Source organism: Impatiens glandulifera, chromosome 1 (genome assembly GCF_907164915.1).
Source record: "Impatiens glandulifera chromosome 1, dImpGla2.1, whole genome shotgun sequence".
NCBI lineage: Eukaryota > Viridiplantae > Streptophyta > Magnoliopsida > Ericales > Balsaminaceae > Impatiens > Impatiens glandulifera.
In genome coordinates, this window is record NC_061862.1 from 92,230,125 (window position 1) to 92,291,072 (window position 60,948).

The window sequence follows — 60,948 nt, forward strand, 5'->3', positions numbered from 1 at the left end:
AGTTTTTTATTCTGAATAATATGTAAGTGTTAAGATATGTCTAAAATAACAAATATAACTCATTGTTTTATTCTAATTACAAACTCTTAAATTGAAATTGAGATTGAGTCCCATAATAATATATATGTAGACGACCCTTTGTTATTTCCTTCATCAAGGAATAGATAAAAAAAAAAAAAAAAAAAAAAAAAAAAAAAAAAAAAATCAGTTTATGAAGAATATCTAATTCCAACACAAGAAAGTTATAGTCTTAATTTATTAAATTTGAGTTTCTATGTCATTTGGTATCTTTAAATTGGTTTCGAAATTAATATTATAATTGGTATATTAAATCTTATCCCATATGCATAACTTCTATTTAAACTAAACTTCTTTAAATAAGAAGTGATTTAATGTATTAAGATGTCACATTTAAATATTTCTTTAAGTTGATATAAAGTTTTTTTTTTTAAATTAGAAAAAGTTTTTAGTTATTTTAATTACTCAACAGTGAAATTTTCTAATAGAATATAACTACCGAAATAAACTTATCCATATTTTATACAATTTTTTCTTAAACTTTAATCAAAATAAACCATAATAAACTTATTTAGTCCAATGTATATAAGATAATAGAAGAAACTTCATCTAAATAAAACTTTGTAATCCACAACTTCCAATACCACTTAAGCTTTTGTACAATGGATCTATTTGAAAACCCTTTTAGCATTTCAATTTGGGTTTCAGTTTAAATTTAGATTATATAACATGTATCTAATTAAACTATCCTTCAAACACTTTCTCATTCAAATCAATTTTTGAGTAAACCAAAATATTTTGAGAAACCAAATCAAAATACATGTTTCAAACGAAAATTATCGATAATTTCTCAACCAAACTTAGACCAGACTCTTTTCAATATAAGTCATAATGTTCACCAAACTTAGACCAGATTCTTTTCAATTGCAGGATTACAATTAAAAAGTGAAGGTATAAAAGGAAAAATACACAATATCAAGCAATAAAAAACCAATCACATCAAAAGGCCATCAAAATGAATGATTAGTCTTATTTGTGAATCCTTAGATTTTCATTCTCAAGCTTTGATTTGGTTTGTTACCAATCTCTCCTTATCTTTGCTCTTATCACTTAAGACCAAATTCGACCATTGTAACAGTCTCTGTCATTACAGAATTAGGTCTTCACAAAGTTTTTCACAGGAATAAGCTTTCAATCACTAATCAAAACATAAGGCCAAAGACCATATAGAATGGAATTCCACCTACAAACCCATCTAATTTGACAAACCATATCTTAAGAACAAAAGGCATTTCTAGGAGAAGAAACCTTATGTTTCTCAACCAAATCTCACCCTTAAGATGCATATTTTCTGTAATTGGCAATCAAATGAAAAACACAAGAATTGCATCAAGTTGGTAGATTTTGCAGTTTGTAGTCAGTCATGAAGAAGCAAAATAAAAAAAAACTAGCTCCAAAAGATTTGATAACACTATTAATCAATGAAATGAAAAAGAAAAGAAGCTTAAAAAGCTCACATTTATTAATATCATCATATCATTCCAATACCACAGTTGCACCAGCATCCTTAAGTTTAGCAGCTATTGATTCAGCCTCCTCCTTAGTCACACCCTTTTTCACCACAACAGGCGTTTTCTCCACCAGATCTTTAGCATCCTTCAAACCCAAATCAGTAAACGATCTAACTTCCTTAATAATCTTAAGCTTAGCCGCTGCATCAAACTTCTCGATCTTCACATCGAACGTCGTCTTCTCTTCAACCTTAGTTTCTGCAGCTGCCGCGCTTCCACCACCGCCTGCTCCAGATCCGAGACCTGACACGGCAGGTCCGTAATTATTGAGACCCATTTTGAGACGGAATAGAACGGCGTAATCGTGTCGTTCGAGTTTAGTGAGATCGAGAAGCTCGTCGGTGATTCTCTCCAGCTTTTGGGTTTTTGTCTCCGACGATAATCCGGAGAGATGGCGAGATGATGATGATAGTGCGCCGGGGAGGAAGACTAGATTCCATAAGGATTTGGAAGGAATTCTTGAACCTAAAGACATCATTTTTGTTGGCTATTAGAAGCCTTCAAGATGATGAGAGTGAGATTGATCGATCAAACATTTGGAATCACCTTCTTGGGTTTTAGGGTTTCTAACCGGCCCACATATTAATTTAAGAATATTTTAGTTTAAGTTTTTATTTTGTATTTCAAATTTACTAACTATATTATGGAAACTTTTTATTATTTTCCACATTAAAAAGAAAATAAAATTATTTTTTTTTATAAAATTCCTCTAATATTTTTATTTAATATAAGAATTTGTTTATTTGATAATGATTTTAATTTTTTTTTTTAGAAAAGGCCTACCACAATTAATTAAAAAAGACTCGACAAAAAGCTTAAATTGAGCTTACAACAATTTGCTCAAAATCAACCCGTGATACTATAAGAAATTTATATTTAGTTTAAGAACGGACATGAAATCAAAGTACAAAAATAAATAAGGGATGAAACTAACCATCAATCGATTAAAAAAAATGATATATTTTTTTATTAGGTACGAAAAAAAATTGTAATCATATTATTTATCATTAACTTAATTTTAAGTGAAAAAATTGTACAGGAGCTCAAAGAGTCTTGGAATATTTTATTTTATTTTTATATAAATTAATTTTTATTTTCCAAAGTTATTTAGAAAAGAAAGTCATTCAATTTTATAATAACAGTTAAATATTAATATTTATGCTTAGTTTTATTTTTCTGTTAGAAGATCATGGTTTCCACTTGTTTAGAAGAGAGTAACAGTCTAATTTTTAATTAAACATATTTTTATTTTTTATTAAAATTTAATTCTAATTAATTTAAACAAAGAGATATATACAATTTTTTTTATAATCTTAATATTAAATAATATAACAAATTTTTAGAAATTAAAATCTTAGAAGATTATCTAATTTTTAAAATTATTTCAAAGATGAATTCTTTCTTGAATAACTTAAATCTGAAGTTAAAATTTGACTTTAAAAATAATATTATAAATTTATTTAATTATTTTTAGAATATTTCATTCAAATAAATCAACTTTGGCTCTATCTATTTTTGAAATACAAACATCTAATAAATACAAACAAACAAAATTACATTCTAAATTTTCTTTAGCTAAAATCTTGATGCACACAAAAAGAATTCCAACATTTTCAATATAAGTTTAGCTTGCATTAACACATCCAATAGACAATTTATGATATTTTACAAGCAAAAAATATTAAAAAAACACCAAGACACAAATCTCATTCATATAAATAGTAAACAGGAAAACACTTCCATTACTTTTTTCAACCTCAGCTCTTTGATTTGGAATGCTTGACAAGCCAATCAATAACCGAATCAATGTTCGTCGAGTACTTACACGATATCATAAAGCAGCATACCTCTCGATCAGTAATGTCTTTCAACCCCCTACACAATTGAACAGACAGATGTCGATTCACATTGTTTTTATAAGTAAAAAACAAAAAAACAAGAGATTATTATCTTACATTTGTTCAGTTAAGGCTTCCTTAGAAAGAGCAGCTGGATTGTCAATTTTATTTCCAAGAACAAGTAAAGGAATACCATTAAGAGATTGTTTGCTGATAAGATCATGTAGTTCACTTTTCGAAATATCAATATTCTCATGGTCAGCTGCATCAACAACATAACTGCAGGAAAGCAACAGCCATTCATAATGAGCATGTATTGGAAACAAGAGGGTTTATTCAAGAAGTTAACACGACCCCACATCAATAAGTACTATAGACTCTTTCCTCCTCAGGGTTTCTCCAACAATTTTCCCTAAACTTCTTGTTGATTTTGAGCACAACATAAACATAATCATTAGGAGAATCAAAAACAAAGACAAAAAAGATGGATTTGCATACACGATAGCAGAAACAGCTCGACAATATCGCTCCCACATGCTTCGGAATCTAGGTTGTCCACCAAGATCCCACAGCTTAATTGTAACACCCCCTTTAGTTACTTTCCTCATGTTGAATCCTACCTAAAGACCAAAAAGATACATATCAGTTGAGAATCAGATTTCCACAAAGAAAACAAGAAAAGACAACTCACAGTAGGGATCATGTCTTCACTGTATCCACCAGTCTACAAGAAAAATAAGCTACCAGTCAAATAGGGAAAAAGGAAGAACAAATTATTGGATAGTTTTTGTAGTAAACTTACAGCTACAACATTTACTAGTGATGTTTTCCCAGCATTCTGGAGTCCAATTAAAGAAAGCTCCATTTCTTGCTTGAAGAAAAGACTGCAAAATACAATCAATGAATGAAGAATTCTCCAAGTTCTAAGGAGAATCAAGTGAATATACATAATGATTTCCTTCTAATGTATGCTCATGAGCTGTGTTTGCATTCTAATGTATAAACTTATCTAACCTCACAAACAAAGTAATCCGATTGGCAACTGAGAAATCCTAATCCAGACTGTTTATGACAGATAAATCCATAATTTGCGAACATAATCAAAGTTAGGAAGCAAATGCAGCATACTAAGACAGGAAGGGGAAATTACATAATAAAAAAGAGAAGAAACCCAGTTCGTGCAAATCAGAAAGATGAAGAATTTCAGTTTAAACAGCTTGATATGCTTAAAGCAGGCGTGGGGAAGGAGATTGATGAGAAGTTTGAGCTTACCTTCGAAGCCAATTGAGAAAAGCATCCCACAGGCCCATTGTTGAGAACACGAACGTAAGAATCGATTCAAACCAGAGAGATCTTTACTCTCTCTTTCTCTCTCTAGGAGCTTAACAAAATTGAAATTTCTTTCGTGGGACGAAAGTACGGGAGGGAGGGGGGAAGAAAATGCGATGAGAAATTGGACAGTTTCCGTGGGCGGCATATGGTTGAAGTCCAAAACACCCTTAGGTATCAATTCATTTACGTAATAACCAGTCCACGACAACTCACTTAGGATATTACGTGGACCTATTAAAACTCTCACATTATTATTTTAAACATTTCCTCAAGATTTGGGAATTAAAAAGATTTCCTACTGACTAGGAAATTATTATGTTTTTTTTACTGTTTTTCTTTATCTTTCTTATAATAATTGAGTCAACTCACTATATAAATTATATTGAAAGTCCCAAATTTAAATTAGGTGCATTCTTGATTATTTTTGGCATTATGGTTAGAGGTTCAGATTTAAATCGATCTTATCTTATTATTTATTATTTGAACTTTAAATTGTGTCACAAAATTTTAATTATCATAATTTTAATTATTTAACATTTTTTTTAAATATACAAATTCCCATTTCTTCTTACGTTTTACTTTAATGTAATATTTTATTTTTCTTAACTAATTTACAATATTTGTAAACAAATAACAATTATATATCTTTTTTTTTTCAACTATTTCACGTATCACATATTTTTTAAATAATTCAAATCACATTCGATAGTTTAAAAATTAAAACACATGTATCTCGAAAAAATACTTAATTTAAAATATAAATACGTTTAAATTGGTAAATCAGTCACAAAATTATGTCATTTCGAAATTCTGTAAGAAATAAATACAAAATTTATCTATATTCAAATTTTCTAAAAAATTAAATTATATATTTTTTAGTTACCCAAATCACCTTTAACAAAATAGAATTTTTAAATCTCGATAAAACACCACATTTAAAAATAATACGTCTAAAGTTTGCAAAATTAATAAGAAAAACAAAAATAATATGTTATAATAAGAAGATAAACGTTTTGTCCATTTTGAAAAAAAACCTTAAATTGTTAAAACTTTGATACTTCAAACCTCATATGAAACAATTCAAAGTCTCATTTAATAACGATCCAAATTTGAACCCAAATTGTAGATACCCCATTTTTACACCCTAAGTATCCAATAAATAACCCGGTCTAATATAGGACTCATGATTGTTTATTGGACCGGGAAAACAAAAACATAAAAAAATCATTTAAAAATCGACTCAGAAAAAGCCTAAAAATAATGATCTAATCGATGAATTCCAAAAATGCTTGAGTCATGAATGTCCTCATACCTTCAAAATGACCGGAACGAAAAATCGTGAACTTTGAGTATAACATTGTTGTTGAAGAAAATGTACCGAAGGGTTATTTTGGAGTTTGTTTATGGGTCAAACTACTGTTTTTCATAACGATTCAATATCCGGGACCCGTGACACATTCATATCGTACGTTTTGAAAAATCATGAATTTTGAGTATAATATTATTTTTTACAATTAATTGTGTGCCGATGATGTTCAAAAGAGGAGAATTTGAATAAACAAGTCAAGCTGACGAGTCAACTCACAACCGGTGAGTCAACTCGGGTCAGAGGAGAGTCAAATGCGGGTCAACCAACTGGAGGAGGGATTTGACCGTCCATTTGAATTTTGAATTTTGGCAAAATTAGTGGATTATTTGAAAAGGCTTATTCAAAAAAGATGAACTCGAACCTTTAGAGTTTCATTAAACTTGGAATGAATTTAAAACTTAAAAAATTCGTCCTGTCTTTAATAATAGACTGAATTCGATTATTTTAGGTGTTTTGGAAAGGGGGATGAGTCCTCTACAAGGACTATTTCAGCTTGATTTCACGTTTGGGTCACCTAGCTAAACGAAATATTGATGTGAATGGAAGGTGTTTAAATGAAGATCAATCTGGACACCCTTCCACTCATAAATTCATAACTCGAGTTGTAGTTGATGGATATGAGTGATTCAACTTGGGTTAGGAATCTAATCCACACACCTTTGAATGGAATCGGTCTCGAACCATGGCTCGGCGTTTGGAGCACCTGCCAAGCCGATGCAAGTGATCCTATGCTCTAGGTTTGAGTTTTAGGGGGCTAAATGAAGGCAGACTACACTTTAAAATTAATACCTTTCAACTCACTAGGCCATTTTGGGTGAAGGAGCTATCATTGTAAATACCTATGAGTCATCTTTCCAATGGTACCAAGTAGGCCTCCTAGTTAGTTGTGTAACTCACCCTAGGTCGCCCGTAATGAAATTGGTGCATATGGTGACCCATCTCTGTATAGTCAACACAGACTCTATTTGTCGAAACTCAAAAACGTGAGAGTTGTAGGCAAGAGTCAGGCCTTTTCAATGTTTACTCGCTCATTTTGTGAGGAGCTAGTCAAAAGTTGTCTGTGTTTGAAATCTCGGGTGTAGAAACCACGAGGATGTTGAAGGTTAAATAAAAGGTGAATTTTGAAAATTCATTACTTGAGCTAGGGTGCACCATTTGAGTTGATTCAAAAATGGAATTTAAGTTCGTTGGGTTGTGAGTTTACCATAAACATTTAGGGCTCAATGAGTTAAAAACTCGGCAGAGTCGACTCTAATTAATTGTTTAAGGGGCTCCATCATTTAAAAGGTCTTTAGTTCAATTCTTCAGGTGTAGTGGATCAATTTAGTTCTTCAATAACAAAGAGAAAGGTTCAGTTGATCAATTCATTTCTTCAGTTTCAAAGTGAAGAGTTCAGTTGATCAATTCAGTTCTGTAGTGTGAAGAGTTCAGTTGAGAGCGGTTTTTGTCTCAGTTGGAGAATATTACAGTAACGAGAGCAAGGAATCCACTTTGGCATGAAGTAGGAGTACAGATCGGAGAGAAGCTGGTTTGTTTTCAGATTGGAGAGACTAGAAAAAGAAGGCCGCAGATCGGAGTTCAAGAAGGAAATTGAAGATACGAGCCTCCATTTTCGTTAGAGCAGAATCAACAGATTGCTTAGCATCGCCAGAATTCACAGGTTCATCCTGCTCCTATCTTCCTAATGCTTTTCTTTCTCTAAGCTTCATCAAATGCATTCATCTTTCTTGTGAGCTCTAGACATTCGCTCTGGTAGTGTTAGTTGAACTATGTATTGAGAAAATGATGAATCAAGGAAAATAGATCTAATAGAACTACCAGTTGTTCTTATAGTAGAATGACATCTATGACCTAGTTTTGTACAAATTAATTTTGATACTTCGCTGCTTAGAGCTAGTATGGATAACAATGCTGTAGCTACATTAGAATTTGGATTAAGAAGCTGAATGTCTACTTTTCGTCGATTCGCTGCTTAAATCATCATTCTCTTCTGCTTCTTGTCGATTTGTATTTCCATACTCTTGACGAGAAGACGCTTCTGCTGATCTGTTGAGAAATTGCGTTTATAGATGATATCTATCGGAAGAGAGATCGTAATCTGATCGTTTTCTGTAGATTTGAACTTTGTTTACGATTCGATTGAGGTTGTGCTCAATTGTTTCTTCTACTGGTAGAATTAGGTCTAAATCTACATCTATTTTATCTGCACGGAGAAAACGTCTACGATGAAGATGATAGCGATTGACCTCCAGGAGCTTCTCTGCACGATAGGCCTGTTGTCCGTCGCCGATTGCTGCAGGCGAATCCCGCGGACGGTCATCGAAATCATGTTTGGAGAAAGCAGTGAGGAAGTATGACAAAAATCCTTTTCTGTTTCCCCTAACTTTATCGGTTTGTTTAAAAAGGCCCCTAGGACTTTTATATTTTTAAAATAACTTGGATACTTTAATTTCGAATTAATTTATTAAGTCGAAATTAATGTGGTCACTGATTTGTTTCTGTCTTTTTAATTGAGCCTCAAAGTTCCATTTCATTTAATTTTAACCTCAAACTTTAAAATTCAAAAATAAATAATTTTTAAAATCATGTTTCTTTCCAGAATTTAACATACCAGACTTAAATGACGACGATTCAAATGTTCAAACAATTTTTAAAATTCTCCAAATTTTCAAACAATTAAAAAATATTTTTTTCTAGAATTTGTTGGCTTGTTTGGAAAAATCCAAAATTTAAAGAAGTTATAACTTGAGTTTTATGAGTCTAAAAATCATAAAATTAAAAATATAGCTTCTTAATTATCAATGCCCATGAAATTTTTTCATAATTTTTGGGACCGTTTAAAAAAACGTCTATCTTCGCAATGTCATATCTGAAGTTCAATAATTTCGAGATTTTCAAACTCGATTCTTATGAGCTTCTAAAAATATGTTTGACCACCATGTGATGATTCAGAATTTTGGAAATCATTTTTGAAAATGACTTGTTTTAATGTGCTGTATTTAGAATTTTCTCGACTTTGAAAATTTCTAAAGGGAACATTAATGACTTTCGATGAATTTATTCTTCATTCTTTATTTCAAAGGAATAAATTTCTAATCTCTAATATGAATCCTCATCCTCCTCAATTGTAATCTTCTTCTTCTCGAGAACCGTGTCACATGCTCTTCATGGCTTTAACCTCGTTTATGCCTTGTAAATATGATTAACCCCTTTGTAAAATGGTTAAGATTTTCTCACACAAACAAAAGAGTTCTGAAATCAAAACGAGAACGTAACAATCTTTCAAACATCAACTGACAAATGAGTAGATATTGTCTGTGAAGACAGACGTATAGGATATAGCATCGTAGATTTTTCTTAATACAAAACCAAACACCGGACTCTTAAAATGAATCTCTGATTTTCTTTTCTTTAGATTTTTGAGAAGAAAACTAAAGTGGCAACTCTAAAGTCAATTAAATCGATACATCTACGAGTGGATCTATTTAAAATATGTACGGGCCAATTCAAAAGGTCTATGTTAGAGAACTCTATTTTTGGTTCTTCATCTTTTTTACTTTTTACGGGATGCAAAGGAAGGTAAGTCAAATGGTTTCTTTAACATAGTCCGCCTTAACACACGAAAAACATTTTCTCTTAAAAAAAACAATGCATGGGTCGTACCCACAATAAAATCTCTCGTCTCCTACTGCGGGAGCACGTGAGGAGGTAAGGCATGGGGTCGATAATTTCTGTTGGAATTTTTAAACTAATTCTATAAATTCCATTAATGAATGGAAATTAGAATGTAGGTAATAAAATCAAATCAAATTCACATGAAATTCAAACGTGAATTAAAGAGTGAAATTTAATTCAAATGTATAATTTAAATCAATTAATTTAAATTAATTGATCTAAAATGCCTTGATGACCAATTAACAAAATGTTGTTAATTTGTAGTGTAAATTACATGAGTTTGTTATTATTATTATTTGTTATGATAATTAATATTATTATTAGCAAATTGGAAAACCATGTAACCTTAGTATTGAATTGTAAATTCCTTAATTGTTTGGCAAACAATTACTCTATAATGAAGAGAAAAACGTTAAGGTAATGAAGAGGCAAACAATGTCAACCGTTGGATCAAATGATAATTTTATTTAATGGTTTAACTTTTCAACAATATAAAATATCTCATCTCTAATCTAAAACTCACTCCATCATTTCATTCTTTCTCACTCTAGAATTCAAAAAGTCTTCTTCTTATTTTGTGAGTGTTCTTCGAGTTCTTTGCTCGATATTTCCGTTGAAACCCGGTGATAGTTCAGGTACGCTGATTAAGTTCGACGAGTAGTGATTTTAGTGTAGAATCACTACTGGATTCGTTGTATTCTGGGAGACAGTCATCTACGATAAGCTCCAGCACAAACGGGAGACGATGGAACTGTTTTAAGAGAAATGTGTTTAACACATGCCTCGAATCAACATTTTATCTGGTGATTTCGTTCTTTGTAATATTGTATTTATTTAATTTGTTTGTAACATCATTTATATATATATATTTCTGTTATTTTTCAAGACAAGATTTTTAACGATCTTAAAACAGTTTCATGTGCTAAGTTATTTAGTAGCTTGTGCCATCGAAATTTTTGTCTTTGATGTTTCAGGAATACGAGATATGATGTTATAAACCAGATGATCGATTATTTCGACAAGATAAAGTTATTAATCTAAAGGAATAGAAAAATCTACAAATAAAGATAAGTCTTTATTATTATTATATATATATATATATAATGTTAATTATTATTAATATTATTTGTATGAAAGCTTACATTTATAAGCTAATATTCTAAAGAAAAATGATGTATATTTATTATACAAAAGTTTTCTAGAAAATAAATTAGAAAACAATAATTTATTTTATTTTTAAATAAATGTTTGTTGGTTATTAAAATTATTAATAATAATGAATAAAAATGAGAAAGTAACTAATATGTTAGCTTTCAATTTTTATAAAATTTATGGTGTTAAAATTAATTATAATTGAAACATATGGTTTCAGTTTGAAAATAATTAATTATAATATATACCTTCTTTTTAATTAAGCACTATAATTAATAAGAATATGGTAGGATGATTTAATAAATAAAGAGAGATGATATCTTTATTTATATACATTGTTTTATATAATACATTTTATTATGGTAATAAGTTATCGTTTTAAATGTGTATATATATATTCATTGGTTGACAAACTCTAGTCAAATATGAAGTATAAGTTGTCTCTAGAAAGAAGACAAAAGGTCATAAAAGCGATATAACAATGAAATGGCGTATTGGTGTAGTGATTCGAAGTTCAGACGCAATGGTGTGTGACAGAAGGTAGGTTCCTTGTTCGAATCCAACTGATGAGATGATTTGATTTCTTTTTGTAGAAATCAGATTTACTAAAATGACTATGGTCATTGATGTTAAAATTCATTCTAATTTCTTGTGTAGAAATTATGAGATGAATGAGATTGTCAATGATTTCTTTGTAGAAATCAGACTTGATAGAGTCATTGATGTTGAAACCATTTCAATTTCTTGTGTAGAAATTATGAGATGAATGGGTAGTCAATGATTTTTTGGTAGAAATCAGACTTGTTAAAGTCATTAATGTTGAAATCATTATAATTTCTTGTGTAGAAATTGTGAGATGAATGAGTAGTCAATGATTTCTTGGTAGAAATCAGACCTGAGTCTTGATGTGAAAATCATTATAATTTTCTTGTGTAAAAATTATGAGATTAATGAGTTCATAATGATTTTTATAAAATATATATAAGTATATAATATGATTTGTCTAAATGAAATTAATCATGAAGGTTGAAATCATTATAATTTCTTATGTAGAAATTATGAAATGAATTGTATCCTAATGATTTCTTTTATAGAAATTATATGATTCATAATGACAGAAAATGAAGGTCATATGTATAATGACATTAAATAAGTTATTTGTTTTAGAACTTATTCTAATCATGCATTTAAAAAGTCACGACTATGTTAGTTGAAACTGTCTTCGCAAAAAATTGTCTTGATGAGAATAATCTACTCAGATTTATTTTGAGCACGCATAGTCGTTTAACGTCTATTGTTCAAAAACATGGCAATGTAAGTGCTTCGATTAAGATATGAAATATATTTGTAGTTATATTTAATTTGATTCTATGCTAATTGATTATTAATATAAATCATGCATATTAGCTAATAATATGATGATTCATGTTATTCATAATAAGTGTGATTATCTAGAAATTTATATATATATATATATATATATATATATATAAATTAAGATTTATTTTCTATCTATTTTTATTTTAATAGATAATTTCGAAATTTGTCACATGTGTTTTTTGATTGTCAAAGATTTGTTATAGAATATTAAAGGTCACCTAATTAATTAAGAAACGAATAATTGATGACATAAATATTTATTTATATAATTAGTTAGTTTTATATTGGATTAAAGATAAATGATCAACATTCTAATTAAGTGTAATAATTAATATTTTAATTATTTATTATGTATTTTTAATGATAAATGAAGTTGTATATATATTTATTTAATAATATATATGACATATTATTTATCTGATTACGTTTCTATGTTATTGACTATATATATTATAGTTGTTTTGTCATTGTGGTGACTAAAATGAAAGAAGCAATAATATATAATATCATATATATGGATATATTAATTTTGGTTTAATATAATATATTTGATATACATTGTTCAATTGCATCATTAAGACTTACTTAATTTGATAATCTTGAAATCAAATAATTACAAGGAAAGTCTTGTTTGATTTGAGAATAATGTGACAAACGTGCCGATATTGCGGTATGCAAACGTGCAACCGAAAATAAATGTTTAAGCGGCTTCGGCCAAAGATGCTTGAAACATTATGATTTCTTCTGTAGAAATCATGTGATATGGTGAATATTTATTTGATTAAATATTCTAATTTCTTTTATAGAAATTAAGTGTTGAAATAAATATTTTAATTGATTAAATTTCTTATGTGGAGATTATGTGAAGAATGATTTATATATGAATAAACATTATAATCTCTTGTATAGAAATTATATTTTATTCAATTAATTATTTATGATATAGTTATCTTATTCATTGTATGATAAGTATAACAAAAGAAATTTGTAAAAGAATTGTGCGACAATTTCTTGATTAGAAAATCATTGATTTAAATTATACAAATGTGTGTGATTTAAAAAGGATACAAACACGAATGTGGGGGCAAATATTTTTATTGATTATAACACAAAAATAATTGTGTATATTATGATAAATGTTAAAATAATTTGTTGTTAGAGAAACATGTTCTCTATAAAAGATAAAGTTGCGCAACTTTATAAAAAGAAATAAAATAATAAGAAAATGTCTTGTTTATATTTGCTGAGTTGGTGTTCAAATCAATATTTTAGATTTGAGGATTTTGAAATCAAGAAACGTGTCATATTTTGACATTATTTTCATAAAACTTTGAAGAACCAATGTCTTCAAAAGAATTTTATGAAATAAATGAAAAAAAAAGTTTATAAAGTCTTGATATGACTTATAACAAATTTTATAATAATGATATGAAAATTTGATCATACTTTTATTAAAAAGTGGATGTGACAGTTATATATATCATGAAGACAATGAAAATTATTTCATTACGTGTCTTTTGTACGATATTTTTATCGTTGAAAATTACGATAAAAATGATTAAATCCATAAAGGATATGAATTGCACTAAACGAAATATCATGTTGTTATCAAATGATATATTGATATTATTAAATGAAAGACTTTACGTCTTAAAGTGAATATGTTTACACTTAGAAGTGCAATCTACGTATGAAAATCTTCTAATAAACTTATGATGGATAGATTAAACGTTATAATCTATATTTTTGACTTATGTCGAAAAATAAAATATTTTTATGTAAAATATATAATCGTTTACACGAAGGTAGAATAGTTCAAAGACATTTTGTCTACTAGTTAGCCAAGTAAACAATATTTTCATAAAAAATAAAATGTTTAAATGGTAAGCATGTACGAAGGACTATGCTTCTTATTATAAGATATTCCAAGATTATAAGAAATTTCTAATTATTGTAATAATAATTTGAAATTAGATAAACTTAGAGTTAATGACAAGTCTAGACATACACATCTTAGACATAATGTCATTAGACTATACTCTCTATTGGAGTTATCAAATTTGACTATGTAAGTCAAAGATAACAATGTGGATCCACTAATCAAATTATTGAATAGAGAGATAGTTTGAAGTCTTTTAAGACATTAGCCTACTATAAGTTGGTATGAAGGAAAAACCAACCTATGCAGACTGGAGATCCCAAGAACTAGGTTCAATGGGACAACCTAATTGTACTAACTTGGAAAGTTATTGTTGAGGATTAGTCCTATAAAGAAACAATATATATTTTGACGAGGATAAGCATATCGCTTTTAATGATTCTTTGTGAGCAAAGAGATCACCTATGTGAGGGAGAAGTGGGGCCGCTTCGAAGGAATTGCACGGCTCAATTCTAGACCCTCTCACAGAACCAAGCGTGTGTTCCATGGCCAAAACGGACACAACCATGAGAGCTTGACATGTATCAGGGATAATTCTATGTGAAAGTATGTAATCGTTTACACAAAAGGCTGAATAGTTTAAGGACATCGAGTTTACTAATCAGCTAGTAAAGCTATATGCTTTCACAAGGGAATGTTCAATGGGTTACACATACCTATCCTATGTAGAATTCAACTGTTGAACTTTTCAACGGGTTAATTTTTCAATTTCCATTAATGTGGGGGATTGTTGGAATTATTAAACTAATTCTATAAATTCCATTAATGAATGGAAATTAGAATGTAGGTAATAAAATCAAATCAAATTCACATGAAATTCAAACGTGAATTAAAAGATGAGATTTAATCCAAATGTATAATTTAAATCAATTAATTTAAATTAATTGATCTAAAATGCCTTGATGACCAATTAACAAAATGTTGTTAATTTGTAGTGTAAATTACATGAGTTTGTTATTATTATTATTTGTTATGATAATTAATATTATTATTAGTGTTAGGAATTTCAAGTTGAATAATACTTCCTATTGAAATCAATTGATCTGATTAATTTCACAAGTCAACCAAATCATATTAGCAGATCAGCAAAGTAATAAAGAACACCAGATTTACGTGGAAAACCCTCTCAACACGGAGGGTAAAAAACCACGGGGCAAAACCAACAGATTTCACTAATCAGTAAGAAACCGATACAATTGTTCTTCTCAACTTTAAACCTAAAGTTGAGGTATACATACAGAGAAACTAATTTCATTCAAACCCAAACAAATCTAGGTTTGAGAAAACATGAAATTCCCTTTACAAGTAAGAGAGAAATGAACCTGAGGGTAATCAAGACAAAGAAGGTGATACTCTGTTCTCCTTCTCTTCTTCTTCCTCTATATCTTCTTCCCTTCTTCTTCCTCTGTATTTTCTTCACTCTGTTTCTCTTGATCTCTTCACAGAACTCTCTCTGAAAATTGTGGTAGAGAGAGAAACAAAATTAGGGTTTATTTGGTTTTATATTGCCTAATTGGGCTGGACCCATAAGGCCCAACAATCTCCCCCTCCAGCCCACGGAGAGAGGCACACCGATCTTCAAGTCATCACTTGGTATTCACGCCGACAAACCGACAACAAAGCTCAAACTTGTCTTTTGGAACTATCTTCGTAAACATGTCTGATGGATTCTTATCAGTGTGAATTTTCTTCAGCTTCATCTGCTGGCTTTCTATTGCATCTCTTAACCAATGAAATCTCACATCAATATGCTTAGTTCTGGAATGATATGTAGCATTCTTGCTCAAATCTATAGCACTCTGGCTATCACAGAAAACAACTGCATCTTCTTGTTGCATACCAAGCTCCAAGAGAAATCTAATCAACCACAATAGCTCTTTACCAGCTTCAGTGGCTGCAATGTATTCTGCTTCTGTGGTTGACAAAGCCACACATTTCTGCAGTTTGGATTGCCATGACACGGCTCCCCCTGCAAAAGTAAACACATAACCTGAAGTGGATTTTCTGTGATCCAGATCTCCAGCCATATCAGAATCAGTGTAACCTTCTAGCACATGTTCACCATTTCCAAAACTCAAACACAAATTGGAAGTGCCTCTTAGATATCTAAGAATCCATTTCACTGCTTCCCAATGTTGTTTTCCTGGATTAGAAAGGAATCTGCTTACCACACCGACTGCATAAGCTATATCTGGCCTAGTGCAAACCATTGCATACATCAAACTCCCTACAGCTGAGGAGTATGGCACACTTGACATTTCATCCTTTTCTTTTTCTGTTGATGGACACAACTTCTTGCTCAATTTCAAATGGCTAGGAAGTGGACAACTTACTTTCTTTGCTCCTTGCATGTTGAATCTTTCAAGCACCCTTTCAATGTACTTCTCTTGTGACAACCAAAGTCTCTTAGCCTTTCTGTCACGAGTAATCTTCATGCCCAATATCTGGCGTGCTTGACCCATGTCTTTCATTTCAAATGTCTTGGACATCTCTTTCTTCAACATAGCTATAAACAGAGCATCCTGTCCTGCAATCAACATATCATCAACATAAAGTAAAAGGATTATAAATTTTCCATTAGGAAATCTTTTGAAGAAAACACATGGATCTGCCTTGGTTTTCTGGTACCCATGACTCATCATAAAGGAGTCAAATTTCTTGTACCACTGTCTCGGGGCTTGTTTCAAACCATATAGACTCTTCTTCAATTTGCAAACCATGTTTTCTTTTTCTTTCACTTCAAATCCCTCTGGTTGCACCATATAGATCTCTTCTTCAAGGTTACCATGAAGGAATGCGGTTTTTACATCAAGTTGTTCAAGTTCAAGATCTAGGCCAGATACTAGACCTAACACTGCACGAATGGAAGTCATCTTTACCACTGGTGAGAAAATTTCCCCAAAGTCGATGCCCTGTTTCTGTCCAAAACCCTTTACGACCAGTCGGGCTTTGTACTTCATAAGTTCTCCATTTTCATCTCTCTTTAGCTTGAACACCCATTTATTTCTCAAGGCCTTTCTGCCCTTAGGAAGCTCCACAAGCTCATATGTGTCATTTTCTTGCAATGACTTCATCTCGTCTTTCATTGCATCATGCCACTTAACTTTGTCTTTATGAGCTTGTGCCTCCTGAAAACTTTCTGGCTCTCCTTCTTCTGTCAACAGGATATACTCTGAAGAAGGGTATCTTTTAGAAGGTTGGTGCTCTCTCTCAGACCTTCTTAATGGGGGCTCTTCTGGCTCCTCTTGACGATGTTGCTCCCCCTGCTCAGGAACACCATAAACACTCTCATCATCATTACTACCATTCATGTCAGAGGTTTCCTCAGTGGCTTCTTCATTTTGTTCATCTTCATCCGTTACTGTTGACTGTACATGTGAAGGAATTGGTATGAGTTCTATGGACTCATCAACCCTCTCTGACTTCTCAATTATTTCTGGACTTATCCCTGTCTGACCTTCAAAGAACACAACATCTCTGCACCTGACAATTCTCTTCTTTTCTGAGTCCCATAACCTGTACCCAAATTCTTCATTTCCATATCCAAGGAAAATACATGGAGTTGCTTTATCATCCAACTTGGATCTTTGTTCCTTTGGAATATGCACATATGCTTTGCATCCAAACACCCTTAGATGTGAGTATGAAACATTCTTCTTAGACCATACTGTTTCTGGTATCTCGAATTTCAAAGGAACAGATGGCGACCTGTTTATGAGATAGCAGGCTGTGCGAACTGCTTCTCCCCAAAACTGTTTTGGCAACTTTGCCATCTTCAGCATGCATCTCACCTTTTCTACAATGGTGCGATTCATTCTCTCAGCCACACCATTGTGCTGCGGAGTTCCAGGCACTGTCTTCTCATGTCGAATACCATATTTGGTACAATATGTTTTAAATTCCTTGGAGGTATACTCTCCCCCGTTATCAGAGCGAAGACATTTCAGCTTACTGTCTGTCTCTCTTTCTACCATGACATGGAACTCTTGAAAGTAATTGAATACCTGGTCTTTTGTTCTCATAAAATAAACCCACACCTTTCTAGACGCATCATCAATAAATGTTAAAAAATATCGATTGCCACCCAATAACTCCACTTCAAAAGGACCACACACATCAGAATAAATCAAGTCTAACACATTATGTTTTCTTTCTGATGTCTGACTAAAAGAGACTCGATGTTGCTTACCAAATGGGCAGTAGTCGCATAGATCCAGAACCTCATCTTTGGTTGAGGGGATGTGCAGCTTCCTCACCAGAATTCGCAGCCCTTTCTCACTCATGTGGCCAAGGCGTTGATGCCACAGATTTAGAGAGCTTTCAGCTTGTACTGCATTCAGATCATCTTTGAGTACCTTCACATGTGTTCTGTACAATGAATGCCACGACTTTCCTTTTGCTACAATCATTGATCCTTTGCTGAGTTTCCATTCACCACCACCAAGATAATGCTTGAATCCATCTTTGTCCAATGCATCACCTGATATCAAATTTAGACGTAAATCAGGAATATGCCGCACATCTTTCAGTGTTAACCGATGCCCCTGTTCTGTCTGCAAATAAATGTCACCAATACCCACAATGCTTGAGTGACTAGTATTACCCATCTTCACTGTACCAAGATCTCCAGCCTTGTACGTGGTGAAGAACTCTTTATTCGGTGTAGCATGATAGCAAGCACCTGTATCAACTATCCACTCAACTCCTTGGTGATCTTCTACATGTAGATATTGTTCCTTTTCACAAGAAAGAATAACTACATCCTCTGCAGTTACTGTGGCTGTGGTATTTCTGTTTTCATCATCTTTCTTCTGATTTTTGCCTTCATTCTGTAGTCTTTTCCAGGCTCTACAATTTTTCTTCATGTGACCTTCTTTACCACAGTGATAACATTCTCTCCCCTTAGATTTTGATCTGCCTCTTGACTTGCTATGGCCTCTTGATTGTTGTCGGTGTTCAGCTCTTCCCCTGTTCTCTGTGACTAGGGCCTGTGCACTATTTGTATTAGTTGACTTCCTTCTTGTCTCCTCATTGAACAAGCTGCTAGTAACTATACTCATAGTAAGCACACCATTCGGAGCTGCATTACTAACAGTCACAACCAATGTCTCCCAACTGTCAGGCAATGATCCCAATAGCAATAAGGCTTGTAGCTCATCTTCTAAGGTCATCTCCATCACTGATAATTGATTAATCAAGCTCTGGAACTCGTTTAAATGCTCAGCAACACCTGTGCCTTCTCTAAATTTCAGATTTACCAACTTTCGGATCAGAAACGCTTTGTTACCTGCCGTCTTCTGCTCATACAATGACTCTAGCTTCTTCCATAGCTCATGAGCACTTTTCTCACTTGCTACATGGTGATAAACACTATCATCAAGCCATTGTCTGATTGTGCCGACTGCTTTCCGGTTCAGTTTTATCCAATCAGCTTCAGCCATCTCTTTTGGCTTTGCACTATCTCCTTCAACTGGCTCATACAGATCCTTACAATAAAGGATGTCCTCCATTTTGGATTTCCAAATCTGCCAGTTATTGTTTGTCAGCCTGATCATAGTGCTACTGCCTTCCATCTGAACCTGAGGGAAAAACACTCTTCAATAGAAAGTAAACCTAACAGCTCTGATACCACTTGTTAGGAATTTCAAGTTGAATAATACTTCCTATTGAAATCAATTGATCTGATTAATTTCACAAGTCAACCAAATCATATTAGCAGATCAGCAAAGTAATAAAGAACACCAGATTTACGTGGAAAACCCTCTCAACACGGAGGGTAAAAAACCACGGGGCAAAACCAACAGATTTCACTAATCAGTAAGAAACCGATACAATTGTTCTTCTCAACTTTAAACCTAAAGTTGAGGTATACATACAGAGAAACTAATTTCATTCAAACCCAAACAAATCTAGGTTTGAGAAAACATGAAATTCCCTTTACAAGTAAGAGAGAAATGAACCTGAGGGTAATCAAGACAAAGAAGGTGATACTCTGTTCTCCTTCTCTTCTTCTTCCTCTATATCTTCTTCCCTTCTTCTTCCTCTGTATTTTCTTCACTCTGTTTCTCTTGATCTCTTCACAGAACTCTCTCTGAAAATTGTGGTAGAGAGAGAAACAAAATTAGGGTTTATTTGGTTTTATATTGCCTAATTGGGCTGGACCCATAAGGCCCAACAATTAGCAAATTGGAAAACCATGTAACGTTAGTATTGAATTGTGAATTCCTTAATTGTTTGGCAAACAATTACTCTATAATGAAGATAAAAACGTTAAGGTAATGAATAGACAAATAATGCCAACCGTTGGATCAAATGATGATTTTATTTAATGGTTTAACTTTTTAACAATATAAAATATCTCATCTCTAATCTAAAACTCACTCCATCATTTCATTCTTTCTCACTCTAGAATTCAAAAAGTCTTCTTCTTATTTTGTGAGTGTTCTTCGAGTTCTTTGCTCGATATTTCCGTTGAAACCCGGTGATAGTTCAGGTACGCTGATCAAGTTCGACGAGTAGTGATTTTAGTACAGAATCACTACTGGATTCGTTGTACCCTGGGAGACAGTCATCTACGATAAGCTCCAGCACAAACGGGAGACGATGGAACTGTTTTAAGGGAAATGTGTCTAACACATGCCTCGAATCAACATTTTATCTGGTGATTTCGTTCTTTGTAATATTGTATTTATTTAATTTGTTTGTAACATCATTTATATATATATATTTCTGTTATATTTCAAGACAAGATTTCTAACAATTTCCAGATCGCAAAACCACCCTAAAGACGGGTAATGATTTTAGGAGAAACGGAACGAAACTGAAAAAACGCGTACACAAATCAAAAATTTGAACCCTTGATTTGTATGAGTCCATAAACTTGTGTTATTGTTTTGCAATCTTATCAATTTTGAGAGGTTCGTAGGGAATAACAATGATTTTCGATATTTTTTATCATGTTAAATAATGAAATATGAGAGATTATGATGACATCTAATGTATTGCATTGTGAATAATATGGAAGATATTAGTTTTCTTTTTATAGGTATATTTTTCTCATTAGTTTTTTTAGTTTGCTTTCATTGTTGCTAAATTATTTTTAGCTACAAAATTAATATTTTAATCTTCTTATATTTAATTAATTGAGTAATGTTTTCATATTAACTTATAAAGTATATCCAATGAAATTAAACTACATTAGACCTCGATAAATAAATAACTTTGTTTAATGAATAAATTTATTCGGTCCCAACTTGGTCTAATGGGCTTAACGAATAACTTTGCTTAATACATTAACAAGTAAGTAGAAATGAAGTCTTTATATAAATGAATAATCACTATATTTCAAATAATATATTTTTATTTATATAATATATCATGAATACATTTCATCCAATGACTAATTTTCAAACACATTAATAAGTCATATTTTTTCGAAAAATATCTCTAAAGTTGATTTTTCCTTTCCTCCCCAAAATGCATATGATCCTTGATTTTGTGTAAGGCATGTAGTACTTACTTTTGAAATATTAATATGATTGTGTTATGAAGATAAAGTGAGAATTTAAAATTATATATTTGTGTATGAGGTATTGAGTAGACATTTTAATTCTAACTATCTTGTATGTACATGATACAATAGTCTCAATACTATTGTGCACTTTATCTACTTCATTCATGCATATATAACTAATTTAGAATTCTAAAAATGTGAATGTATTATAACTAAAAAAAAGTGTATTTAAGGTACATTTAAACTTAGTATACAAAATAATATAATTAAAAAAAGTCTAAAAATATCATCTAAATGAATTATTATTTATTTATCGATAGATAAATATTATATTCATTCATCATAAATAAATAATCTTGTGAAATGAATATTTTTTTTGGATCCCAAATCTATATATATAATGATGCTTAATTTTTAAAGTGTCCAGATTGCCGGGTCGAGAGCTGTGGTTAATTTGGATATATGTGAGAGTAAATGGATACTTGGGTCGGATTGTGGGGTGACCCGCCATAAACTTAAAACGGTTAAAAATAAAATTAAAAATGTTATAGGTATGATTCGAACTTACAACCTAACAAAACAAGTACAACCTTTTAACCAACTATGCTAATAACACTTTATATTTTAAATTCAACCCAAAATTTGATAAACGCGTGACATTTTAACCTTTTAACTAACTAATCTATATATATATATATATATAATGGTGCTTGATTTTTAAAGTGTCCAGATTGTCGGGTCGAGAGCTGCGGTTAATTTGGATATATGTGAGAGTAAATGGATACTTGAGTCGGATTATGGGTTGACCCACCCATAGAAATTTACCGTAATATTTTTTTCACGGTTTTTTTATATTATTACTCGTGCAAATACACGGGATACATGCTGTGTATTTAATTATCCTGTAATTAAGATAACTTATAGAGAAATAGTATAACTTAATAGATCAAAATTTTCAAATTCAATCCTTAATATTTGTCAATAAAAACACTTTAATTTAAATTGAGAGATTGATTTTCTAATTTAAGTTTTGGTTTTTTTAAATAGTATGCATATTCTTGGATTGAGATTAAATCATTTCCATATTCTTACTCAAACGTTACCTTAAATTTTTAGGATAATAGAGTTGTAGTTTTATATGCATAGAATATTTTATTTTCCTCCATTTAAGTTATATTAAGAAAGAAAAACTATCAAATGAATTATGTAAATTTCCAAACCTTTTAGGCCTAGATCATATTAAAGTTTCACTACATAGATTCAACATATATACAGCAAAACACGATAAATTTGTTTGTTCCATGGCATCGGCTTATTAAAAACTTAATTATGATATATAAAATATAATCATTTAATTTTAATTGAAATATTGTATATTGTAGCAATAATATTACCATATCATCAAATACTTATTTACTATATCATAAATTACCTGAAATTAACCTTGTTTATTATATAATAAAATGAATATGATTGACATTGAACATATTAATAAATAAACATTATGACTAGTTGTATTCATCCCTTTATTGACGGGTAATGGATTTTTATAGTGACAAAGTAAACAACACCATATGGTAGTGGTAGCCCGTGAGTATTGGGCCTATTTGAAAAACATAAATATTCAAAATAAATATCTACATCATTAAGAAACACATGGATGTAGCTTACAAAATCCTCTTACAACAAGGGTACTCCAATAAAAGGTTTATTGTTCTTAAAGAATGAAAACCAATAAGTTTTAATGTATTCAAATGTTGATTGGGTTGAAGATGTCAAATACATAAGGTAATAAGTTACATGAATGAGCAAAAATCGATAGTCTCAATAAGTAGTAGTGTTGAAATCGAGTTACGTTCTCTCCCTCTTAGACTATATGAAAGTATATTAATGCATCGAGAGTTCTGAATGAACTTGAAATTAACATTGTTAAGAATATGATCATCACAATATAACCAAATAGAGTTGACTAGCATTCTTTAAGAGAAATTTGAAATTGGAATAGTGAAAATCTTTCACATTCTATCAAGATTTCAAGTCAAGTAGCATACATTTTCATCAAGCTCCATCAAAGAATAAAAAAAGATTAGATGATATGTTAGGGGTAATTAGCTAGTCTTGTTCTTTTCATGTAAATAATGTAAAGGAATAATTTGATATCAGAAATAACTCAACCTGATCAATACTTAAAATGTATTAATTATGATATGATAGATAACTAGTTTAACAACACATTTACACTTAATTACATCTCTTAGAATATGTATAGATTATCTTAGAACAAATCTTAATTTGTTGTGCATTTTAGTCCATAAAAATACCAATAAATCGGGATTCGGATATTCACCTTCAGTAGTTCGAGCAGACAATGACACTATGTTGTTCAATATATATTAGGATGATCATGATAATGTCGACCATGAGTAAACTCATGAGACACTTTTTGCAAAGTAGAAAATCTTTAAGTTGAGCACCAAGATGAAGAACTATAAGATTATTAAATCTAAACTTGGCTGAAATAAAGATTCACACTTGTATTATTTTTTCTATCATAATTTAATTTCTAAAGGAGGTAAAATGACCTTAATGGAATATTACGAGATGAGTATCGACCCATCAATGGAAGCAAAAATAAACACCAAAACAATTGTAAAAATCAAAGAAAAACAATTGAAAAATGCAAACATATATAATATTTATAATGGTTCAATAAAAATACATACATCTACTTTTTAAAGCACAATATCTTTCTAATTTTTACTATAAAAAATGTTATAAGAGTATATGATAATATTTTTTTACAATTAAAGTTTATCCAGTCTAAAACAATACTCTCAAAACAAAGACAAAGTCTTTACTTCTAAGAAACAACTCAGATTACACATTTATAAGTCTCAACTATGCAAAAACATACACCAAACAATTGTGAATATATATATAAAAAAATTAATAGTTCAACAAAAATACTCAGCATCCATTTCTTAAATAAACAAATTTTAGTTTTTACTAAACTTACGTTGAAAGAGAAGCTTATAAATTTTGTAGCGATGTTAATTATACTAAAAAATTGTCTCGAAATACTATAGAACAGATGATGGAGAATTGTCCGACTGCCCAACTTTTTGATCTCCCAATTGGCATTGGGGTTTTGAGGTTGATTGTAGAACATATATGTTGTTGTATGTGATATTTCATTGTTCTATTCATCTATTTGGAATAGATGTTTTGTTTGTATTTTTTTGGTTTGTGTTTTCTTTCGAATTTATGACAATATATATTATAACTTGGATTTATAATGTTTTTAGATTAGTTTTAATATATCCTTGTGTGATTTGTTATTAAATAGATTATTGAAAATTGTATTATCTTAAAAAAAAAAGTTCAACTAGGTCAATACCATTAATTTGTCCAAAATTTAAAAATATATTTTTTTAATTGTATTATTATAACAAAATATCTAATTTATTTTTATGTTATATTTATTTTATTAACATTATGCACTAAAAAATTTAATTTTCTTCTATATAATATGATTCATATCCATGTAGTTTATGTATCGTCAACTTATTATGATCATAATATTATAAATAGATTCTCAATAGACCTCCACCACCGTTATAGCTTTTAAATTGAAGTATTTTTTTTTTAGTAAAAATGGAAAATATAAGAAGGAAAGTGAAAGATAGAAAATCATAATTGCACTTCTTCCTAGTGATGCGGTTTTGACATGGATTTTTGAGTTATTTTGTGGAGCTTTACTTAGAAAAATTGTTACAAGTTATTTTTTTTTTTTTTATCTTAGTACATATATAGTGTATATGTGAATTTAAGAAGTAAACAAAATCAAAAAACATGATCATTTATAAAATTTCAAATAATTTTTTTTATATTTAATTGTAAGAATCTAACCTCACTTTCCTTAATCATGATAACACTTAAATTTAAGGCGTTTGATTTTAAGTGCAAATTAAATCGAACAATAATATTTAATTTATTAAGTTATTTTTACATCACGTGAATAATATTTGGAGTCTTTTGTGAAGTATTACTGAGATTCATTGGATGATGCCCGAATCTTTTGGTAGTTGTTGGGAAATTTGGATTGATGCGACTAATATGACATGTCTACATATTTAGGTTACCATCCAAATTATTTTTTGGTGGAGTATCTGGTTGGAGAGAAATCATCGAACTTTTTAATGATTTTAGTCGTCTAATGCGTATCATTCATAATATTATTATTACGACGTTTTTTGAGATTCGTTTATCTGTCGAGTTAATTGTTATTATGTTAATAAAACTTCAAATATAACACTTAAATTTGTATGTATATTTCAGGTATCTAAATCCAAATCTTTTTATACCTACTTTTTTTTTTCAATTGAATCAAAAATTTAGTTCGAAATTTCAAATTCACTAATGTCTTGATACTTCTTAATTCAACTGTGATTGTACTCTATACGCTACACATATGACTTTTTTAAAAAGTTTTTTAATAAAGTTTTTCATTGACTTGTTAAAAAAAATGTTTTAGTCATCAAGCATAAACTGGTTAAAAAATTGAAGCGTGACCAGAAATTTAATTCGTTGACCATATTCTTTTTCAAAGTAAACTTCTAAAACATTTTAAGTATTTGATTAAAAATAAATAAAAAGAATTATAAGGTGGTACTGGTGACTCAAATTAGAATCAATTTTAAAATCATACAATAAAAGTATGCTTGAATACTTTTTTTTAAATTGTCCAACTCTTTGTGAGTCAGTATGGTTGAATGACTTACTTATTATAAAAATAAAGTTAAAAATCTCTTATTCATATTAAGAATTTTATTTATTTGGTCTATTATTAAATTATTTAATTTATTAAATAAAATACTAAAATAATTTTATTTAATTTTAATTTAAAAAATATTATAATGATTTAATCATTTAATTTAAAAAATATTAAATATTTATGAAAAATAACAATTTAAATATATTGTTATGGCTAGGGATGACATTAATGAGGCGGTTTGTGGCGGGAAATATTTTTATCATCCTCATCCGTTTTTGTTTTGGGAATTCTTTTAATTTCATCCCCGCCACGTTCGGTTTCTGTAATTCCGCGGGACACTTTTTATAAAATATTTTTCTTTAAAAAAATTATACAATAAAATTATATAAACAAATTTTTAATATAATATATATTATAATATATTAAAATTTTATATTATTATAAAAAAAAAATAAACTTACATCTCTATTATAAAATATAATGAATAAATAAAAATAATAGTTATTTTATATATTTAATTGTGTTTATAGTGTTCGGGATATAATCGAGGTGAGATCGAGGCGGGGTGAGGGACACAAATATCATCCCGACCCATCCCATCCCTGTTCGATCCCGTTCGATTTTAGGGAAAAACTGCCCCAAACGGGATAATTTGGTTCGGTTAGCGCGGGTGGTTTTAAATTGTCTATCTTTAATTATGACAATAGAGAATATTTTTTTTGAAAAATCGATAGAAGTGTTTGGCGAATTTATTGATTTTCTTATTAAAAAATTATTTAAATTAATAATTGATATATATATATATATTAAAATATAAATAATAAAATTTATAAAAATAATAATTTAAAATATATATAAAAGTATAAAAAATTTAATTTATAAAATAATAATTTAAATCTATATATAATAATGAGTTTAAATGTAAATAAATAAATTAATTTAAAAAATTTAAGTTTAAATAGTAAACTAGGTTAGTTTGAGAATAAATGAACCAACAATATGTTAGTTTGAGAGGTTGAACGATAAACAAAATTATATTGGGAATTGGTTCGGATAAATTAAATACATTTTTTTTAAACGTTTGGTTCCGCACTAATTATTAGTGCATTTTTTTATTTGTAATACTTAAGTTTATTATAATTAAACAACTATAATTCTTTTTATAATATATAATACATGTATCATTTAAATATATATAAAAAATAAAAATAAAATATAATTATATATTAACATCATAAATTAAAATAATAAATATATAAAAATATAGTAATATTAATTATATTTTTAATTTATAAATATATGTATTTTATAATAAGTAGAGATGTATTTATATTTATTTAATAATATAAATAACAAAATAAAATATTATGTATCCAGAGAAAAATATAAAATTTGTGTAAAATTTAATGATAAAATTACAATTACCCAAAAATCTAAGAGACTCTTTTATATCTATTAGAAAAAATAAACTTTAACAAATTCTATTATAAACACGACCACAACCAATTCAAGGGCGCCTGCAACATTCTTAAACAGAGAATTCTCTTTTAAGTTAATCTGAATTATTTTGATTTTCCAGAAATCGAAGAATTCACTAAATTTTGTTCAAACCATAAAATAGTGAGAATTCATTAATATATAGGATAGCAAATAGGGCGTTGTTCTCTTTGGGTTTTTAAAAAATCCCAACGAAAACCAATTTTCCAATCAATCATTTCTCAACAATCACATCACTCATTTCATTAACTAAAATACTAAAATACCCTCTATTTTAAATTATTATTTTTTAGTTTATTTATATATATCAATACCTTTAAGTCTTTTTACCTAAAATAATCATCACTTCCTCAAAATCATCATCAATCATTGTTTTTTTCTCTTTTTAGATTTTTTTAAAAAATCCCAATCAAACAAGGCCCTAGGAGTATAGAATGAATATAACTTTTGCAGGCGGAGGGGTCCCACAACCTGATTGAAATTTTTCAAAGAGACAAGCAGTCATGGTCAGTCGTCAATGCTTTAAGGAAAATAGTAAATAAATCGAAACAAAAGAGGAGAGAGAAAATGTGTTCTTCTAATGCCGTGTAAAACCTAGACGAGAAGAAGGCCAATAAATTAATAATAATAATAATAAACTCCCCACAAATCCAAAACAATAATGATATTTAAGGAAAGAGAAAGTGGTCACCATGTTTGTTTGGTTGAGAATTATCATAGTGCTGGAAACTTGTAATTTATATTTCATCACTGCAAAAAGTGTTACATTAGTAATTTGGACTAATAAGTATAACATGTCTACAAATTAAGTTTATAATTAAACCCTAGTGTTGAGAAGATGGAATAAATTGAAAGAGAATGAAATGATAATCACATCCGTGGTAGGGGCCGGACAAGTCTCATCAAAAGATTATTAATTAACACGTCAAGATGTTGATAGTGAAACCAGCAGCAGCCGCCTCAAAAGAAGTTCCCACTATCAAAACTAAGCTTTCTCAGTCCACCTTCAGCTTTGCTTTGTGTGGGCCAATTTATAAAACTGCAACTTTCTTCATGCCACCCACCACCACCTTGTTAGAGTTTATTTGAAAATTTTAATTCAAAATCTTGTTTCATAAAAAGTTCAATTCTTTATGTTCAAATATTTTTATGGATGATTTGACTCTCTAATAATATATATAATCCCACATGAAGCATGAATCTTGTTTGATCTTGTTTTTGTTTTAGTTTTATTTAAAAATAGTTTTTTAAAGTTTAATTGCTATTCTACTTTCTATAAATATAAGAAGAGTATTTTGATATATAAAATGATTGATGGGGTAGATGGTGTGAAATGAAAAAAATAATTAAATTTGAAATAAAATCTTAAAAAAATTCAATATCAAATAAGCTCCAAGGATACCGAATCCCTCTCATGTAGTACTTTTCTCTGTAAAATTATATGATAGATTGATCTTAATCTTTGCATACTCCGTAAAATAATAGAAAGGATTGAGAGAGAATTTGACGGAAGAAATTGGGGAGGAAATGATGTGGCGATTAACCAAAAAAAAGAATAAAATTTCTCTCTCTTCTCTTTCCTCACATTTTATTCTTTTTCTAACCAGTGATGTAGTGACACATCATTCACTCCCTATTCCTTCCCTCAAATTTTCTCCCTTATCACTCCTTATAAAATAAACGATTCTCATTTATTGCATGCGTGAAGTAACTAAATTCAAATTTGATCAACAAATTTATATGAATTAGATGTTCAGTAGCACTCTTAGTAATTAGATAAGTTGTATCTATAGTTTAAAATTTTTCAATTTTAGAGAAATTTAGCAATTTTAATTTAAGATAAATTTTTAAATAGTTAAACTATTACAATTTTATATTTACGGTAATAAAATTTTATAATTGCATTAGTTTATTTTATAATTTCGATTCAAAGAAATAATTAATTTTGTAAATATAACTTTTTTTTTATATTATCTTCACTTGTTATTATTTTTTAAATAAATTTATATTTAAATATATATTTTTGAAATTGTTAATGTAAACTACTTAATTATATATATAATAATAACTAATATTTTTTAAAACAAATTTTTATGATATCAAGTAAAATCTCGATTTTACCTGTTACATCTAATTAACGATTTAAAATAAATTCTCGATTTTGATTAACTTAGATATGAGGTTTGACTAAAGAATTTATAATTCAGAGTTTTAATGTCATTAACATCATGATCTAAGGCTCAAGCCAGTCCAGCTATGGATGTCTAGAAGACCAAAGGTTGACATTAACATAATCATGGTTCTGTTAAGGATGATTATGTTGGTCAACCGAAGGTAAGGTCATGGCTAGGAGAGTTGTGATGGCGAAGACTTTCTCCGCAAGTTCAACAAAGAGGATGGTATCAACTGTTACAATGAAACGCTTCGAGGAAAAAACAATGAAAAGAAATCAAACTCCAAAGAGAAATGCATAAATTTGTCAAAAAAGAGAACTCAAATTTACATTGATCTCAATTTTTAAACCTAGGACTTTTCAATGTGAAAGTTGTTATTGATTTATGTTGTTATGTTTCTTCATTTAATTTGTTTCAAATTAACTTATGATAAATATTATAAATTTTTATTTTGAAGTTGTTTATAATTTATTTATAATAAATATTGTCAAAATTGTTTAGAGAAAGTAATTAGGTCACACTTACAATGATTTGAAATTTTATATTAATGTAAATATATATATATGGTAATGCGTGAATCAATATATACAACATAATGTTGGTCAAAAGTCACTTACAAAATACATGTTCATGTACAAAAATATAAATGTAATTCAATAATAGAAAATGTTGTAACAAATAAATTGTAATTAATATTCTACAATAAATACTATGATTTTAAATACTTGCTTAAACGAATTTGAGGTACTAATGAATATTATAAAGATTTAAAATGAGGGGTGGTGAGGTATATGTGTATTAAAATATTATATATCATTTTTTAAATGCGAATTTGATACATATTAGTTAGAATTTTTTTTAAAACTTTTTTTTTAATTTTTGAAAAAAGAATTTGATCATATTCATATAAAGTGAAGTTAAAATCTTAATATTTTATTTACCAATAAACATGATATTTATAAATTGAAAAATGTATAAATTATAAGTTGTGATATAGTGTTAAATAACAAATTTTCTAGTTGAGAGACATAAGTAAGAAAAAAAATACAAGTTTTTCGAATTTTTTTTATCCTTTTCTAAAACACTGTAAACGCCTCTCTATAATTATTGAATGTCACGTTGCAATAATTTTATGATATTAGTTTCTTATCAATATAAATTAATTGACAATGATAATATAAGTTATGATATATGGTTAAATAACAAATTTTTTATTTGAGAGACATAATTAAGAAAAAAATTACAAGGTTTTGATTTTTTTTTAAAAGACTGTAAATGTCTTTCAAAAATTATTTAATGTCGGATTGTGATATTTTTTATGATGTTAGTTTCTTATCTACATATTAGCCCTGTAATGCACATGTTTCAGTGTAATAATTTATAATATTAATTTTATAATTTAATGATATACACAATACACGCACATTATCTTCCAAAAAAATACACTTAAATTATTCGATTTTTTTAAACAATCTGTTTGATACTAGCTGGAAAATATTTTTACTAAGTTGGTTCTAGATTGATATGTTCAAAATAGTATAAAATAGTATAATATTAATGTACCGTATTTTTATTTTGCAAATCATATTAATTTCAATTATAATGATTTTTTTTTCCTACATTTATCATATATCACTAAAAAAAAATCAACTTTTCCAAAAAAAAAAAACAAAAAAATTAGTCAAAACATTTTCATCCATTAGTTATTTTTTACATGAATAAAGCATCTAAGCTATACACTACTAAATTAGTTGGGAACTTGCAACTATTTAAATTATATCCAATTTTTATATCTGTCTACAACTAATATTTGGTTTTAATGGACACCAAGGAAGAAGGCAAAGAATAATAAATTTTTAACAGGAAAAGTAAGGTTGTACAATTTTTATTTGGTTTTAAGTTCTTACAAACTATAATATATATTTTTTTAAGAAGATAATTTATTTTATTTATTTATTAAATCGAGCCAAAACGCAATTTAGTGATGAAACAAAAAAAAAAAGGAGAAAGATTCTCCAGAACGGCAAAACAAGTGAACAAAAATAAAAGGAAACAAGTCGGTTTACTGACTAAACAAATTTATTGAATCATGTAAGAGACTACAAAAAAACAAAAAAAAACAAATCAACATTAGAATTACAAATAACAAGTTTTTTCTTTGACCGCCGCATTCGCCGAGTCGTCATTAAACATGCACCGGTTATGCTCAATCAAAATGATACAAATAATGAATGCAAAAATGAATGTCCTAATTTTACGTTCCTCTCAAGATCTCTCCAACCCCACCCAAAACCATGAAGACAACTTTGGAGAGGAGGTGGGAGATTGAGTCGGTTTTTAATACTTCCAATAACCAACGCCCAATTTTGTAGACTTTGACATTGGGACCCAAGTGTAACCCCATATAAACCGACTGGAGAAGATGTCTCTTAGCATTGATGAAAGAAACAAACAATCTTTTGAAAGGACAATTTCCAGCACAAAAAATGCAGGATTTACTTGTATTCGTTTGTCAGTCTTGGATCCACCCTAGTCTCTTCACTCCCCCACGTGATGAAACTGTTAACCATGAGCCATTTATTCTAAAATGGAATCCATCGATCTCTACAAGCAGTTAACAAAGCTCCAACTTAGGAGGACATAATTCAATTACAAATTTCTATTTTTCAACACGATATAACGAGACTTGCATTTGTGATCAGGCATAGTTGTTGTAATTTTTAACTAGTATATATATATATATATATATATATATATATATATATATATATATATATATATATATATATATATATATATATATATATATATATATATATATATATATAATAATAATAATAATAATAATAATAATAATAATAATAATAATAATAATAATAATAACAACAACGTTTAATTTAAAATTTTGCAGGTATCAATCATCCACACAGTAAATAAAGATAATTTCTCTTTCCTAATCTAGTTCTCTTAATTATTTTCTCTCTTAATTTAAGTATTTCTAATTTAATTATTGAGTATTTTTTTCTTTCCCTTACGATATATAAATATTTATATATTTTTCATACAAATAATATAAAATATTTTTTTAACAATAATTTTTATATTAAAATATATAATATTACCTAACATATTAATATATATATATATAATAACAATATATATATATAATGCTTAAAGTAAAGTATCACCACATTAATCCGCTTTATCATTTTTTTTCTTCCTCTCTCTTTCTTAATTAAATTTTATTTTCTATTATCATATATATATATATATATATATTATATTTCATTACCATATATTATTTAAAAAATTATATATATTAATTTAAAATATAAACAATTTTATTATAAATACACCTACCTTCATAAATTTTTATATTTTTATATATACATATATAAACTATATATATAATTTTTTTAGATGCACTGATAATTTTATATTTATTTGATATCTTATATATATTATATTATTTTTCATCATTAATTTTATATAAATACATTTTATTTTTTATCATATATTTTCTCTCTCATATATATATATATATATATATATATATATATATATATATATATATATATATATAATATTTTCTTTATGAGTATAAATAACTTTTATGCTTATATAAAAACTAACTAATTAGTAATACATATTAAATACAAAATATATATACATACACAAAATAATAAAATTATTTCAACAATCATAAGTGATCTAGCGGTTTAAGTGTTCACATTTCATGTTGAAGACCAGAGTTCGAATCCCAAAACATGCAAATATATAATTATAAGTGGTATAGCGGTGGAATTAGTGTTGGTTTGGCGAATATTTGAAAGTCGGAGGTCTTGAGAGGTCGGGTGGTAGGTGGTTTGTCGAGTGTGTGAGGTCGGAATTAGTGGTTGGTATGACGAGCATTTGTAAATGTGAGGTCACGAGATGGGAGGTCGGGTGGTGGGTGGTTTGTCGAGTATGAGGTCGGAATTAATGGTTGGTTTGTCGAACATTTGAAAGTGTGAGGTCACGAGATGGAGGTCAGGTGGTGGGCGGTTTGTCAAGTGTGTGAGGTCGAAATTAGTGGTTAATATGACGAGAATTTGAAAATGTGATGTCACGAGATGGAGGTCGGGTGATGGGTGGTTTGTCGAGTGTGAGGTTAGAATTAATAGTTTGTTTGACGAGCATTTAAAAGTGTGAGGTCACGAGATGGAGGTCGAGTGGTAAGTGGTTTGTCGAGTGTGAGGTCGGAATTAGTGGTTAGTTTGGCGAGCATTTGAAAGTGTGATGTCACGAGATGGAGGTCGGGGGTGGGTGGTTTGTTGAGTGTGAGGTTAGAATTAATAGTTTGTTTGACGAGCATTTAAAAGTGTGAGGTCACGAGATGGAGGTCGGGTGGTGGGTGGTTTGTCGAGTGTGAGGTCGGAATTAGTGGTTGGTATGACGAGCATTTGAAAATGTGAGGTCATGAGATGGAGGTCGGGTGGTGGTTAGTGGTTGGTTTGACGTTAGATAAGAGGTCTGTGATCATATGAGATTGGTTGTTGATTTGTTGAAGTGTGAGTAAAAGAGATTTTGACTAAGATTGGTGAGTAGATTGTCGAGGGATAGAGACATAAGAAAAAATGTGAATTACAAGATCATGGTAAGTGGGTGGTTTTCCGAGGGATAAAGAGGCATATGAAAAAGTGAGTCACATAATGATGGTCAATTGGAGGGTTAGTGGTTGAGTTTGAGGTGTGTTATCAATTGAGGTCGACTAAGATTGGTGTTGGTTTGCTAAAGGGATAAAAAATGCATATGAAAAAGTGTGAGTCACAAGATGAGGGTCAATTGAGGGGCTAAGTGGTTGCCGAAGGGATAATATATATGTTAATATTAAGTTTAAGATTAAACTTAATTTTATCTAAAATACATATAAATAAATAATATTTTATATATATTCTTATCCGTGCAAATACACGGAGATAATGCTAGTTATATATAAATTCCACTAATGAATGAAAATTATAATATGAGTAATAAAATCAAACGAAATTTACACGAAATTTAAACGTGAATTATTGAGTGAAATTTGATCCAAATATAAATATTAATTTGTTTAATTAACATTTAATGGTTTGAAACAATTAACAAAATGAATGAATTTAATATTGTTAATTGTTATTGTAACCTTAATAAATTGATTAACATGTCTTTTCTCAATGAAGAAAAAATGTAAGGGCAATGAAGAGGCAGTTAAAACCATCAATTGGATCAATAATCTAAATGGTAACATTTGGTACGTGATACAAATTATATATGGTATAAATTGTATAAAGGTATAAATTGTAACGAGGTATAAATAATATAGGGTAGTATAAGTTATATAAGTTAGTGATGTTTGATATTAATTATAAGAAAGGGTATAAGTTGTATATAATTTATAATTTTGTGTTTGGTATATAGTATAAGATGTAGTATAAGTTATATAAATATTAATTTAAAAATATTATTATTATTATTTTATATATATATTTATTTATATTATAAATAATATTGTTTATTATTATAAATTATTGTAGTGTTATTATTTAATAATTAATGTAATTATAATATAAACGATAAATTTATTAATAATTATAATAAAATAAACTAAAATAAAAATATTATTTATAATATAAGTAAATATAGAAAATAATAATTAATAAAATAAAAATAAATAAATATTTTAAATTAAAATATTAAACTATTTAAAATATATATATTAAAATTAATTATATATAATATAATAATAAGTTATATATAGTATTAATAAAGGGTATAATGAGAAATTAAAAATTAAATGATATAAGAATAATGTTGTACCTATGATGGACTAGTTACTATTTTATACCAAATATGGGGTATAAATTATATAGGAGTATAAATTTATACCAATAGTAAAAGTGTGAAAAACACCATATTAAAACACTATTGGTATAGTTTATACTATACCAATAGTGTAATACCATTTTATACTACTAAACAAACATAGTCTATATATAATGATGCTTAATTTTTAAAGTGTCCGAATTGTCGGGTCGAGAGTTGTGGTTAATTTAGATATATATGTGAGTGTAAATGGATATTTGAGTCGATTGTGGGTTGACTCGCCCATATATATACTTAAAACGGTTAAAAATAAAATTTTAAATGCTATATGTGGTTCGAACTTGCAACCTAACAAAATAAGTACAACCATTTAACCAACTAGGCTAATAACACTTTATATTTGAACACCAAATTTAATGAACGCGGAATATTTTAACAATATAAGTTTAACCTTTTAATTAATTAATCTATAAATATAATGATGCTTAATTTTTAAAGTGTCCGGATTGCCGGGTCGAGAGCTGTAGTTAATTTGGATATATATGTGAGAGTAAATGGATACTTGGGTCGGATTGTGGGTTGAACCGCCCATATATACTTAAAATGGTTAAAAATAAAATTTAAAATGCTATATGTGTGTTTCGAACTTACAACATAACAAAACAAGTACAACCCTTTAACCAACTAGGCTAATAACACTTTATATTTTAATTCCAACACCAAATTTGATAAATATGGAACATTTTAACAATATAAGTTCAACTTTTTAACAAACTATTATATATATATATATATATATATATAATGATGCTTAATTTTTAAAGTGTCTGGATTGTCGGCTCGAGAGCTATGGTTAATTTGGATATATATGTGAGAGTAAATGAATGCTTGGGTCGGATTGTGGGTTGACCCGCCCATATATACTTAAAACAGTAAAAATCTTACAACCTAACAAAACAAGTACAACCCTTTAACCAACTTGGCTAATAACACTTTATATTTTAAATTAAACACCAAAATTGATAAAAGCGGGACATTTTGACAATATAACTAATATATATATATATATATATATATATATATATATATATATATATATAATTATGCTTAATTTTTAAAGTGTCCGGATTGCCGGGCCGAGAGCTATGGTTAATTTGAATATATATGTGAGAGTAAATGGATACTTGGGTCGAATTTTGGGTTGACTCGCCCATATATATTTAAAACGGTTAAAAATAAAATTTAAAATTCTATATGTGTATTTCGAACTTACAACCTAACAAAACAAGTACAACCCTTTAACCAATTAGGCTAATAACAATTTATATTTTAAATTCAATACAAAATTTGATGAACGCTGGATATTTTAAAAATATAAGTTCAACTTTTTAACTAATTAGTCTATATATATAATGATGTTTATTTTTAAAGTGTCCGGATTGCCGGGTCGAGGGCTGTGGTTAATTTGGATATATATATGTGAGAGTAAATGGATACTTGGGTCGGATTGTGGGTTGACCCACCCATATATACTTAAAACATTTAAAAATAAAATTTAAAATGCTATATGTGTTTTTCGAATTTACAACCTAACAAAAACAAGTACAACCCTTTAACCAACTAGGCTAATAACACTTTATATTTTAAATTTAACACCAAATTTGATGAACGTGAGATATTTTAACAATATAAGTTCAACTTTTTAACTAACTAATATATAATATGAATCAAATATTTGATTGACAAAAGTGAAAGTGTAAGGTCACGAGATGAGAAGTTTATGTAGAAAAAATATGTGATAAGATATGTGAGAAGATAAGTTGTTTTAGCGAAATAAATAAAATGTGGAATGGAAGCGTTCTATTTTTATTCGTGATTTATTAAAAAATTTAAACATTAAATACATATTATTATTTTTTTATTATTAAATTTATTTTAATTATATTTTTATCCGTGTGCATAGCACGAAAATTTTCCTAGTTAATTAATAATTTTATTTTTTTATTATAGTTTATCTTTTCAATAACATATATATGTACTCTCTAATATAATATACATAATCTTACATCATATAATTTTACTCTCTCTCTCTAGAACTCTAAGGCTTTGTTCTCTTTGGATTTTAAAAAATTCATCCAAAATCATTTTTTCAATCAATCAATTTTCAATAATCATATCACTCATTTTATTAATTAAAATACTAAAATACCCTCTATTTTAAATTATTATTTTTTATTTTATTCATATATATCAATACCTTTTAAGTCTTTTTACAAAAAATAATCACCACTTTCTCAAAATCATCACAAATCATTATTTTTTCCCTCTCTAGGTTTTTTCAAAAACCGCAATCTGAACAAGGCCTAAGAGATAATTCTCTCTAAATCTCTCTTTCGAATCGGTTATAAGAATTCATGTGCGTTTCAAGTTCGTTGTGTAGTAATTCTAGTGCTGAATCACTACTAGATTCGTTGTACCCTATGTGATAGCTATCTACAATAAACTCCAACACAAGAGGAGACGTTCTAACATATGCCTCAAATCAACCATCAAATTATGTGATATTGTTCTTCGTAGATTTAATTTAATTTAATTCATTTATAACATCATAAGTATATATATATATATATATTCTCTTTATTTAAAGACAAGAATACTAACAATAGTTTGGTATAGATAAATTATTATGAACTTATAACCAGTCTTATCCTAACTTGATTTATAATGATCAATTTATGATATAGGTGATATTTATGGTTTCATCTATAGAAAAAAACCTTAATAAGAAAATGACACTTGAATTTCAATTTTTTTTTTAATATTTTACCACAATTGGCATTCGAACCATTCAGGTTTCTTATTCGCGGGTTTGACACATTGTCGAAACTTAAAACTTAGAAGATTAAATAAAAATTAAGATTCAAAATAATATATATAAGTGTTTTCTGCAAGGCCTTATTTGGATTAGGTTATTTGAATAACCTAGAAGTAGAAAAAAATAATAATAGTAGATGATTTTGAGAAGGTGATGATTATTTTTGATAAAAAGACTTAAAAGGTATTGATGTAAATAAATAAATAAAAAATAATAATTTAAAATAAAAAATATTTTTATATTTTTATTAATAAAATAAGTGATGTGATTGATGATAAGTAATTGATTAAAAAATTAATTTAATAATAATTAAATAAAAAACCTAGAACAAAGTCCAACCTATATATTATAATAAATACTAAGGCCTACTTAACTTTGAATTTTAAAATAATCCAAATAAAATCAAATTTTTAATCAATCATTTCTTAACAATTATGTCATTCATTTCATTAACCAAAATACTAAAATCCTCTTTAATTTAAATTATTATTTTTTATTTTATTTATATATATAAATACCATCTAATTTTTTTTACCAAAAATAATCATCAACTCCTCAAAATCATTAACAATTATTATTTTTTTCTCCCTCTAAATTTTTTAAAAACCCCAATCCGAATAATGTCTTACTAACTAAATTATTTAACTTTTTATATTTTAAAGTCTTGAACTTGTTAGGTTATTAATTTTTTTTTATTAAATTCTTATATAAGTTATTATTATTATTTTGTAATCGTAGAGAGGAGAGAGTTTTTTTTTAAATGTGAGTTGATTGATTTTATTTTGAATGGTTAGTTATATAAATGATATATTTATATAAAAATGTTAAATAGTCTATTGGCTATAGTATTTCTATACATAATAAACATCTATGTCTGAATCTCATCAAATGTAACTTTTAAACTATTATAAATTCTTTAAAAAAAAAAGAATGATGGTTATATATATAAATAAGATGGTTAAGAATTCGATAATATTGATATGATTTGAATGTAAATTAAAATAATCGAAATAATGTCGCGAGATTAGTAATATGAGAGGTTCATTCGAAACCAAAGATACTATTAGTTAAAATATGCATAAGATTGTTGGTTTAACCGATGTGAAAGTGAGGTCATGAGATGAAAGATCAATTGAATTAATTAAAAAATGTAATGAAATGGTTGGTTGGTTGAAGGGAAGTCGCGAGATTAGTAATAAGAGGTTCATTGAGAAAAAATAATATTGATGGTTAAATATGTGAATGAGATTGTTTGTTGACTGAAGTGAATGTAAATAGATCGTAGTAATGATGATGATTGGTTAGCCAAAGTGAAGTCACAATATTATTAATATGAGAGGTCCATATGATATTTTCCCCTCTATGAGCTAAGCTGGACATAGTGCTTTCAGAGGGAGTACTTTCCCGACTACATAGTGCTTTCAGAGGGAGTACTTTCCCGACTACATAGTGCTTTCAGAGGGAGGACTTTCCCAATTAGAGAGTTGCTTTTTTGCTAGTGCACTAATATATTGGAAGACCTTAGGTAGAGAAGGCAGATAGCTAACCCCTCCAGTTGCTAGTCGTAAGAGGAATAATATCTTTCTTACCTTCTCATTGGTCCCATTCTCGATGCTAAAAAAAAGAAGAGCCAGCAAAGATGCCGCAAGCAAAGATCATATAGCTTAATTGGTTGCAAGTTGTTGGGTTTGTTTACGTGCGCGCAAACGAGTCCCAGAATATTGGGAACATTCAGGATTGAAAAACATTGTCTTAATAAGTGAATCATTATTAGATAAAAAAAGATGATGGATAAAAAAAATTGAATTGAGATTAAAAGATATTGATGGTTAAATATATAAATTAGATTTTAGGTCAACAGAGAGAAAGTTAAGATAAAACCTTTGATAATGTTTAAATGATTGAATGAATTTTTTTTCTCAAAAGGTAAAAATTAGTAATATTAGAGTTCCATACACTTTAAGATTGAAAAATGATGAAGGTTAATTTGTATTTTAACAAATAAAAATTTAATTTTTTTAGTCATTTTTCTTATTAATAATACTTTTTTTTTATAAAATATGTTTTATAATAATAAATTAAAAAGTAAAATAATATTTTAAATTATTTTATTAATAAATATTAAAAGAAAAGACTAAAATATTTATTTATTTTTTTCTTTTAATATTAATATTTTAAATTTTTTAATTATTTATATATATAAATAATTCTATAAAATATTATAAATAGGTAATATATATTTAAATAATAAAACAAACAAAATATATTTAAACTATATTTTAACATCTTTTAAATAATTCATAAATATTTATTATTTAAATTGATAATGTTATTATAGATGTATATTTTTTTATACAAAATATTATAATATTAAATTATTAAATAAAAAATATATTATTATTTTTTAATAAAAAATAATAATTAAATTCCTTTTAAAATAATATTACTAAATAAAAGATTAATAAATAAATAAATAAATAAATAAATAAGTTTCATAAAAATAAATTTATAAGAAAAACTTAAAGACAAATTAAAAAATATATATTTAAATTAAAAGAAATTTAACTAAGTTGTAAATTATATTTAAAAAGAATAATTCTATAATTATGTAAAGTTTAAAGAGCAAATATTAATTATTATATATATATATATTATTTTTTTTAATTATTTATATATGTATACATATTTAGTTTTACATATTTTGTAATATTGGTCTAATTATCTATTATAATGATATTGTCTTTCTTATTAAAAAAAATTAATTGTATTTTAAATTGTTTATTTTTATATTTTTGATAAATTTAAATTTAATTAAATTTGGTTCTTAAATAATTAAAATTAATATACATATAAAAAATAATTAAATTGATTATATAAAGTTTTAAATTTTTTGTATATATACTTTTATAAATATTTTATGGTGAGATATATATTTTTTTTTAATTTTATATCATAATATATAATAATTTAAAAGATAAAGTTATATACTAAATTGAATATTATTATAATTTTTATAATTTAATATTTTTATGTATAATTTATAGATTAATATTTTTGTGTATAGATAAATGTTATCCTTACATGGTCAAATAAATAATAATTTCTATATTTATTGATAAAAATAATTAATTAAATAATAAAATATATAATAAAATAAATAATAATTTCATAAAAATTTTAAAATAAAGTTCGGTGATATTCCGGAAATACTCATAAAGAGAAGAGACACCAAAATGATTGGATAAAAAAGAATTAATTAAAATTTATCTTTGTATTTTTATAAAATCGTTATACGTATAAATACGTATATCAGAAAATATTTTCGGGTTCGATATTTGGTGATACTCGGGAAAGAGCTCAAACGATATATCCTTCGTACTCGTTAAAACGGTATCTACTTCACAAAAAAAATTACTTTTTAAGAAAATTGGATTTTTACATTTTATTAATCCAATTATTTTTCTAAAATTTAGACATATATTTAGATTTGATATTTAAAATTTTAAATTATTAAATAAATATCATTATCTGCGATTGATGTCGAAAATTATGAAAAACGGTATATGAAAATATTAATTTAAATAAGTCAAATTTAAAAATAAACCCAAACGGACCCTTAATAAAATATTTTTGTGAAAATATTCTAAAAATATTTGAATGACATTTTCTATTTTTCGGAATTTTGAAAATAGTTTAGAGTCTTTAAATGTAAAAATAAATTTCAAAATTAAGGGTTAAAAATAAATCGGCCTTAGGCCAGGGTTTGACTGGTCGCTAGGTGGACCGCCGGTTCACGAGGAGCGATTTGGGAGCGCTAGGCCGGTTCACGAGGACTGGTCGCTAGGTGGACCGCTAGTTCACAAAGAGCGGTTCAGGAGCGCGTTGGGCCCTACATTATTTGGGTCGGGGTCCTTGCAGTTTGGCCGATGGTCGACATAGGGAAAGAATTCTTTGGTCGCACAGGATTTTCTTGGTCAGAAGGAATGCCTAACTGATTTTCTTGGTAGAAAATCAGGCGAGGTCGAAATTCTTCGATCGGAAGGAGCGCATGACTGATTTTTCTCAATCGAAAACAAGGCTAGGTCAAAATTTTTTGGTCGAAAACGAGGCGTTTAGTCGTCTCCTTTGTTAGGCAAGGGATAAAAATTGAGTTTTAATTTCTTTTATGGTAATTTTGTTTGGAGTCCTCAAACTTCAAATGAATTAGATGGAAATGATCCCCAAATATCAAACTTATACTTTTTGGTCAAAATGGATTTTTCGTTTAATTGACAATCTAGTCTTATGAAAAAATTCATTCAAAACAATGGATTAATACTAATGGTTGCGACATTTATCAAATCAAGAACTGAAATTTTCAAGTTTTTAAAAATATTTTGATTTGGTGGAGACATGCATTAATTTGATCAAGATTGGTTTGAAAATACTCATAACATTATTTACAAATGATCTAAGAGCTTTTGGAATCACAATTCATGAATTAGAGGCCATTAACAGAAACCCGATATTTGAAAATTTTAAAATTAAATTTGTGTTATTCTGATTTAGGTTGAATGATTTGGTTTGGTTTCAACAAAAAAAAATTCCTAAATAATCTTATGATCAAATTCAAATAAAAAATAAGGATCACACAATATTGAAGAACACATGAACTCAAATGTATAAATTTCAATTTTGATTCATAACATGTATTACAACATTAATGATAACTTTTACAATGAGTTGGATAACACTCATAAACTCTTATGGAACTTTTGGGTGAATTAGAATTGAGCTTAGAAGCTTTGTAAAAAGTTAAAAAAAAAACATAAAAGTTTGAAAATAATACCGGATTTTTTATAAAACTTTATTTGTGACTTGAGGTTGGTTCATTATTCCTCGTCTTGGCCTAGGGATCCCTTTTATATGCAACCAAAGTCGGTTGATGGCTCAAGTTGGCCAAATTTCGGACAAAAGTCATTAATGATTTTTTGTCTTGCTTAGCCAAATTTTATCCCTTTAGGTAATGATTCGGGTTAGGCTTATATGCAAAATGATCATACTAGTAAGGCGATAGTTATGCTTTTTGACTTCCATCATTTGGTCAAGGGTTGAGCGTGTTCCATTTGTTTAAAAATCAAACTTTATGACTTGTTCTTATCCAGCATCGCGAAGAAGATGAATCTCGATTACGGACGCGAGTCTAGGCGCGGTCTTGGGTGTTCTATTAGCTTGGGCGTTTTGAATATTTTCTTCTAGTTTGGGCGTTAACCCTGCTAATAGAACGCCCAAGACCGCGCCTTGGGCCAAACAACTTTGTTCCTATTTGACATTCTCTACTTCAATTTTTTTAATTAACCTACAAAATAAACAAAAATTAATTAATTGACGTAAAAAAATATTTTTGTCTATTTTATTTATTATATTACTTTAGGTAGTTTCTTTTTAGATGTTCTATTTTATACTTAAAATTTATAATTTATTATCAATTTATCATCATTAGTTTGATTTTAGGATTGATAATATAAACAAGAACTAGTTGATTGAGTTCTTGAAAAAAAGTATTGAAATAATATTATTAAATGAATATTTAATATTTACAATAGTTTATCTATTTATAAAAATAATAGAAAAGTTAATTAATATGAGAAAAACTTAAGAATTAATTAATATATAGAGTCTAATTAATATGAGATAAATATATGATTTCTCTCAAATGTTTAATACTATATCATCCCCTTTCAAGAAAAAAAGTGAGGTACAAACCGTGAACTTGCTACGTAAAAGATATCAGTCACTTGATCTTCAATAAGAATGTACTGAATGAGTAGTTGTTTACGAGCAACTTTTTCTCGAACAAAGTGAAAATTGATTTCAATATGTTTTGCGCGAGTATGAAATACTGGGTGGCTGATAAGAATTCGATACCAATATTATCACACCATAGAACTGGGGAAGAAGAAAGTGAAACTCAAAGTTCACTAAATAAAATTTAATCCAACAAAGATCAACACTAGTATATGCAAGATCACGATATTCAGATTCAGTACTAGAGTGAGCAACTACTTGGTGTTTCTTAGAATTCCAAGAAATGAGGTTGTCACCTAGAAAAATATAAAATCCAGTTTTTGAACGACGATCATTATGACATCCTTCCTTGTTAGCATCAGAGTAGACAACAAGAGTGAATTGTGAAATTGGACCAAAATAGATCCCATGACGAGGAGTATGAAGAAGATATCAAATAATACGTTTAACCACTCCCTAATGAGAAGAAGTGAGAATTTGCATGAACTGACCCGCTTAATTGACAACAAAGGCTAACTCAAGACGAGTGAGTGTAAGATATTATAGAGCCCCTATTATACTCCGATAGAGAAACAAATCAGATGAATGATCACTATCATGTTTAAAAAGAGAGGTGTTAGCAAAGACGGGAGTGTGTAATGACTTTGCTTGAAGCATTTCAGTTCGAGTGAGAATATTATCAACATACTTGGATTGACAAAGAAATAAATCATCTTTGGTACAAGTGACTTCCATTCCAAGAAAGTAATGTAATTGACATAAATCTTTAACAGAGAATAGTTTTGTAAGCATGAAAATTTGACCTACCCAAATATTCAAATAATATTATTATCTTTAATAATATTTTGAATTTTTATATTTAAAATAACCCAAATGAGGAATTAAAATCAAATTAGGGTTAATTATTGTAATAATTAAACCCTAATTATGAAAATTATTCAAAAATCCAAAAATAATTTGAGGTTAAAATATTGTATTTATTTTACCCAAATTAGACCAAAGAAGAGGTTAAAAATATTTAATTGTGATTTAATCATAAATTATATTTAATATATGACTTAAAACAATTAAATAAATACCCCCAAAATTCCTAAAAATAACAAAAAATAAAATATGATCATAATTTTTATTATGATTTTAGAAATATTTTTTGTGAAATTTTTGTTGAAGAAAAACGTAAAAAAATATTAAAAATCAATTTTAAATAGTTTTTTCATAAAAATAAATCTCATAATCTAGTGTAGCAGGAACTATTTTTAATTTCTGAAACAGGAATATGGACCATCAGATGAGTGCCCAGGCATCATCTAACGTCCAAGAACACGCCACATAGACGGATGCAGCGAAAGCACGTGCGCCCGCCCACACTAGAACAACTAACGGGATGGACTAACCCTGTTAGTCAAGGTCGCTGGCCGCGAATGGAACGCAAACGACATCTAACAAAATGACGTCGTTTGGATCTTCTTCTTCGTTGGAACGGAGCGCGTTTGCCGTATTCGCGATCATCGCCAGGCGATTCTTCTAGAAGCTCTAGCTCTGTCTACAACCATCCTTATGCCTCTAAATTTCGTCCACGTTCTCACCTTATCTCCACCAGAAATACCTCTTTATCTAGAAACCTTATCTCCCCCTAGATAAAGCTGCCACAACTGAGGATAAAATTAGGGATAAGTTCGTCGAATGTGAATTTCGACTTGAATTACCCCTCCTCAACCGACATACTCCTACTATAAATACTCCCCTATAGTTTCTACACCAAATCATCAAACAAATATCAAACAATTACAACATCTTACAACACGAATCAAAGGAACAAAATCCGTCCAAGAACTGTTTTTTAGAAAACTTTCTCCGGTGATCCTGGCTTTGATCCAGGTTTCTGGAAAGCTTCCAACACATCTAAGAAGTGTTCTCCAATTGTTGATATGAATCCAGAACCTCTATAATTTGATTTGTAATGGAAAGTTTGAATTTTTTCAAAATTTTCAAGTTTGATCGGTTTGATCTGTTCTTGAGCTTGATTATGTGATTTCTTTGTTTAGAATCATTCTATATATCATGTATGAACTTTATATTGAAAGAAATCAGATCAAATCAATCTGAATCAAAAATTTTTAAAAATTAAAATTGAAAATTGGAATTTGTAAAATTTGGTGTTCTTGAGTTTAATCTGAATTTTTTGGTTCAATTAGTAGCTAAACATGTTTGTTAATGTGTTAGGATAAATTCAAAGTAACTATAACACTATTTTGATCAAACTGTGTTTTTTGAAAATTTTGGATTTGATTCAGTCTTTAAAAACTGTTTTAATGTTTAAATGATGTTCTTGTTTTGATTGTTTTCAACTATATTCATCATTTTAAAGCTAATGGAACAAAAATAAGAACCTTGAAATTACCTAATTTGAAAAATCCCAAAATTTAACCTAGAAATTGTATTTATTTGTAAAGATCCAATAATCGTGATTTATGTTAGGAGGCTTTTGTTGTTCTTAATGATCATATGAACTAACTGTAACTTACAGATCATGATTTTATGATGTGAATAAAAAATTATAGATTTCTAAAATTATGACCAAAATAAGAACACACAGTGACCGGTAATCCTCTGTCCTATTCTTCAGTTGGGATCGAGAAAATGAACCCGGGTCTAAACTTGGGATTGAGAAAACTTATCCTACGATGGAGGACCAAGATCGGTGTTCTTCAGCTCCGACCGAAGATCACGACCGGTGTTCTTGAGAAAGGACCGAGCCCTAAGACCAATGATTTTAGCCTAGAACCGACACCTTCAACCGAAGTTTCTAACCCTAGGATCGATGTTTCTAACCCTAGGACCGATGTTTCTAATCTTAAGACTGAACCCTAACTTGACCTAGGCCCGGTAAACCTAATTCTAACCTTAAACTTAGGACCTTAACTAAGATCGAGCCTTCTCTTGACCCTAGACCTAAGACTCTAACCTAAGAATTAGAACCTTAGCCCGAGTCTGGGACCGAGCTTCTCGAGCCCGACTGAGCCTAGATGGGTCTAAACGGACCCAAGCCCTAGGATTTTGAACATAAGGCCTGTTTGGTTCCACTTTTCAAAATCCAAAATTATTTTTATAATTTTGGGAACTTCCCTCAATTTTTAAATGGTTTCCCGAGGTCATAAAATAAAATATTTTGGGAATGTCTCCCCAAAACAAATATTTTCAGCTAAGACCCCATTTGAATTTATTTTTAAAATCTAATACCTTCCTCTGACGACGTTTTCAGGTTTTGTTAACTTTATACTAGCGCAACAGGTACACACCCTTTTTAATAATTTTGTATAATTATTTACCCCATCTAAACCTAACATTGTTTAGAACCCCTGGACTACTAAAATGGAATAAAATGTTATAAATAAATCTTTAAAATAGCCAGAATCTTTGAAAAATAAAAATGTCCTTAGGCGGCGCGGAGGACATAGCGCGTAAACCATTTCCCGGGCGTAACAAAAATTCGAACCCCTTATAGAAACTCTAGTATAAATACATTTAAACACGTATCATTTTATTGATTTTCATAAAATCACTTGGAAACTCTTGATTTTCAAATAAATAATCTTTTAAATTAGTTATGTTTAATTAATTAAAACCGGGTTCTAGTTAAATTGTTATTTAGCCCCTAGATTATTATTAAAATTTGAACAAATAATTAATTGTTTTTACATAATTAATATCTACCGCTCTATGTATTTTCAAAATCTTTTAAAAACTAAATGTTTCATTTTAAAAGAAGCCTGAAACGCAAATCAAGGTTGAAATCATTGACCTCAAGCCATATTGTCACGTGTCCACAAGACACGTGTTAAGCTATGAAGGAACCAAGAGGACCTAATCCTAGAGGAGTTAGTAAAGCTGAGAGGGGGGACGATGAAGTTCTATAACCTATCACACTCGACGTCCTTACAAGTTTATTTAATTGAAGTTAATTTTTGTTAGAAATGATTTAGAGTTGCCTATAAGAATAATATCGTTCACGCATATTAAAAAGTATGCGGTTATTTGAGGCACATTATACGTGAAGAGAGTCGTGTCAAATTTCGATTATATGAAATCAAGAGATAGTAGAGCAGTTTGGAGAGTGCATACCAAGCACGAGGAAACTATTTAAGACCGTATATAACTTTTTGAAGTTTGCATATATGATTAGGAAAATTTGGATGGACAAATTGGGTGGTTGTGCCATGTAAACTTCTTCTTGTAGAGACCCATAAAAAATGCATTACTAATAACAGTTGATGAATGAACCATTGATAATAAAGACTAACACGAATAATAGTGGGTTTTTCCACGTGACTAAATGTTTCTTCATAATCAATACATTGTTATTGATGGAACCCTTTAGTCAAAAGATGTGATGTATGTCAATCAATAGACCCATCAACTTTATGCTTAAGTTTGAAAACTCATTTACATCTAACAAGATTATGAGATGGTGTATGAGGAATAAGAGACCATGTTTTGTTCTGAGTAAGAGCATTATATTCATTTATCATGGCTAGACGTTATTGCGGGTCCATATTAGCTTTAATAAAACACGTAGGTGTGATAGTAGAAGAAGTAGCAATGAGAGCTGAGGAGGACATGGATTGTGCTTTGTTGCATGTGATCATTTGATGAGTAGAAGATTTATGTGCATTAACTGTTGTGATAATTTATTGTGTTGAAGGAACGATAATAATAGTATAATAAGATGATATAGTGTTTGGTGATGTTGTGGAGGTCGATGAGGGTAATGGTGGAGACAATGAAGTGATGTGAGATAATAGAGGTGGTATTGATGAATTAAGTATAATTGTTATAAGAGAGTCTTATTATTTTCAGGTGATTTAGATAAGTGCACAAGGTCCTTACTTTTAAAAAGAAAAGTGAGTTCGTCAAAAGTGACATGTCGAAAGATAAATATTCGTTTAGACAAAATGTGAATATATTTATAACCTTTGTTAGATGAGTTGTAACCAAGGAAACCACATTCAGTAGTATGAAAATCGAGTTTGTGTTGATTGTACATTCGTGTGAGTGGATAGCAAGAATACCCAAATGTCTTCCAAAAATCATAGTCATGAGAAGAGTTAAATATAGTCTTGAATGATGATTGTTGATGTAATGTCGGAGTAGGAAGACAATTGATAAGATATGTGGTCATTTCAAAATCTTCACTCCAATAATGTAGTGGCATAGATGTAAGAGCCAATAAAGTGAGACTAGTTTCCATAATGTGAAGAATTTTTTGTTTAGCAAAACCGTTTTGCTCATTAGTATGTGGGCAAAATAAGTGATGTAAAATATCATGATGATCTGTTAATTATTCGAAATTTATATTTTCTCCTCCCTAGTCAATTTGCAATATTTTTATTTTACGACTAAACAAACTTTAACAAGTCGTAGAAATTTGATAAACATATTCAAAACATCAGACTTTTTCTTTAGCGGATATATCCATGTGAATTTACTAAAATCATCCACAAAATGTACGAAATAACAAAAACTAGTAGACGAAAATTCAGGAGCAAGTCCTTAAACATTCAATGCATTGGGTCTAAATGAGATATGGATGTAAATTTAGAAGCCAAAAAAGATAGTTATGTGCTTTCCCATATTGACATGATCTACACAAAATTAGTATTACTACCTAAAACTAGTAATTTAAAGTGTGATATAACTAAAGATGTAATAGCGCTAGAATGATGTTCAAGTCGTGAATGTCAAATTTGAGTCCGAGATCGAATACCAATAAACACTTGTTTATTAGAACATGTTGAAAACGAACTTTCAATAGGGTAAATGCAATAAAGTACGTCCTTGAGTAATCCCTTAAGAAGTACTGTCTTCGTATCTCGGTTTTTAATAAGACAAACATTCGGGTGAAGTTCAAAAAACATGTTATTATTAGATGAAAATATCACGACACTCATCAGATTTTTAGTAATATCTGAACGTGTAAGATATTATGTAAGATGAGAGGTTTTTGGTGATTTAAAATTTTAGTGGTACCTATAATATTATAAATATTTAGAGGCATACATTTTTCAACTTTAATAGTTTGAGTACATGTATAAGGAGCATGTACGTGTAGATTATTAAGATCAGAAGTAATATGGTCGGTAACACCCGAATCTGGACACCAAGTGGATTCTACAATAGTACGATGTAACTAACATTGTCGTAAGATTTATAAAATGATTAAAACAAGGGCACTCGAGAGCACTATGTCCCTTTACATTACATATTTGACAAGGTGGATTATAAAAATAACTTTCAGAGCGATGACCAATTTTATGACAAAAAATACATTGTGGACGATTATTGTCTCGATTCTGTCTTCGATTTTTTCCACCTCCATGCCCATAAATATAAACAACATTCACTGAAACGTCTGAGAGTGAAATATTTTAATAATGGAATTTTCTTTTTTAAAATATGAGTTGTTATTCATGATTTAAAAGGTTGTTTGTCATCTCATTAAACGATAGATTTTGTCTAGAAGTTAGAGCACATATCATTGACTCGAATTCGTCTCTAAGTCCGTTGAGTAGAGTTAGTTGCAGATCTTGATCAGACAGCATATTGTCTGGCAACGATAAGTACATCTGACATATTTCTGATATGTTGAATAAAGTTAAGAAGAGAATCGCTACATTTGTGTGCGTTTAGGAGTTGACTCCGTAATTAAAATAATTGTGCCTATATTGTTTCGTGTGTATACTCGTGCTCATGTCTATATTCGTCTCGTGTCCGTGTCGACTTGTGACCGTGTTACGATCGTATAAACTCATAATTGTGTCATTATCGTGTCGTCTTGTGCGTGTGTCGTGTCCAACCCACGACCTGAGTGAGATAATATCGTATTGTGTCGTTCCGTACTAATATTGTGTCGTTCCGTTCTAATATCGTGTTGAATTGTGTCAATTCGTGTTAATTAATTATTGGCGGAATTTAGTTTAAGGTGGAATTTAGTTTAAGGTCACAATTTGATCTAATAAATGGTTCTAAAGCCAAGAGTCTAAATGTATGAGAAACTTAAAAGAATCAGAATTGTAAAGAGTTCAAAAGACCGTACTTTTCTGATGATGGAATGGAGGAAAATATGCTTCACTATTTGTACAAATATCTGCAAAGTAATTGTCTAATATTTTATTTATATGATGATGAAGTAAAAATATATATGTATATATCAATATCATGACAGCATGGAGGCAACTAATTAAAAACCCTATACTACCAATAATTATATGTCTATTTGCCGTCCTGATATTCTCACCCACCAGATTATGACCCACTTTTTTTTTTTTATAATTTTATTCAATTTATTTTACATTAATTAATTAAATTCCTCTGGTGTCTAATCAGGTTCTAAAATTAACATCACAACTGCTTATCAGTCTTTTTAAAATATATTAAATTATAATAAACCTACCTAACACAATTACTTTATTTTTTTATAAATAAATTAACCTAACAATTACGTAATTTATGCATAAATTAAAAAGAAGTCTTTAAAATATTAACAACCCATTAAATCTATTTGGAATGTTTCTTATGTCAATTAATGTTTATTATCATATGATAAGTTTATCCAAATACTGATGGTATATGTTTTATAGATTTTAAACAACAAAATCTATGATACGTTTATTCAATGTTTTCTAAAAATAATATTGACATTTATGTCAAAAATTAAATTCTAGTGAGTTGTCTAAAAGGAGTTTGTGTTTAATTAAGTTTTAAAAACTAAAATTTTGTCATGATATTTTTTTGTTAAATAAAACCTTAAACTTGTCAAAATTAAAGTGATTTTTATTTTGTATAAATTTAATTATTTAGATTTTGTATACCATTCAAAATATTATATATGTTATGTATTTTTATTTCATTTTTATATTTAAAGTTTGTTTAATTGATCATAACATAATAAACTAATCATTTATCTTAGGTGGCTAATTCACGAAGTTCGTGTTTCTCGGGTTGAGCAATACTAACCTAAACAATGACATGTTTAGTAATTATGATAAAAAAAATATTTAAACCTGACTTGTTAATTTTTAATTGACTCAAACCTCCTATCTGGTTGATTTGACTAACTCGAACTCAATCCGATATAATTAATATTTCAGACTAAAATAACATTAACACAAAAAAATAATAAAGTTAAATCTCAAATTCATTTAAAAAAACGTTGCTTCTCAGAAGATCTCGGACTGAGTCTATTTACGAAAAAAGAAGCAAAGTGAACTTTGCCTTGAACGGACAAAATTTATTACAAAAGAAAAATTATAACAAAATTTGAATGAGACTTCCTGATTTCAACCCTAACTCAAACAGAGATTGTTGAACCTAGACATTTAATATCTTAGTGTAAAAAACCGTTTTTAGAGAGTTTTAAGAATTGATCAGTGACAAGTTTTGAAGATGTAAAACTAGGAAGTGGATTTATATATAAATAAATATATTAATAAGTCCTATATATAATTTTTAATAATAATAAAATTACTTTGAAAAAGCAAAGTATGCCCAATGCTCTCCCAGTTGGCCATTTTCCAATCAAAATCCACAAACCATACAAATTGTTTGGCACCTGTGGCCCACCACCATTGTCACCCTAAAAAAAATCAACTTTTCCCATCCTCAACTCAATCAAGGTTTCCACGCACTAGCCCAAACCACCGGCTGTTCCTTCCACGTCAAGAATATTCCGGCGGTGGCTCCGGCGCCTACACTACACTGATTCATTGACCATCCTTCTTTATATCTTCTCAACAAAGCTCTAACATCATCATTCACTTCATCACTAAATAAAACCGGTCCAAACCCACCACCATGAAACCTCCTCGACCACCCCTCCGCCGTCTCTCTCTGTTCAGTCGAATCAGATGGCTCACACGCAACCAGATCCACGATCGCACGTCCAGCAGCTCTCTCGAGCATCAATCTCTCGTTACTCGTCCTCGGAAAACTATCTTCTAATGTCTCGAAATAAACCCTAAACCATTTCAAGCATTCCTCGAAACCTTTTAGGAAACCATACCCGTCGATTCCTATTTCGAGATCGGCTTCCTCCTCAACCACAGTCACCACACGCGGATTCATGTTTCGAAACATGGAGAGGACAGTATCCCGACAGTTTCCAACCGACCGAACAGAATGCAACGTACCTACACTCAAGTCATACCAAAAAAAATAAAAATAAACACTTGTCATAAGCCATGATATGATTAACAACAACATCGTACCTATACAGTTAACAGCTAAGGCCTCGTCGTCTTTCAAATCAAGTTGACTTAAGTTCAATCCAGACAGATCTCCCGCGTGATATATTATGTTGAACTTAAACGGAACTCCCATTAGTCTAGCGAATTTCTCCAGCCGACTTCCGATTTCCTTCATAACCCTCTGAACTCCACCGCCGCCCCCGGAAGTTGAGACGACTGTCGTGATTCGTAAGTGAGGTGTGTCGTCGGTTCGAGTCGCGAGTGCTTCGAGTAGAGTTGGCCATTGAGTGCAATAAGTGTTGCTAATATCAACAATGTGAATCTTTGCTTCCCCTTCAACGGCTTCAATGATTGCACCATTACATGCTACGTGACCGAACGTGGTCCAAGGGCTGACCTCTTGAAACCTTAGAACCATTTTTCTAGTTGACTCGAAAGAGCAATTCTTCTCGGATGTAGATGACAACATTTTAAGAGTCCTATGGCCGGAATCTGTCATTCTTCCGAAAAGTGCTTGGAGAAAGTAGGACGCGAGTTTCTGATCCACGTCTCCGTAAGGAGAGCTTATCTCGTTTAACATCCATATGAGTTGTTGTAGGCGGCCGCTGTTCTTGTCAACCAAGGCACGCGCAGCCTCGAGAAGAACGTCGAAAGCCCATTTTCCGGTAGCGAGGGAAGAGGTGAAGTCGTTTGTGATATCGCAAGCGATCGGAGTTAGATTTTGCTGTTGGTGGTGGTGGTGGTGGTTGTTGTGGTTGTGGTTATAAGGGTTGTAGTAGTTAGTTTGTATGGAGGAGGAAGAAGAGAAGTCTTCTTCATCCATGAAAAGGTTGAAGCATTCTTGATCTTGATCTTGTTGTTGTTGTTGTTGATGATGTTGGAGATGATTAATGGAGATGGGATAGTTGTTGGATCTAGGAGAACTTGTTGAAGTTGTTCGACTTGTGGTTGTGAAAGAGGATGTCTGATCGGATTGTTGATGTTGTTGATGATGTTTGTGTTGTTGTTGTTGTTGGAGATTAACGAGTCTGAATAAGGTATCCATATTGTGTTTATTTTTTTAAGAGATGATGGAAATACAAACATGAAAAAGCCAAAGTAATAGTATACTAGAATTACTATTTCTCTAGTGAAATCGATGGAAATAGAATGGGGGTGTCGTTTGTGGGGTTTTAAGAGAAGAATCTGAAAGTTGGATTTTAGTTGGGCTGAGTGATGAAAACACTACTAGTAAGTACTACGGTAGACTCGAAAGAAGAAAGAAAGGAAGAAAGAGAGAGAAAGTAAAAAATAATGGCTATGGAAGTAGCAAAAACATTGCTTTTCTTTATGTTGGGTTGATAACTCCAGGAGGAGAGAGAGAGAGAAAGAGAGTCTTTCTCTGTCTTCTATGAAGGGAATGGGTGCCAGAAGAATTTCCTTTGTTTGTGTTCTTTTATTCTTTGTTTGGGAATTGGAGTTGTCTGACATTTTTGTATTTCTTTTATTTATATATTATTAATTTAGTTGTTAATTAAAATACTTAAAAAGCATCTTAAGACATATTTATTGGCATGCTTTGAGAAAACCCTAATATTATAATGTGTAGAATCGGCCGGCTGGTGATGGATGCCAAGATTAGTACCCGCCCCCCACTTATTATTTAATTATTTTATGTTTGAATTTAGTTATTTATACTTTATACTCACTTGGATGGGCTAAATCATATATATATAATGCATAGGAAATGAAATTGTGTTGTTTAGATTGGAGGATATAACCCACAAGATTTGTGTCGGGTCAATGGAAAACTCACAAATTGTGCACCAAATAGTATTTGAAAAGTCATGGTTATCAACTTCAACTTTAAATATTTGTAGAAAAAATCAAATTTAAGACATTTTTAACCCTTAAAAAAATATCTTAGTAAATTATTTGTTTATTCTTTAAAATTAGAATGAGTACCGTGTTTATAAATAAATAAATAAATAATAATAATAATTATCTAACCACTTTAAATAATTGATATATAAATAGATATAATATTCTCTCATAGTCTAGTTGTAATAAGAGGTGGATATTTCGTCTCTTTGAGAGTTACTAGGTTCGAGCTCGTTAGGAGGTAAATTATGTGTCATTAAATAATCAAGTGTGTTTACTGATTATGTGTTAACCCTTATAGTCATATTTTTATATAAATAAATTAGATATATAAATTTAATTAATAACTATTTATTTTTTCTAAGATAATTCATAACTATTTAATATATATATATATATATATATATATATATATATATATATATATATATATATATATATAAAAGAAAACAACCTTATATTAAAGTTGGTCATATATGTTGTCGATTCCCTAAATTTGTGTCTACTTTTCCGTATCAAATCCTTATCAAAAGGGCCTTTATTGCAATTGTTTCTATTATTTTTACTTTTTTATAACACATGAATAATTTTTCTTTCTAAAATAATTAAGAAGTTTGAATTATTTAAATTTTATCATCACATGTAAATTTTTTAATTTAAAATGTTAACCGGAACAAATTAATGATCAAACTTTAATTTAAGAATAATGAAATAGTATTACTTAATAAACTAAATGTCAGTGAATCGTGTATAAACTTTATAAAATAAAATAGTTATATATTATAAATAATAATATTACCAATTAAAATATTAAATTAGTATTTATATCGCTTTTAAATAAATTAATTTTTAATTATATATTAATAAATTTTAAGTATTTTTACTTAATTGAATTTTTTTAATTTCAGTCATATATAGGGTAACAATTTGGGTCAGTTTCAGGTTGTCAGATTTGGATTGGAAGATTAACGGGTTAAACGATACTTACTTGAATATGACATGTTTGATAATTAGGGTCAAAATCTATAACTTTTGTTTCTTTGTGATTGAACTAAACATGACTTGTTTGACCCGATTTACCTAACTCAACTCGAACTAAACTAATGTAATTAATTCAATTTTTTTCGATTTAGATTAAAATAATATTAACACAAAACAAAAATGAAACTAAATCACAAATCTATTTATAAATAATTTTACCAAAAAAAAGAGTGAGTGTATATAAAATAATAACACAAAACTCAACAAACAAAAATTTGTAAACAGATTATCGGGTCTACTTTGGGTCATTTCAGGTCGACTCAATTTTGACATGTTTACTAATTAGGTTAAAAAGGTCAATCCGATATTGACCTGAACAAAAAAAATTACATGACTCGAACCTGATTTTTGCGTATTCGATTCGGATCGTGTTCTCGTGTTATGTCTAAAATTGTCGGTCATAATATATAGATGAATTTTTAGTGGCATTTTATTAAAGTTTTAAAAATAAATAAATCAAAAAGAATTTTATTTATTTTGATAAATATATTTTTTTAATTGACATAAAAACACTATAATTTATATTTTTGAGATCACAATTAAAATTTTAAAATAAAAGTGAGTTTGATATGTAATTATTATAACAATTTGAACATATTTACATAAAAACACATATTCTACTAATGTTAAATATAAGTATATATTCTAACTTATATTGATTAATTTAAATATAAATGATTCTTGCCTACTAGATTAAAAATATCATACCAGAAGATGACTGTCTTCCAAAAATTTAAAATTTTATTCTTCCTATTATGAATTTTTTTTTTTTTTTTTTTGGTTATGAACTGTTTGTGTGTTTGTAAAATGATGTACTTAAAAGGCATATTGTGACATAATACTCGGTTTCAGATATGATTGAAAAGATAAAAAGAGTGCAGAAAATTGTCTAGTAATTAATAGAAAACACAATAAAGAAAAAGTAGTGGAGAAAGATATATATGTGTATAAAAAATGGTGAAGTTTTCTTTAGTGGGGGAGCAGGCGTGCTTGACCATCAAACAAAGATAAATAAAAAAGCTGCAAGCGTGCCACAAATTTCTCATTATCCAAGGGCCACTCGCCCCACAATTACATTATTATGTTCTTTGATCCTTAAAATCACATTTATACTAAGTTTTACCGACCAACAAACAGCTCAAACTACCCATATTTAATGGGGATTTAAACTTTAATCAAATTAAGACATATTTTTAATTTCTTTTTGATAGAATTATAAATTTATAAGTGACGTTTTTCATTAAATTTCATTTCAACACCATGCAAATCACAAGTTTAGTGAACTAACCAATATAATCTAAGTTGTCAAATGACTTGCAGTAATTCAACAAAATAAAAATAAAATAAAAAAATTCAATAAATCAACAAATAAAAAATAATAATCTATGAAAATTTACAAATCATGTGAAACTAAAATCAATGTTCATCATACAACTTTTTAGTGCTAAAATTATTCATAATTAAACTAATGTAGTAGCTTAGTTGATTAAATTCTATAGTAATGTTTATAATGGTCACTTTGCATTAGTTTGACATTCATGTGTTTACTTTTATTCTTTAATTTTAGTATTCTTTTTTTCTCCACTCTTCTTAAGTTTTAATTGTGTTAATTGTTTCTATGTTTATATAGTTGTTGATTTTCTTGAAGTAACTCTCATCTTGAAATACTATTTCCCTAATTTTATAATGAATCGATTTATTTTGTGGTTTCATAAGCTCATAGAGGTCTCATTCTCAAACACGTCAAACGCGTCCTCTCGCTCACAAGTTCAAATAGTGTGGTCGAGGGGCATCCTAAACCTCGAGTCAACTCTATGAATGAATTTCTACGCACCACTTCTCTGAGAATTAATGAGATAACTTTCAAGGTGACCTCGACCATTTTAGTAGATTATTCTATTTCGACATTCCACCGACAACACCGTGTCCCCAATGTATATAGTTTTTCATCCACCTCTTTAGGAGCCTCCTCAAATGGGGTAAATACAAAAAAAAAAAAGCCACAACCACCTCCTTCAATCACACTAATCACACATCAAGTGACCTCTGTGTATCAAGAGGTGTCCAAAATGGGGGAAAAGGTCGAGTTCAGTACTCACAAGAGCGTCAAGTCCACTTTCACCACCCCAAACCACTTGTAGACTAGGGTATTATTCAGTGGCAGGTTGCGCCATAGACACTAGTAGAATTACTAAATTTTTTATTAGTAACGACTCTATAACGTTGTTACTGATATATACATATTTGTAACGACTTTATATAACCGTTTCTATCAATAACGGCTCTTCCTTATAGTCGTTACTAATAACATGTTTTTTTCTTGGTAACGATTCATTGAATGCCCTTACAAATAGTCTTTAATTAAGCATCGGTAACGATTCTTTGAAAAACCGTTATAGATACTACTTCAATCGTTTTATTTTCCAAGAAATACTACTTCAATCGTTTTATTTTCCAAGAAATGGTATATGTAACGGTTCTTTTAATTCCCTTACAGATATAATATAATCATCTATAACGTTTTTTGAATGCTCTTACTTTAAGCATTTGTAACGGTTCTTTAAAGAACCGTTACAAATATCACTTTAGTCGTCATTTTCCAAGAAATGGTATTTGTAACGGTTTTTTGAATGCCTTTACAGATATTATTTAACCATCTGTAACGGTTCTTTGAATGCTCTTACCAATAGTCTTTAAGTATTTGTAACGGTTTTTTAAAAAATCGTTACAGATACCACTTCAGTCTCATTTTCTAAGAAAGGGTATTTGCAAAAGTTCTTTGAATGTCTTTACATATTATATAACCATCTGTAATGGTTATTTGAATGCCCTTACAAATAGTTTTAAGCGTCTGTCATAGTTCTTTGAAAAGCTATTATGAGCATCTATAACGTTTCACGACAGAATCGTTACTGATACTTCATTTAACCTGAGAGCAAATTCAATTTTCTTCCTTTCTTCATTCCTTCTTTCTTTCTTCTCCGCTCACGTCCTGCCGATGTCATCATCGTTGCCGATTGAAGTTGCTAACGTCGTTGTCCTTTCAATTGAAGTTGTCGCTGCCCTGTCGATTGAAGTTCCCGTCGTCGCTGCCCTGTCGATTGTCGCTGCCGCTGGACCCTTTCGTCTGACATCATCCATTTGCAGGTTAGTCCTTCAAAATTTGAGTTTATTTGAATTTGTTAGATTATGATATGTTATAGGTTAGATTATTGAATTTTATATCAGGTTAGATTATTTGAATTTTAGATTATTGGATTATTAAATTATTTAGAATATTAAATTATTTGAATGTTAGATTATTGAAATTTAAGTTAAATTATTAAATTATTAGAATGTTAGATTATCATATGGAAATGCTACTAATCTCATAATTAAGTTTATATTCTCCAAATTTCGTGTTCTATTGGCAGTTACTTTTGTGTAGGTCTCCGTCTACCTTTCATGATCTTTTGTAGATCATATATTGAACTTGGATGATGAAACTTATGCAAGGGAGTACAATTGATATTCTAGTTAACTAAATATATAGCAGTTTTCTTGATAATCATGAATGAGCCTGGCTTGAAAATGTAAAAAGTGTGAATTAAAAAGTTATTTCAATAGACATATTTTCACACTCAACATTCATGTGGTAACTTGTCTGAAAGTTAGGTCTTGAATTTTTAATCACCGTGATTCTTTTAACAAGTCAAAGAAGGTGAGATAACGAATCTTAAAGTGCTTGTTATTATGATTCCCTATGATTCACCAATTAAGAAATATTAATCCTTAAACATGTTCTGTTTATAATTTTTGACCTATTGTTCTAATTGTTGAGGTGAAAATGGTTCAGGAGCTAGGACATGTCATGTTCTTAGAAATTAGAAATGAGTTTAATATTTGCATTCTTATTGAATATGATTATTTGACTTGGTTTAGTTTCAGAATTTCTAATACCTTACACACAATTATAGTTTGTCTTATTCCTTGTTTCTTTTCACACCATAGATATAAGATTTATGCTAACATGATTGTTTGTCTATAATGACACACTTATATTTCTTGGATGTTCTATTTTGACTATT

General features: G+C 29.0%; 3 protein-coding genes across 3 annotated transcripts; all 3 read right to left on the reverse strand.

The window, feature by feature from the left end:
- Positions 1 to 1,379: 1,379 nt before the first annotated feature.
- On the reverse strand, positions 1,380 to 2,144 carry LOC124922260 (50S ribosomal protein L7/L12-like). Its single transcript, XM_047462996.1, has one exon. It carries the CDS (start codon positions 2,065 to 2,067, stop codon positions 1,555 to 1,557), a length of 513 nt encoding a protein of 170 aa, XP_047318952.1. The 5' UTR covers positions 2,068 to 2,144; the 3' UTR covers positions 1,380 to 1,554.
- A 1,049-nt stretch (positions 2,145 to 3,193) lies between these two features.
- Positions 3,194 to 4,856, reverse strand: LOC124922262 (ADP-ribosylation factor-like protein 8b). The gene is made up of 6 exons (XM_047462998.1): positions 4,700 to 4,856; positions 4,230 to 4,311; positions 4,119 to 4,151; positions 3,926 to 4,047; positions 3,545 to 3,706; positions 3,194 to 3,464 (listed from the first exon to the last, which is right to left on the reverse strand). The coding sequence occupies exons 1-6, from the start codon at positions 4,735 to 4,737 to the stop codon at positions 3,347 to 3,349; spliced, it is 555 nt and encodes a 184-aa protein (XP_047318954.1). The 5' UTR covers positions 4,738 to 4,856; the 3' UTR covers positions 3,194 to 3,346.
- Positions 4,857 to 53,075: 48,219 nt separating this feature from the next.
- On the reverse strand, positions 53,076 to 55,476 carry LOC124919297 (protein SHORT-ROOT-like). Its single transcript, XM_047459520.1, has 2 exons — positions 54,002 to 55,476; positions 53,076 to 53,923 (listed from the first exon to the last, which is right to left on the reverse strand). The coding sequence occupies exons 1-2, from the start codon at positions 55,023 to 55,025 to the stop codon at positions 53,406 to 53,408; spliced, it is 1,542 nt and encodes a 513-aa protein (XP_047315476.1). The 5' UTR covers positions 55,026 to 55,476; the 3' UTR covers positions 53,076 to 53,405.
- Positions 55,477 to 60,948: the final 5,472 nt, after the last annotated feature.

Excerpts from the sequence above, each read along its gene's own strand:
- LOC124922260 (XM_047462996.1), bottom strand. The coding sequence starts at position 2,067 with ATGATGTCTTTAGGTTCAAGAATTCCTTCCAAATCCTTATGGAATCTA.
- LOC124922262 (XM_047462998.1), bottom strand. The coding sequence starts at position 4,737 with ATGGGCCTGTGGGATGCTTTTCTCAATTGGCTTCGAAG. Across the intron at positions 4,312-4,699 it reads TTTCTCAATTGGCTTCGAAG|TCTTTTCTTCAAGCAAGAAA; the intron begins GTAAGCTCAAAC and ends TGTATTTTGCAG. Across the intron at positions 3,707-3,925 it reads CGAGCTGTTTCTGCTATCGT|TTATGTTGTTGATGCAGCTG; the intron begins GTATGCAAATCC and ends GCTTTCCTGCAG.
- LOC124919297 (XM_047459520.1), bottom strand. The coding sequence starts at position 55,025 with ATGGATACCTTATTCAGACTCGTTAATCTCCAACAACAACAACAACAC. Across the intron at positions 53,924-54,001 it reads CTTAGCTGTTAACTGTATAG|GTACGTTGCATTCTGTTCGG; the intron begins GTACGATGTTGT and ends ACTTGAGTGTAG.